At 41.5% G+C, this 72,089-nt stretch overlaps 1 protein-coding gene and 1 long non-coding RNA gene across 2 annotated transcripts in view; one reads left to right on the top strand and one right to left on the bottom strand.

Annotated features, from left to right (window-relative positions):
• The window catches only part of LOC131737009 (uncharacterized), a 16,842-nt gene extending 12,277 nt beyond the window's left edge, over window positions 1-4,565 (top strand). Inside the window, exon 3 of the mRNA XM_059023429.1 lies at window positions 4,488-4,565. Within this exon, the coding sequence (XP_058879412.1) occupies window positions 4,488-4,565 (78 nt within the window). The remainder of the gene's footprint in view (window positions 1-4,487) is intronic.
• Window positions 4,566-31,021: 26,456 nt separating this feature from the next.
• On the bottom strand, window positions 31,022-53,017 carry LOC117399398 (uncharacterized). The gene is made up of 3 exons (XR_009328485.1): window positions 50,538-53,017; window positions 49,443-49,535; window positions 31,022-35,534 (listed from the first exon to the last, which is right to left on the bottom strand). It is a non-coding gene; the product is annotated as an uncharacterized LOC117399398 (long non-coding RNA).
• Between the last annotated feature and the right edge of the window lie 19,072 nt (window positions 53,018-72,089).

Genomic DNA, 72,089 nt, shown 5'->3' with positions numbered 1-72,089 from the left:
TACACAGAGAATTGTGAGGGTCTGGAACCAACTTCCCAGTAATTTTTTTGAAGCTGAAACCCTGGGATCCTTCAAGAAGCTGCTTGATGAGATTCTGGGATCAATAAGCTACTAACAACCAAACGAGCAAGATGGGCTGAATGGCCTCCTCTCGTCTGTAAACTTTCTTATGCTCTTATGTTCTAGACAATGTGGGGAAGCTATAAAAAAGATCAACAAGATGCTCAGATATATTATGAAAAGTGTTGAATTTAAATCAAGGGAAGTAATGTTAAAACTTTACAATGCATTAGTAAGACCTCATCTAGAATACTGTGTTCAGTTCTGGTCACCTCGTTACAAAAAGGATATTGCTGCTCTGGAACAAGTGCAAAGAAGAGCGACCAGAATTATCCTGGGTTCAAAAGGCATGTCGTATGCAGACAGGCTCAAAGAATTGAATCTATTCAGTCTTGAACAAAGAAGACTACGCAGTGATCTGATTCAAGCATTCAGAATTCTAAAAGGTATTGACAATGTCGACCCAGGAGACTTTTTCGACCTGAAAAAAGAAACAAGGACCAGGGGTCACAAATGGAGATTAGATAAAGGGGCATGCAGAACAGAAAATAGGAGGCACTTTTTTACACAGAGAATTGTGAGGGTCTGGAACCAACTCCCCAGTAATGTTGTTGAAGCTGACACCCTGGGATCCTTCAAGAAGCTGCTTGATGAGATTTTGGGATCAATAAGCTACTAACAACCAAATGAGCAAGATGGGCCTAATGGCCTCCTCTCGTTTGTAAACTTTCTTATGTTCTTATTTTACCACCCTGATGTAAAGCTTTGATGCAATATAATTACTGTAATTAATTACTGCATGTCTATGGGCCAAGGTGTTTTGGCCCATTCTCACCCCGGCTGTTCTGTCCTAGGCTAATCTTCAACCTGTCAGGCCAATTCTCACCCCAGTACTTTTCTGGGAGGGTGAACATTAGCCCGGGCCAATTCTCACCCCAGTACTCTCCTCGGAGGGTGAACATTAGCCCGGACCAATTCTCACCCCAGTACTCTGTACATAGCATAATTGTTTTCATTGTACAATAACTAATCTTAGCTAATCCACAGTAGGACATGTATTTGTGAATGTACTGTAAAAGAAACGGGAAAAAATGTAGACAAAATAAGCAATGTTTATCGAATAATAATAGAACAAAAATGTTTCATACACTAAAATAAACTTGCCTAGAGCTAGCCTGGATAAGATATATATATATATATATATATATATATATATATATATATATATATATATTAGGTGTCTCTGCCACAATATAATATAAACAGCAATGTTTTAAATAATAAAGATAATAACTTTTTATTCTAAATGAATTATTGTGGATCACTTTCTTTCATTATAAAAATAAGTTTCTGACGAGTGTGCTCCTCAGTTTAAATAATTTGTATAAAATTAGCTGTACACAAATGACATTTGAATATATATATATATATATATATATATATATATATATATATATATATATATATATATATATACAGTGCCGAGAAAAAGTTTGTGAACCCCAATGATAATTATGGAAATTCCATAGTTTTACTTCTTGAATCAAAAAAGTCTTTTCTTAAATATCCAATAGGGTTTATATTAACCAATTCCATGTCTTTTGAAACAAAATGATGTATGAATTAGACAAACAATGAGTAATTAAGATTCATGTGAAAAAGTAAGTGAACCCCTGGTTTTATCAGCTCAATTAAAGGGGATAATTGGGTGTTTAAATAATTAGGTAGATCTTCAGGGGTGAGTTTGGGAGGCCCCACCCTATATAAAGATCAGAAACTTTGTGAGTTTGGTCTTCACCATGCAGGTGTATGGAAACACGTCATGCCACGATCAAAAGAAATCTCTGAGGACTTCAGAAAAAACGTTATTGATGCTCATCAGTCTAGAAAGGGTTACAAAACCATTTCTAAGGATTTGGGGCTCCACCAATCCACTGTCAGACATAGTCTACAAATGGAGAAAGTTCAAGGCCACAGTCACTCTACCCGGAGTGGTCGTCCTACCAGAATCTCTCCAAGAACAAACCGGAAAATCATCAACGAAGTCACAAAGAACCCCTGAGTAACATCCAAGGATCTGCAGGCCACTCTCGCCTTAGCTAATGTGAGTGTTCATGACTCAACTATCAGAAAAAGACTGAACAAGAATGGTGTTCATGGCAGGCTAGCCAGGAGGAAACCACTGCTCTCTAAAAAGAACATTGCTGCCCGTCTGAAGTTTGCCAAAGAGCACATAGATGATCCACAAGACTTCTGGAACAATTTTCTCTGGACAGACGAGTCAAAGGTAGAACTTTTTGGCCTCAAAAGAACCTCATCCCAACCGTCAAGCATGGTGGTGGTAGTGTGATGGTTTGGGGCTGCTTTGCTGCCTCAGGACCTGGACGGCTTGCCATCATTGACACAACCATGAATTCTGCATTGTATCAGAAGATTCTAGAGGCGAATGTCAGGCCATCCGTCCGTGAGCTGAAGCTGAACCGAAAGTGGGTCATGCAGCAAGACAATGATCCTAAACATACAAGCAGATCTACAAAAGAATGGCTGCAAAAGAAGAAATTCCGCGTTTTAGAATGGCCTAGTCAAAGTCTGGACCTAAACCCCATCGAAATGTTGTGGCAGGACCTTAAGCGAGATGTCCATGCAAGGAAGCCATCAAATGTCACCGAGTTGAAGCATTTCTGTAAGGAGGAATGGGCCAAAATTCCTCAAAACCGATGTGAGAGACTGACCAACAGCTACAGGAAACGTTTAGTTGAAGTCAAGGGTGCTCAAGGGGGTGCCACCAGTTACTGAATCTAAAGGTTCACATACTTTTTCACACATGGATATTGAATGTTGAATCATTTGTGGATAAATAAATGTTGAAAAAGTATCATGTTTTTGTGTCATTCGTTTAATCAAAACTGTTTTAATCTCAAACTGTGCAATACCTTCAAGTACAACATGCATTAAATCCTGTGGCAGCATGGTAGTTGTGTTAAAACCAGGTAATTCACATAAAATGCTACTTCTATTAATTCCATATAAAATATGAAGATGATCTCTTAAGTATTCAGTATCTGCCCTTTCAATTTCATCACATTAAGCCAAGTATATCACCATGGTTCTGATACGATACTTATCATTAGAAAATAAATGTTGCATCTCATTTCTGGTTATGCCACAGTATCTACAAAGAGCATATGCCATTCCCACACCCTCTTTGAAACCTCCAAGTAAATGGATTGTAGGTGTATCGCCTAGTCCTTCTATAGCACTCCCATAGAATAAATGGTTTGCTTTATCTATTTTAAAAACTATGCCAGAGTTAAATATTTTAATTTCCTCTATGAAAGGTTTTAGAATAGTATATATGCCATATGTTTGGTTTTTTTTGCAAATAGACATTAATTTGATAGCAGGCAACTTTGACCGGCATTTGGCATCAATATTGGCAATGGTGTAATAAAACATTCCAACTTTGTGAACAGTGGATTTACTTCTTATTGGACTACATAATTCAACATCATCATAGTAAATCATAAAAGTAATACAATTTTGCCTATTGAGAATAGGATTGTCTATGTATAACATACCATCACATACATCCATAAAAAATCCATCCCCACAGATTTTTGCAGATGATGATACCATAGCAAGAATCTTTGGGTTTGACAGCAGTATGTGTCATTTATACTTTCAATTCTGTACTTGGCCCCATACTTCCTCTTAACTATTGTCTCTCCAATAATTATTTCTTGAGGAGGAACATATATAAGTGCATTTTTAATGTTTTGTCCTATAAATAAGCACTGTCCAATGTTTCAAAAGGGTCAATAACTGCATTTAGTGTTTCAGTAGCAATCTGACACATTACATCATAATAATAATATTTATTTCTTAGCAGACACCCTTATCCAATTGTTACAAGATATCACATTATTTTTACATACAATTACCCATTTATACAGTTTTTTTTTTTTATTGGAGCAATCTAGGTTAAGTACCTTGCTCAAGGGTACAGCAGCAGTGTCCCCCACCTGGGATTGAACCCTCGACCCTCCGGTCAAGAGTCCAGAGCCCTAACCACTACTCCACACTGCTAATAATAACAAACAAAACAACACAAATAAAAATACAAAAATAGCGGACAATATATATAGGTGCGGGGCTCCCCTTCACATATGCCCTCCCTTGTGTGCAGCACACATGGCCTTTTCAGCCACATCCCCCCTTAGTCCCCAGTCCCGGCCCAGGAACAGGGGCAGTAATGGGCCAAGGTTGGCGGCCACCGTGGGAGGTCCTCCTCCCACCCCAACAGCTGTAGTGGCCAGGCTGACCGCACACGGGCCGTCTGCTCTGGCCAAAGAAATCCTGGCAACCGCCTGGCTGTCTGTGGGGGCAGTCTCCTGACCCCCCTCCCCTCCCCCCCTCCTTCTCTGTAGCCGACAGCTCCCTCTTGTGGGGTTCTGGCCACCAAATTTCCTGCAGCGAAAGTGATGCAGGGGAAGGTGGTCTCCTGACCTCTCACCCCATCTTCGTAGCCGGCAGCTCCCCCTTGTGGGGCTCCGGCCACAGTATTTCCTGCGACAAAGCAGGGCTGGCAGTGACCCCAGGCGAAGCGGAGCTGGCAGCGACCCCAGGCGATGGCAGCAGTGGACCCTCGGGAGGCGACGGCAGCAGCGGACCCTCAGGAGGCGCTGCAGATGGCAGCAATGGCTCCTCTCCCTCTGGCGCTGGAGATGGCAGCGATGGCTCCTCTCCTTCTGGCGCTGGAGATGGCAGCGATGGCTCCTCTTCCTCTGGTGCTGGAAACAGTGGCGAGGGCTCCTCTCCCTCTGGTGTTGGAGATGGCAGCGATGGCTCCTCTCCCTCTGGCACTGGAGATGGCAGCGATGGATCCTCTCTCTCTGGCGCTGGAGACGGCAGTGATGGCTCCTCTCCCTCTGGCGCTGGAGAAGGCAGCGATGGCTCATTCTCACTCTGGCACTGGAGAAGGCAGCAATGGCTCCTCTCTCTCTGGCACTGGAGATGGCAGCGATGGATCCTCTCCCTCTGGCGCTGGAGAAGGCAGCGATGGCTCCTCTCCCTCGGGCGTTGGAGATGACAGCAATGGCTCCTCTCCCTTTGGCGTTGGAGATGACAGCAATGGCTCCTCTCCCTCTGGCGCTGGAGAAGGCAGCGATGGCTCCTCTCCCTCTGGCACTGGAGACGGCCCCTCCCATATCTGCAGCCAGGTAGTTGAGCACCATGGCTGCGATGTCTGGGAGGGATGCTGGGTGGTGTTGCTGTTCCCAGGCCTCCCAGCGCTCCCCATCTCTCGCCCACAGGAGGTTGATCACAGCAGGGAGGGCCTCCACGATAACCCTCTCAGGCTCCATCAGCCAGTCCCAGATCCCCTCTGAGGAGATTGAACCAGTCTGCCTCTGAGGATGCAGAGGCAGCTCTTGCTCCTCTCCCTCGGATGATGGTGGTGGAGGAGAAACCAGCAGGTATTCTTCCCCTGCTAGAGCCTTGGGCTGTGGACGCTCGGCCTCCCCCATCTTGGGCGGACCGACTCCTCATCCGGTTCCTGCTCTGGGCAATCCTCCTCCCACATGGGCGCAGGACATTCAGGCTCCTCCCTCACCTGCCATGGAGGGGGTTGGTCGGGTGCTACATGCCCGACCTCGCCAACGGCGAAGCACCATTCCTCACCTTTCAGACAGGTGAGGCAGACGTCCAGCATAGCAGAGACCCGGTGGGACATTTCAGGAAAGCGTTCAAGGGCTTTTTCTTCAAGTTTCCTCCTGTAGTGGTTGATAGATGACCTTGATAGATTTATTAGACATGCACTGCACATAATTAAGCATTTGAGCCAGAAGGAGCAGGCTAAATCGTGTGGTAATGCCAGCATCTTGCAGTCACACTATTTAAATAATAACAGTCACAAAGATGTTGACCTTTGAATATTTTTGACCAATCCAACTTGGTCGCCAAACCAGTTGACCAACTGACTTGTCTTGAACAAATCTCAATCTAGACCATAAGGGAATTCTGTGCACCAAATCTCAGCTCTCTGCCATAAGCCCTTTTAGACAAGTAGATCCTTGGTCCAAAATTCTCACAAAATCCATTATGGCTGCCAAACCATGAATAAAATGAAGGCGGGACATTGCCCAGCAGCACTGGGAAATGTATTTATTATTATTTTTCTAGTAGGTTTTATTTTATTTTTTTTTAACGGGAAAAGGGTAAAGTCAACGTGAATAGATTTTCTTGTTGATCTTGCCTTGCTGTGAGCAGTGCTGAAATAAAGCTCCTTCATTGCACTAACAGAGTATGTCAGAGACTACAAGTAGACCACTCCTAGCGCATGCTTAAACCATGCAAAAATGCACCAGAATGCATCACTTTAAAAAATAAAAAAATGCCAATGGGAGGGGCCCCAAATTACAGTAATCAGGTTTTATTATTAACTTACAGGCAAAATTATACAGAGACATTCACTACTACTATATATAGTTTATGAATAAGCCCAGATACAGAGTAACAGATAAAGTAAATACTTAGCTATTAGCTGTGGACAGTTGGCGCGTGTCTACTGCATTTTCCAACTGTGTTGAGTTTCACATTGTCAAACACATATGTACCCCAAAATCCCACCCCACACTAAGGCAATCCCCTCCTGTCGGTCACTGGCTCTGAGAAAAAAAATAAAAACATAAAAACAAGGTCCACATAAAACATCACAGTCACGGACGTAACACAAAGATGGGACGAAACAGAAAGAAATAGTCCGGGGGTAAATCCCACGCTCCTGGGGTCTCCCCTTCCAACTCGCTTGGTCCGTAATCGGACTCCTCGTCGCTGGTAGGACAGCCGCTCTCTGCTGGACCTCTCCCAGCTGATCGACCACCACCCTGAAGAACCTGCAACCAGGAAGCGGGGGAAAAGAAAAAGGGGCCATCAGGAACTGTACCACAGGTAAGTAAATCACTACTTCCACCCAGAAGCTCTGGTCACTTCCCTTCAGTCTTTCACTTCGCGTTTCTCTCCTCTCTCTCACGTTCCTACCATGCCCTCGGACCTCACCCCATATTACCCCTCTCCCAGATCCGTGGGGAGAAAAAGCCCAGGTGTCCAAAAGCTGGGACAACAACCAATAACCCGTATCTTGTTCCAGAAACAGTGCAGTAACAAAAGCGAGTGAACAAAAGAAAACAGAAAAAATTAAAGTGTCCAAATTAAATCAACAACAAAGTAACAAAAAAACGTGAATGTGAATCCCTTTGTTTTTTTTTTGTTTAGATAAGAGATAGCTATGTTGGTATAGTAGCTATATTACATATAGTAACAGCCACAAAATACAGCCTTCCGTCCTATACTGTCCCGCACAAAAATATAAGAATAAAAAAAAATAGTTTTTCCAAACCCGTTGGATCCAATGATTGAAACTCTGGCCAATTCCCTCAGCAGCATTCCAGTCAGAAGAAAAATAATCCAGCAAACAGTCGATTTCCCAAGATGATTCCTCCAAGGCTACGCGCTTCTGTCTGCACGCACTCCTGTTGCCCTGCCCTGCCCTGCCCTGCCCAGTCCAGTCCAGTCCAGTCCAGTCCAGTCCAGTCCAGTCCAGTCCAGTTTTCTATTTCCTGCCTCCACATCTCTGGTTTCCTGTCTCAACTCCCTGCCTTATATAGTCCCACCTGGAGCGCCATTGGCCATGGCACTAACCAGGCGGGGCTTCCTGTTGCTAGGCAGAACAGCTGCCCTGACCATGAATCAGCACAGCAAAAAAAACAGCAGGGGTTTAAGAGGAGCAGATTCCACACAATTTAAAATATACAATATAAACACACAGGAACCCATTAAAAGTTGTCACTTGTGACACTAGCAGGCTACCGTGGACACATGGCTGCTTCTTACACTGTTTGGAAATTTCCACAACATCAAGCAGTAAGAGTGTTTGCTTGCATAGCAAAAGGACTATGTTCATACCATCAACATTTACCTAACAATTAAAAAGCTGGGGTCATTTAGTAGCTTCTGTCAACTTATTAGGTCTAGGGGTTAAGGCAAGTATACCCATAATTATACAACCAGACACTGCTCCCCAGAGCTCAGTTGTTCTTTTACTATTTTTTCTTTTTTAATTTAGTGCGTCCAATTATTATTCCCCCCCCCCCCCCCCGTTTTTGAATGCCCAATCGCTTTTCCTCTCACCACAGCATTTCCCCAGATGGCTCAGGAGACCTGAAGATTCAATGGGCATCCTCTGATCCCACGACCAGGTCAGCTTCCTTTTTCACCCAGGAACTCGTGAATGGATGTCAGCGAGCTACCGACCTCTGGAAGACAGCCCTGCATGTGTCTGCCTTACAGCTCACTGGGCGCCCTGCCAGTTTTACCTCCCTAACCCACGGGAGCACCAGAGCCAATCTGACTCTCCCTTCAGAGTCCCCAGCAAAGACCGGCCTACTTTGCACAAGCAGGACGCGAAACCTGCGCTGCATGAGTCACCCTGCCCACCACGCGGCAGCATCTCTACCAGGTGAGACACTCAGGGTCCTGTGCTGTTATCACTCTAATGTAAACGAAGCACGGCTGAAAAGATGACACTAACTGAAGACAACTGTTCTAAAACCACTGCTTACTGAAAAAAAGCTCTTTCTGGTATAAAGTCAAATAAAATAAATAACTACAGATAGTATATACATAGTATTGCTATGGCATGATAATAATGGTAATAATGGAACTCCTGAGTTAATACAGCCTGAGGTTGCTTTTGGATTGATTGATGAAAACTCAAAGCAATACAAAAATAGTAACAGAAATCATGTGGGATCTGAATTAGCAAGAGAACAAACTCTATTTGTATATGTTCCTCCCATATTCGCTTATTCATGTATAAAATATGAACACCATAAGACATTTAGCACTACTGTGTTGCTGATTAACGATACATTTTTCAAATGTAGTATTAAACTCTCAGCATGACATCAGAGGATGTCAGGCATGCCTCAATGCAAGAGCAAGGAGAAGAATGTACAGTATTGCAAATGTTGTCAAAAAATATCAAAATTCTTTGTTATATACCATAAGCGACAAGCAAGTAAGGTAATTCCACACTTTCATGAAATAAAAATCCAATTGGTATGCTTTTATTAAACATATATAATGTGACTGAAAAACAAGTCGTTATAAACATGTCAGTTTCAACTGATCTGCTTCCCTATAGCAAATCTTTGCAAAATATCTCATCTTGTTTCAGTTTCAACACTTGATATAATGGCCCATATTCATTAAACATATTCACTCATTATGTATCTGTTATTTGCCTTTTCAAGAGAAGACTATTAGATTGTTGTACTAATGGAAAGGTTACTGTATGTACAGTATTTCTGTTGAACAGTAACTTATTTAAAAAAAAGTAATTAATTTGCACTGCTATTATATCAAACTGAATTATAAAGTGTGGGGTGTTATTTACCACAGTACTCAGCAGGTCTTTCACAGCAGTCCTCTAGTGTGGTGTTGCAATTACACTCAGACAACAGAAATAAGGTCTAAACAGGACGGGACCTGTGTGTTTATTAGTTTTACTGTGTCCTGTCATAGAGACACAGAGTCACCAATTTTTTAAACAAAAATTACAAAACAAAATAAAACTCTATCTCCTTTTTTGGGGAACTTACTAATACAACAGCCGTATACCCTAACTGTCACCCAGGCAGCTAAGCTGCTTGCTGGTTTCCAAAACAAACTCAAACAGATACACACAACCTACAACAGTTGTTGTTATTACCGTTATTAATTTTCCTCCACTCCAGTCTCCTCTGTTGTTCACAGACATTAGCCCCACATTGCCAGAGAACCCCTCAGGTAGGGCTTTTAAATACTCATCATTTATTAAGCACAGGTGCAACCCATTCTCCTGTAATCTAGCCACTCAAAGCCCCTTGGGAAATGTAGTCTTTTAGCCTGTCACCATTAACTCCCTATACTACATTTCTCAGAAAGGGTATATGCTTCTTTCCAGGCGTGGCCCTATGTACCTGCCCTCCATCACTTTACCCCACACTTTATATATATATAGTGCCTATAGAAAGTCTACACCCCCTTTCAAAATGTTCAACTTTTGTTGCCTTATAGCCTGGAATTAAAATGCATTAAAATATATATATATTAATTTATCTACAAATCCTACCCCACAACTTCCAAGTGAAAAAAAATTTCTAGAAATTTGTAGAAAATTAATTAAAAATAAAAACTGAAATAGCTTGGTTGGATAAGTGTCCACCCCTCTTGTAATAGCAATCCTAAATTAGCTCAGGTGTAACCAATCGCCTTCAAAATCACACACCAAGTTAAGTGGCCTCCACCTGTGTTAAATTGTAGTGATTCACATGATTTCAGGATAAATTCAGCAGTTCCTGTAGGTTCCCTCTGCTGGGTAGTGCATTTCAAAGCAAAGACTCAACCATGAGCACCAAGGCACTTTCAAAAGACTCCGGGACAAAGTTGTTGAAAGGCACAGATCAGGGGATGGGTATAAAAAGAATATCAAAGGCCTTGAATATCCCTTGGAGCTCAGTCAAGACGATTATTAAGAAGTGGAAGGTGTATGGCACCACCAAGACCCTGCCTAGATCAGGCTGTCCCTCCAAACTGGATGACCGAGCAAGAAGGAGACTGGTCAGAGAGGCTACCAAGAGGCCAATGGCAACTTTGCAAGAGCTATGGGGCAGCAGTGTGGAGTAGCGGTCAGGGCTCTGGACTCTTGACCGGAGGGTCGTGGGTTCGATCCCAGGAGGGGGACATTGCTGCTGTACCCTTGAGCAAGGTACTTTACCTAGATTGCTCCAGTAAAAACCCAACTGTATAAATGGGGAATTGTATGTAAAAAATAATGTGATATCTTGTAACAATTGTAAGTCGCCCTGGATAAGGGCGTCTGCTAAGCAATAATTAATAAATAATAATAATAATAATAATAATAATAATAATAATAATAATAATAATAATAATAATACAGGCTTTTATGGCCAAGACTGGTCAAAGTGACAACAATATCCCAAGCACTCCTCAAATCTGGCCTGTATGGTAGGGTGGCAAGAAGGAAGCCATTACTTAAGAAAGCCCACCTTGAATCCCTTTTGAAGTATGCAAAAAAATACTCAGGAGATTCTGTAGCCATGTGGCAAAAAGTTTTGTGGTCTGACGAAACTAAAATTGAACTTTTTGGCCTAAATGCAAAGCGTTATGTTTGGCACAAACCCAACACAGTGCATCACCCAAAGTACACCATCCCTACTGTGAAGCATGGTGATGGCAGCATCATGTTATGGGGATGTTTCTCATCGGCAGGGACTGGGGCACTTGTCAGGATAGAAGGGAAAATGAATGGAGCAAAGTACAGAGAAGTCCTTGAGGAAAACCTGCTGCCCTCTGCAAGAAAGCTAAAACTGGGACGAAGTTCACCTTTCAGCATGACAACGACCCAAAGCACACAGCCAAAGTTACACTAGAGTGGCTAAGGAACAAAAAGGTAAAAGTCCTTGAGTGGCCCAGTCAGAGCCCTGACCTAAATCCAATCGAAAATTTGTGGCATGACTTGAAGATTGCTGTCCATCAACACTCCCCAAGGAACTTGACAGAGATTGAACAGTCAAATATTGCCAAATCTAGGTGTGCAAAGTTGGTAGAGACCTATCCCAACAGACTCACAGCTGTAATTGCTGCCAAAGGTGCTTCCACCAAGTATTAAAAACTTTTTTCCCCTTAACAGTGTGGAGTATGGTGTGTAGATAAGTGGAAAAAAAATCCTCATTTGAATGCATGAAACTCTGAGGCACTGACACAACAAAATGTGAAAAAGGTTCAAGGGGATGAAGACTATCTATAGGCACTGTATATACAGCTCTGGAAAAAATTAAGAGACCACTGCAAAATTATCAGTTTCTCTGGTTTTACTATTTATAGGTATGTGTTTGGGGAAAATGAACATTTTTTGTCTTATTCTATAAACTACTGACAACATTTCTCCCAAATTCCAAATAAAAATATTGTCATTTAGAGCATTTATTTGCAGAAAATGACAACTGGTCAAAATGCAGTGTTGTCAGACCTCGAATAATGCAAAGAAAATAAGTTCATATTCATTTTTAAACAACACAATACTAATGTTTTAACTTAGGAAGAGTTCAGAAATCAATCCTCAGAGTTGGGGAACATTGTCAGAGTAGAAGGAAGCAAGTTTTCTTCCGGACAACCTTGTACTTGGCTTGATTCATGCCAAATCTGCCCGATTCCAGCCTTGCTGAAGCACCCCCAGATCATCACCGATCCTCCACCACATTTCACAGTGGGTGCGAGACACTGTGGCTTGTAGGCCTCTCCAGGTCTCCGTCTAACCATTAGACGACCAGGTGTTGGGCAAAGCTGAACATTGGACTCATCTGGGGGTGCTTCAGCAAGGCTGGAATTGGGCAGATTTGTCTTTGTGAAGGACGCATGAATCAAGCCAAGTACAAGGTTGTCCTGGAAGAAAACTTGCTTCCTTCTGCTCTGACAATGTTCCCCAACTCTGAGGATTGGTTTTTCCAGCAGGACAATGCTCCATGCCACACATCCAGGTCAATCAAGGTCTGGATGGAGGACCACTAGATCAAGACCCTGACATGGCCAGCCCAATCTCCAGACCTGAACCCCATTGAAAACAAGCCATCAAACAAAGCCGAGCTGCTTGAATTTTTGCGCCAGGAGTGGCATAAAGTCAACCAACATCAATGTGAAAGACTGGTGGAGAGCATGCCAAGACGCATGAAAGCTGTGCTTGAAAATCAGGGTTATTCCACCAAATATTGATTTCTGAACTCTTCCTAAGTTAAAACATTAGTATTGTGTTGTTTAAAAATGAATATGAACTTATTTTCTTTGCATTATTCGAGGTCTGACAACACTGCATCTTTTTTGTTATTTTGACTAGTTGTCATTTTCTGCAAATAAATGCTCTAAATGACAATATTTTTATTTGGAATTTGGGAGAAATGTTGTCAGTAGTTTATAGAATAAAACAAAAATGTTCATTTTACCCAAACACATACCTATAAATAGTAAAACCAGAGAAACCGATAATTTTGCAGTGGTCTCTTAATTTTTTCCAGAGCTGTATATATATATATATAAACCCTGCAAGTGTAAATATCTGTATTTTGTGGCAGGGACAGGGTTAACAGCCTCCCTGCCAGCCTAAAATTGTTTAATTTGTGTTAATTGTTTAATTATTAATTGGTAATTGTTTTATTGTATGTATGTACAGTACTGTGCAAAAGTTTTAGGCAGGTGTGAAAAAATGCTGTAAAGTAAGAATGCTTTCAAAAATAGACATGTTAATAGTTTATATTTATCAATTAACAAAATGCAAAGTGAGTGAACAGAAGAAAAATCTACATCAAATCAATATTTGGTGTGACCACCCTTTGCCTTCAAAACAGCATCAATTCTTCTAGGTACACTTGCACACAGTTTTTGAAGGAACTCGGCAGGTAGGTTGGCCCAAACATCTTGGAGAACTAACCACAGTTCTTCTGTGGATTTAGGCAGCCTCAGTTGCTTCTCTCTCTTCATGTAATCCCAGACAGACTCGATGATGTTGAGATCAGGGCTCTGTGGGGGCCATACCATCACTTCCAGGACTCCTTGTTCTTCTTTACGCTGAAGATAGTTCTTAATGACTTTCGCTGTATGTTTGGGGTCGTTGTCATGCTGCAGAATAAATTTGGGGCCAATCAGATGCTTCCCTGATGGTATTGCATGATGGATAAGTATCTGCCTGTACTTCTCAGCATTGAGGAGACCATTAATTCTGACCAAATCCCCAACTCCATTTGCAGAAATGCAGCCCCAAACTTGCAAGGAACCTCCACCATGCTTCACTGTTGCCTGCAGACACTCATTCGTGTACCGCTCTCCAGCCCTTCGGCGAACAAACTGCCTTCTGCTACAGCCAAATATTTCAAATTTTGACTCATCAGTCCAGAGCACCTGCTGCCATTTTTCTGCACCCCAGTTCCTGTGTTTTCGTGCATAGTTGAGTCGCTTGGCCTTGTTTCCACGTCGGAGGTATGGCTTTTTGGCCGCAAGTCTTCCACGAAGGCCACTTCTGACCAGACTTCTCCGGACAGTAGATGGGTGTACCAGGGTCCCACTGTTTTCTGCCAATTCTGAGCTGATGGCACTGCTGGACATCTTCCGATTGCGAAGGGAAGTAAGCATGATGTGTCTTTCATCTGCTGCAGTAAGTTTCCTTGGCCGACCACTGCGTCTACGGTCCTCAACGTTGCCCGTTTCTTTGTGCTTCTTCAAAAGAGCTTGGACAGCACATCTGGAAACCCCTGTCTGCCTTGAAATTTCTGCCTGGGAGAGACCTTGCTGATGCAGTATAACTACCTTGTGTCTTGTTGCTGTGCTCAGTCTTGCCATGGTGTATGACTTTTGACAGTAAACTGTCTTCAGCAACCTCACCTTGTTAGCTGAGTTTGGCTGTTCCTCACCCAGTTTTATTCCTCCTACACAGCTGTTTCTGTTTCAGTTAATGATTGTGTTTCAACCTACATATTGAATTGATGATCATTAGCACCTGTTTGCTATAATTGTTTAATCATACACCTGACTATATGCCTACAAAATCCCTGACTTTGTGCAAGTGTACCTAGAAGAATTGATGCTGTTTTGAAGGCAAAGGGTGGTTACACCAAATATGGATTTGATTTAGATTTTTCTTCTGTTCACTCACTTTGCATTTAGTTAATTGATAAATATAATCTATAATCTATTAACATGTCTATTTTTGAAAGCATTCTTACTTTACAGCATTTTTTCACACCTGCCTAAAACTTTTGCACAGTACTGTGTATATATATATATATATATATATATATATATATATATATATATATATATATATATATATATATATATATATACGGGTTCAATCTGCGAAAATAGATTTTGTAAATCTGAAGCATAGTATTTTTAAAGATGTAGGGAATTCACATTAAACATTTCGAATGACAAATTCAGCAACATTTTCGAGTTTTGTAAACCTTTAAAACTTATGTTGACACATTAATCAAAATATTAAACACGGGAGAAATGTTAACTGCAAACCTGAAATGACAAAACTGAAACTTTTGTGTTTTCCTTTATACACACTGTACATTTCTAGTAGTATGTAGAAATGTCATGGTACAGTATGAGGAATTCACCAATCATGAAGCAGGTATTTTTTTGACCCGTTGCCTTAGTAACCAAATGCACAGCATTGACACCAGACCGTGTACAGCTACTTTAGCGCCATTTCTATTTGATAAAATATGACATCAACAAGGGAGGTGAAGAGTAATGTAAAATACTTTAAGGAAAATAAAATGCATATTTTTCATGGTAGGCAGTCAAATACACGATTTCCGTGAAATTCGTGATATCGTGAATTTTCCCGGGGCCCTAGAGATAAGTCATGAAAAGCCATGACATATGGTTATTCTGTCAGATATATGTGGCAATAACATAATAATGTTGTATGTCATGGCCTGTAATGAAAGCAAACACTTTTCAAGGAATGTATACAGTCAGCACTTGGATATCTGTTACCCCGTACACGTCAGTCATGTTTTACCATCCTTGTATTAAGATTAAAATCAATCCCCATTATATATATGTAACAAATGAATGCACTAACCCGTCACACGCGATTTCCGACTCTGTCATCAATTTTGTGATACAAAGCTCTCTTCAGTGTTACAATTTATTTGAATATCCGTCACAGCCCGCGTCTGTTTTTATTGTGCAGTTAAACAGTGCTTCCTCCAGTTTTACCTGACACAACAAAGCAAAGAGACAAGCTATGGTAATGTAACAGTTAATCATGAAACAGTTTTAGATACTTGTTTTTGTGCATTTTCATTTGCAAGGGAACTGTGACATTAGGGCTTTATCGAGCACTGTATTCTGCAATTTTGAATACTGACTTTGGATACTGTTTTAATTCTGTAAACTGTGTTGTTTTTTTTTTTTTTTTTTTTATCTTTTGCTAAATTGCATTACCTTTTTATGCTGTATGCAGTTCTGTGCATGGGTAACATTTTGATTTCGTTTTGCTGTTGGGTCGTTAACGGGGAATTTTACATACTGCTACAATATATACCGGGTTTAAAAGTATGTACTGTATTACAGTCCACGTGTAGTCTCTTTTGGCAAGAAATATTTTCAGAATCATATAGTTAAAATACTGAATTAAAATACTTCTTCTGTTGAAAATATAGTATTGTACCAACAGTGTGGAGTAGTGGTTAGGGCTCTGGACAATTGACCGGAGGGTCGTGGGTTCAATCCCAGATCGTGGGTTTAATCCCAGGTGGGGGACACTGCTGCTGTACCCTTGAGCAAGGTACTTTACCTAGATTGCGCCAGTAAAAACCCAACTGTATAAATGGGTAATTGTACGTAAAAAATAATGTGATATCTGTATAATGTGAAATAATGTATAATGTGTATAATGTGAAATAATGTGATATCTTGTAACAATTGTAAGTCACCCTGGATAAGGGCATCTGCTAAGAAATAAATAATAATAATAATAATAATAATAACAAAACCAATACAGTACATCTAAATGGAAGCCTACTTATTTTAAAAACACAGTCCTTTCAGATATGTATTTTTGATATTGTATCTTTTTTGTGTTCCCTGAAAAACGGACAAGGGTTGGAACGGGCCAAAATGAAATATTCACATATGCATCACACGCGTTTAACCATCACTGAAGTCAACATTTTATAGGGTCGGATATGTGAGTGCGGAATGTAGCTAGAATTTTTTTTGTTTGCACGTTTTATCATCGTCTGATATTCATGATGTACAGTAATTGAGATGGTTTTACAATGTTAATGAAAATTATTAAATGGGTAGAAACAATTGGCGAAAATACTAGATTCAGATTGACTGAGACCTTCTCCCTAGCCATTAGGTATCTGGTGATACCACAACATTGTGGAACTTCTTTCTCGGAAGCGGCCTCATCACAGTAAACAAAATCAGTACTCCAACTGTAACTGTACGTCTGGGTAAACAAAACCACTAGAGTCAATCAGTATGACAGCAATCCCTGAGATTATCTACAAATGTTCTGCAGCTGAAAACATTGAAAAAGAAAAGACAATGTCAACATCTCACCATACTGAGGTAAAAGAAGCAGATTTAGACAACCTAGAAATGAAATGAAAGGAAAACACCAAGCGCCAGACAAAATGGCTAGAAAGTTTTCTGTGACTCGCTAACTGAAAAGAACATTGACATTGATTTAAAAACAAAAGTCACAAGCAGAGGCTTCATCTACTGGACAAAACCCATACATGTTGAAATAATGAATGGCAACAACCAGTTCAATATCTACAAAGCTTAAACAAGAAACTATTATTGAAGCTCCAAAAAAGAAAATATAATACAAAGCGGTTTAAAATCAAATGTTTTATTGTTAAGCTAACAATTTTAGTTACTGTAGAACTACTTTTTCTCTCAATGGAAGGTTACACAAATAAAAATTATTAAAAACAAGGGTTTAAAGTCTTCTTTATTTACCAACAACAACACACTCATAGACCCATTTAATAATAGCAATAATACACTGCAGGGTCTGTGTGTTATCATGAGATATCACCACTTCTCATGATAACACACACCCTGTCGTGTATTATTGCTTAATTAATACATTTAAATAAGGGTGTTTAAAATATTACAGGTGCCCCTATCAAAACCTTCATAGTTGTTTTAAATGATATGCAGTATGCAATATAATGTATTTGCGTTGCAGGGTGTTGAAAGAAAAAAAAGATTTTGTTAAAGTGAAGTTTCTGTAGCCATGAGAATGATCTGTTGACTGTCATGATGCCTTTGCCTGTGTGAAATTGTTATGATGGTATTATACCAGCATAGATTGCATAATTTCGTGCTCTGTGAATGGGTATTTTAAATAATTTTTTTAACATAGCAGTATTTGTGTGTGAAAGGGGTATTGGACACGATGCCAGGATTTCAAGCAACAGCCAACAATTCCCCCTTCAGCCAAATCCAGAGCCTACACTATTCTGATGTGCGGCACATTCAGTTTATTTAAATACTCCAGCCCACATTCAGATGCACAGGTGCAGTTTTCAACATTCTGCAGTTAATACATAGCCCGCAACTTTTGAGATGCGCACTTGCGCGGGCTCTTAGTACATAGGCCCCATGGTCTGGGGTAGAGAAAGCAGTTTTCTCTTGTTGTGAGTCAGTGGAATCTGCCAGTATCTCTTTGTCAAGATAAACTGAGCATTCCTCAGTCTGGGCCATAGGGTATGCATCAAACTTGTAGATCGCATTCACCTTACGAAAATCCACACAGAAATGAGTTGTGCCATCCTTCTTAAGAACCATCACTATAGGACTGCACCACTCTCTCCGGAAAGACTGAATGACTCCCAGATCGAGCATTGCCCCCATCTCCTTGTGGACTGCATCACAACGATTTTCCGGGATCCGGTATGGTCTCTCCCTGACCTTGACACCTGGCAGAGTGACAACAGCATGTTCGATAATATTAATCACCAAACCCTTTCACCAACTTGCAGCTCCTGTTTCTGACCACGAAGTAACTGTTTCCCCATTGGAATGCTAATTACTCTTAAGTGGTTTGACACCGGGGCCAAAATCCTCTTCCGGGTCATCAGTAGCTATAAACAGGGCCTCCCTTTCTTTCCAGGGTTTTAACAAATTGATATGATAAATTTGGTTAATTCCCGGTGATCAGGTTGTCTAATCTCATAATTTACTTTACCAATTGCCTGAGTCACCTCATAAGGTCCTTGCCATTTAGCAAGTAATTCCGATGAGGGAAGTAACAATAGTACTATCTCTCCATGTCGGAAGGTCAGAATTTTTGCTTTTTTGTTTTACTATTGCTCCTGGCGATGCTGAGCCAGTGTAACAGGGGGATTTGTTACGTGTGAGTGAGTCATCACTGAACAATACTGAAGCAGACACAGAGCATTGGGTGTTAACCAGCAATGGTAGCCCTAGTGTCACATTTAATAAAGAAAGCAAAATAAAACAAAGCTAAAAATAAAAGTTTGCCACACAAAGCGAGCGCTAGTCCCACTAAAAGGAACGTCCTGCTCCAGGAACCTATTACTCTACACAAACCCTCTCTATACACTGTTTGGGATCAACCTCCCCTAAACTCTAGGTCAACATTCCAGTCCCAGAACTTTGGTATACTGAGTGGGCTGTAGTAGCTTGTGCACTAGGGGTTTTGGTAACCCTCCCCCGCAGGTCACATTGGATTCCAATCCCCTTTCCCTGGCATTCAATAGACATCGAGGATTCCCCTACCAAACCCCAATCTTGTCTCATTGATATTCCCTCCCATTATTCCACCTTCGCTCTCTCTTTGTTTTTGTTTTTTGGCAGAACCAGGAATGGAACAAATCGTATTGCAGCGGGAAAATTCAGCCAATAGAATCTCCCACTGTCACAATGGTCCTATGGGAGACTGCACTACTTTCTAAATCATTACTTGTTTAAAGTATGACCAGTCTCGACCCAGAATTACCAGATCTAGTAACTTTTCGTGACAGCCAAGGTTACGCTGCCTGACTTCCGACAGTCAAATACAATTTAATGGTGGGATATGTCTTAGTTTACCCATGGATACAGGAGGTAGCCACAGTTCCCTGTGCCTCCCAAGACACTTCCACCTAAAGAGCAATCCTAATTAAAGTCTGTCTGCATCCTGAGTCCACTAATGCGTGGGTACTCACTTCACCGACCCTTACATCAACAATACAAGTCTCTCCCAACCCTTTCCCTGAGACTTACCTGCTTTCGGTGTCGGGAGGCCACATCACACTCCATGGCACCGGTAGCAGACCGGGACGAAGGGCCATTGGGCCAGGAACGCACAGCTCCCCCATCCTCTCGATGAAGGTGGCGTACCTCTGTGCCATCTCTTCCTGCCGCTGCGCTTCCCTGGCTTCTCTCCACATCTCCTCCACATTCCTTCACTGGTCCAGGGCTTCCAGTATCCCACAAAGACACCACATGTCAGGATGTGACTGGTACAGGGTGATAGAACGTCCAAACAAGAGGGTGTAGTTGTAAAACAGTCCAGTTTATTATATAACTGTCCCCTCTACCAGTGATGGCATTGGGATTAAAAGGTGGGCTTGCAGTCCCAAACAAAATAATAATAAACAGTCACAATTGATTGTTGAGGAGGCTGTGTGGTCCAGTGGTTAAAGAAACAGGCTTGTAACCAGGAGGTCCCCGGTTCAAATCCCACCTCAGCCACTGACATTGTGTGACCCTGAGCAAGTCACTTAACCTCTTTGTGCTCCGTCTTTCGGGTGAGATGTAGTTGTAAGTGACTCTGTAGCTGATGCATAGTCCACACACCCTAGTCTCTGTAAGTCGCCTTGGATAAAGGCGTCTGCTAAATAAACAAATAATAATAATAATCCACTGGTGCACGCACACAGTTGAGGTGGTGGGGCAGTGTGGATGCTCTGGGTGGTAGTGCTGGCTCAGTGGCTTCAGCTTCCTGCTCCAAATAGGTCTGCCAACACAAAAACAAAACAACAACAAACAGCACTCTGGCTGGGTTAACGTTTCAGCATAAGGGGCCATACTCACATAGCTGGGTCCCCGTGATCAGCATGGCACCATGCTCTATCCAATTGTCGCGCACAACCCAGCTGATCACAATAGAGTTGTTTAGAAGTCTTACAGCTTCGCTCTTTCGTCAAGATGGCAGACTTCCGGTCCCGTCGTACCAGAGTCGGCCCATCCCTGTGAAGGCGCAACACCAACCATAGATTTGCAGCTTAGATTTATTCTCTCATGCTCACACCTGCAAAGCAGTTATAGTTTTCCATTCCACTTGCTTGAAGTATTGCCACAATACCTCCTGATGCGCACAAGGTATAAAACATGTAGTGCACAGCACAGCATTATTCTCTGTCATGGGAAGTATGGCCTAAGAATATTTTCTGGGAACAATCCTGAGTCTTTCATTGAATGGCTACAAGGTATGGGGAGTTCAAGCTTAGTAGTTATTTTAAGACCCAGATCTTTTGGATAACGAGCACAGACATTTTTTAGACAGTTTAATGCCTCCAACTGTTGACATAGCTTTATACTGGGTGATTCTATTATTATTTAACATTCCTTTGAGGTGCTCAAAAATATAGACCCTTTTAAAAACAATCATAAGTGGGTGCTGGGATTAATGTTAAGTGTATTTTTATCTATGGGCCTGATTTAGATAATGGTAAAGGGGGAAATTACCTTAGTTACCAAAAAATATATGTTAATATTGATTTAGTTAAACCTATTTTAAATCCACTGCAGTCACATGAAACACAATGCCAAAGAAAATATATTTGAGTTACATAGTACAAATAACTAGGTTTGTTGCCAACAAAAACCATGGTGGCTACATTCTGCAAGGACATTAAATTACGTTTGTCAGCTTTGTCTTCGCATTGATATTCACAGGTCTGAAGGTTGAAGGAAAAGATAATTGTTTCATTATGACTCAGTGTAGGCAGAAACAAAACAATCCTCTTAAATCAGACAATCTGAGCACTTTATTCCCTGTGATTTGGTTTATGTTGTTAATTTCAAGTCTTTATGAGAAAACACAGTGTGTTAATGTAAAGATTGCCAATGCAATAGTACAAACTTTTTTAAGATACACTTTTATCTGAATGCTATCAAACAAATACAAGTGAATTTTACTTAAGTTACTGAAAAATATAGCATCTCTTATGGAAAATTGAGTTCCATGGTACTCATTTACAAAATTGTTATTTTGCTTTAATAATATTACCATGTTTGATTAAGTTGCTTAGCTTTTACTGTAGCAAAAATCTACAATAAAAAACAACAACATAACAACATTTTCTATTGTTAGATAGCAGTGGTCAAAATTGTGAGAATTGTGTTCAATGTGTAATTCCAATAGTACTCTTATTATACAAGCAGGTGTGCATATAATCCTGCTGTAATAAGTGTGCACTCATCACAGTGAAGCCACACATCTCTGTCTCCTGCTGCCACTCACACCTCATTACTCCACTAGAAGAGGGTCAGATGTACATGGACAATCCCCTACGTTTATACAGGGTTTTGATTTATTTGAGATTGATTTGAATGGGAAATAGGAAGGTATGAGCAAATAAAACAACTCCAAGCTTTCCTCTCTGCAAGAGTAATTACTGCAGCAGCCCACACACTGGCTCATTGAATTTACTCTTAGGTTGTACATTTCATTTGGTTGTGTTCTCTACAGAGTAGCTTTACAGAAAACAACAGCAAATACATTATGTTTTGATGACTGTAGTAATAATGTGGGTAGGTTGAGATTTGTAGAAACTGAAATTGATGAAGGCATATTAGTTTTGGGGGTGGGAAGGAAAAGGTTAAGTGACTATGTAAAGGTTTGAAAACCACTAGCTTAACCTTTACAATGCATTCTGTGAGGGTTCTCACAATTGTAATGTCTCTCGTGAGGTGCCAATGACAAGTCAAAAATATTGTGTTAAAAATAAAGGCTGTAACAATGTGTACCATACAAAAAAGTCCTCTCTCTTTTAAAACAACCCCCTCTCTCTGGTAACATGATGGCCTGTTTTGATTGAACAAATATTTTCAGAGGACAGTGTAATCTTTGCTTGGTACTCAAAAGGTTTAGTGAACTGTTCTATGATATTTGTTTATTATTACTACTTGTGCCCATGTGTAAATACAAGTGTAATGGGAGATCTGTGCTGACTGTTTGGCGCATGCATGGTTCTGCAGGAAGAGGGCAGCAACCCGTAAGATCAGCCTGTCAGTCATGGCAATGACACGGAGAGGTGGGATGAGGGTGTGTGGTCTCTCCCTCTCTCTGAATGGTTGGGATGCGGGCCTTGGAGGATTGATGGGCCTATAAAATAACGCTCCATTGTTCCCTCAGGTCGGCCCCTATAGGACGACAAACGAGCGAGAGGAAGCTCTATTGCCGGACTGAGAACGGCCGGAGAACGAAAAACAAAACAAAACAAAACAAAATAAAATAAATAAAATATAAGGTGTAATAGAGAGAGAAAGGATCAATGTTGTAAATTTCCCTCCCGATCAGAATGGACGCTGTGTAAGGTCGGTGGTATGCTGCCTCCTAGATGGACCGCCGGAAGGTGACCATATTAGGAGGGGCGCATAGTTGCAGGTGCCCGGAACGACTCCATTGCAAGGAGCTGCGGGACGTCCCTCTATTGGAGAAACCATGGCAACGGGTTGTTTGCAGAGGGGAGTGTCTGGGTACAAAGGGGAAGTAGCTACGTGAGTACGGGGCCTTATGCTGAAAAGTACACTGACGGCCGGAGCTGCGTTTTGTTGTTTTGTATTACATGTTTGTTTGTTGTTACAGAGGAGGAGTGAGAGCAAGGGGCTGCAGCCACAGAGCCAGTCCACACCGCACTGAGCACTTCCCTCATCACACAACATCAGCACGCACCACAGACCCGACACTGAAGAGCACACTGTCATGCACCAGGACGTGGAATTACAATTGTTGTTTTTGTTTTGAGTTTGAACACTCACCGTGTACCCCCCCGATACCATTGCTGGTAAGGGACGGCTCTTTTTGTTTGTTTATTAAAACACGGACGTTTTTGGGGAATAATTTACTGTCTGGACTGTCTTTCTATACACTACACCACTCGCAGCTGTCACATAAGGGTAGTGGAGAAACCGTGGGCAGGCCCCAAAAGTATAGACCGTAGTCTGAGGGAATGGTGGAGTGTAGGATGGAGACCCGGACCGTGCAGGTAGCGACGGTCGGGGAAAGGCTGCAGAGTGCAGCACCTTTATTTTGTAGTTTTGTTAGTAGTGTTTTGTTTTCCCTTTTTCTTTGTCCCTTTTGTTTTCATTATTATTTTGAGCACTTGTATGTGCACTGGATTGTATACAGACAACAGCGACTTCTGCAGGTAAAAATAAATCAGTGCGCCTGAATGGCATTACAAATAAATTTGGAGGTGATTGTAGTCGAGCGGTTCCTGGAGTGCTTTGCTCCAGGGCTGCACTTATGGGTGCAACGACAGGCACCCGCCACCCTGGATCAGGCCATCCAATTGGCAGAGCAGTACCAGGCAGCAGAACCAACGCCAGCTAAGCTGCCTGGAAACAGTGCTACTCCAGCATCACCCCCTCTACTGGCCCCAGGGAGGGCGAAGGGACTGGGGGGGGGGGGAGGTAGCCAGGTCTTTGGATGGAGTGTGGCGGCTGGGTCTCCCAGACCGAGAACCAGGGCAGGGTGGGGTCAACCACGGGCTGCTGCGGTGTTGGACCGGGGTCTCGCGAGGCCACCCTACCATTGAGCCCCTTTGATGGCGCCTTTGTTTCAACCTCCTGCTGAAGCTTCATGGCAAGAAACCAGTTCACTGATGTGTGGAACAAGCTGGGAGGTGAGCCACATCAACCAGGATTGCCCCGCTATGGGATGTGACTGTTCCATTTCATCAGTCACTCCAGCAGACGGGTTTTGTTATTCCTGTGTCAGTGGATGATACACCAACCCAAGCTCTCTTAGATTCAGGGTGTAGTCAGTCCCTAATACAAGAGAGCTGAATCTCACCAGGGCAGAAGCAAATAACGGGACAGGTGCATATTAAAGTATTCATGGGGATGTGCGCACTTATCCTAAAATGTATGTGCATTAAAAAATTGGTCAGCAGGTGACGCAAGTGCAATTGGGTTTGTGTCCTTGGTTGCCAGTGCCTGTAGTTCTGGGACAGGACTGCAAACAGTTCAAAGATTGGTTGGCTGCTGTGACTGCCCCGTCCTCTCTATTGGCTAAGAAAGAGGAAGTCACTGGAGAGATCTTTCCCTTTCACGACCCGGCATGGTATTGCCATAGATTTAGACCCGGAAAAACTAAACGGGAACTTCGGGCCACTAAGAATGAGGGCTGGCAATGGAGAGAGTGCGAGAGGTTTCTGTTGGGGGCGGTTGGTGAAGAGTCTGGGGAGGAGACCGCGGAGTCAGCGCAGGGGAGAAGCTCAGCTGCCTCCGCTCAGGACTGACCTGATCCCAAGCTAGAAGTCATGATTTTTGAACTTGCTTCCATGACTTCCAACTCGAGCAAGGGCATGACGATGTGCTGGGCAGGCTCTTTGACCAAGCAGCTGTGATTAATGGTCGGGTGGTCGATCCCAGACACGACGTCACGTACCCTCACTTTGAAATTAATCGAAATCTGTTGTATGGCGTTGAAAAGTTTCCCCAGATGGGGGAAGTGCGTCACCAGTTGCTCATTCCTCAGCTCTTTAAGGATGATTTGTTGCAATTGGCTCATGCTATTCCCCTGTCTGGTCATTTGGGAAGGGACAAGACCAAAGCAAGGCTCGTGACATCGTTCTATTGGGTGGGGCTGGATGGTGAGGTCAGGCATTTTTGCAAACGCTGCGGGGAGTGTCAGAAGGCCAGCCCTAGAGCCGTCCCACGAACCCCATTGGTGCCATTGCCAATAGTGGAAGCTCCGTTTGAGCGTATTGGAGTAGATATAGTTGGACCGCTAGAGAGGAGTGCGGCGGGATACACACACCTATTGTTCATTTTGGATTACGCTACGCGTTATCCCGAGGCCATTCCCCTCCGATCTGCGTCTGCTAAATCTGTTGCCAATGAGCTTGTGAAGGTTTTCTCCCGGGTAGGGATCCCCATGGAGATAGTGACTGACCAAGGCACCAACTTTATGTCCTGGTTAGTCCGTGGAACATGTAAACTTTTGGGGATTAAGACCATAAGGACCTCGGTTTTTCACCCTCAGACCGATGGTCTTGTGGAGCGTTTTAATAAGACCCTCAAAAACATGTTGCGCAGATTTCTTAATAGTGATGTGTGCTACTGGGACCAGTTGATTCCTCCCCTTCTCTTTGCTATCAGAGAGGTACCTCAGGCTTCTACGAGGTTTTCACCATTCAAGCAGCTGTATGGGCGGAGACCCCGGGATGTGCTTGATCTGGTCAGAGAGATGTGGGAGGGACAGCAGGATAATTCGACCAATACTGTCTGGTATGTGTTGGACTTGCGTAAATGTCTTGAGTCTGTGGGAAAGTGGGCGCATGACAATTTGCAGCAGGCTCAATGCAGACAGGAGACCAATATAACAGTGGGGGCCCGGTTACGCACGTTTCAGCCGGGGGATAAAGTGCTTCTATTGTTGCCCAGCTCTGAGTCTAAACTTCTGTCGAAGTGGCAAGGACCTTATGAGGTTACATGCCGGATTTGGACTGTGGATTATGAGATCTGCCAGATGGAGCGATGGTGAGAAAAGCACATTTATCATGTGAACCTCTTGAAGCCCTGGTTGCAACAGGAGACTTTGTTAGTGGCTCAAGCAGATTACGTCTCAGACCTGGAACCTTTCTGTGTTGGCGAAGAAAGGGTCGGTACAGACTGCAGATAATCTGACATCAACACAGAAATGTCAGGCTCGGGCGCTGGTGGCGGAGTTTCCTGATGTGTTTTCTCCCGTCCCGGGGCAGACTGGAGTAGCCCATCATCACATCGAAGTTGAGCCGGGGGTGTCAGTTCGCCAGAGGCCGTACCACATACCTGAACGCAAACGGCATGTAATAAAGGCAGAAATTGATGAGATGCTCAGACTGGGTGTAATAGAGTAGTCCCAAAGTGACTGGAACAGTCCGATTGTTTTAGTGGACAAGCCGGACGGGTCAACTCGATTTTGTATTGACTTCAGGTGAGTCAGTGAAAAATAGAAGTTTGACGCTTATCCCATGCTCCGGGTAGATGAGTTGCTGGAGCGTCTAGGCATGGCTCATTTTATGACGACACTGGATTTAATGAAGGGGTACTGGCAGATACCCCTGACCCTGGAATCCAGAGATAGAACAGCATTTTCGACTCCTTTCTGGTTGTATCAATTTAGGACCATGCCCTTTGGGTTGCACGGAGCACCAACCACTTTCCAGTGGATGATGGATCGCATTTTGCGGCCCCATCAGCAGTACGCCACTGCTTACATAGATGATGTGGTTATCCACAGTGAGGATTGGCCGAAAGGTAGCGGCAGTGCTGCAATCTTTGCGGTAAGCTGGGCTCACTGCTAACCCAAAAAAATGTGCCATTGGGAAGAGTGATTCGGAGTATTTGGGGTATCGAGTAGGGAGTGGCCAGATCACACCGCTTATTGCTAAGGTGAAAGCCTTGGCTGACTGTCCGGTCCCTACGACCAAAACCCAGATGCACTCTTTCTTGGGTCTAGCGGGCTATTATAGGAAGTTTATCCCGAGCTTCGCCATGCTTACTTCTCCCTTGACAGACCTCACCTGGAAGACTGCCCCAAATACGGTTCAGTGGACGGAGCCGTGCCAGAGAGCCTTTCTCGCTCTGAAGCAAAGGCTGTGTAGCAAGCCAGTGCTGTGCAGTCCTGATTTCAGTAGGAGGTTCACCCTGCAGACGGATGCGTCACAGACAGGTCTCGAGACAGTGTTGTCTCATGAGGTGCATGGAAGCGAGCACATGGTCCTGTATATCAGCAGGAAGCTCCGTCCCCGCGAGAAAAACTATAGTATCATCGAGAAAGAGTGTCTCGCAGTAAAATGGGCAGTCAAGTCACTCCGGTACTACCTCCTGGGGCGACACTTCGCCCTGATTACAGATCATGCCACCTTAACATGGCTTCACCAGATGAAGGATAACAACGCCAGAATCACACCGTGGTACTTCGCCCTGCAGCCCTATGCCTTCAGGGTAGTCCACCGAGCAGGGAAACTGCGTCAAAACGCAGATTTTTTTCTCTTGGGAAGGCATGGGGGTGAAATTCTTTTTATTTTTTAAAATAATTTTTCATTTTATTTTTCACAAATTTCGTTTAATTTAGTTTTATTAAAGATACTTGTCTACTCTGTGTCTGTATCTGTATGTGTAATTCCTAGCCTGCATGTGGTGCCTCCTGTGTCTCCTGTGTAATTGGCAGCTGTTTGTCTGTGCCCATTGGTCCTGGTGTGCAGCTGAGGACCAATGGGATAAGTGTAATCTCCGGTACCTGATTAGCATAAAGGGGTGGAGCTAAATTAGTAAGTGGTTGTGGCTGCTGTACTGAAAGCTGGTTTTGTTCTTGTATGCAGTGAAGCAGTCAGAGCAGTGGTCTCTGAGAGGGTGCTACAGCTAGCGTCCTGAATAAAATAATTGAACTTGAATCAAGCGTGTCTTCTCCTTTCTTCTGCCTGCCTGTGAAACGTTACAGTATAGCATACATCATCTTTTAACTACTACATATTTTTTATTAAACATTATCCGCTTTTTATTTTTTTTTTACATTTTGACATAAACAGACCTCGCACAGAAAAATAATTTAGTTACCATAATTTCTCATTAGCGGCAGTAATGGTAACGTACAGTCCCCACTTTTCAATTAACTGCCTATTTACAGTAAATACTGCCCATGCCCTCTATATAAATACAACAAGATAAAATTCAAAATATATATTTACACTGCCCTACTATTGTGGGGCTGTCATAATAATTGCACATACAGCATTCAACCCATTAAAAAAAATATAGGAATTTTATTTCATATAGGAATTTTATTTTATTTCAATCCCATTTCACTGAAGCAGGACGCTGTGGCGGAGTGTCCCGTCCCTAGGTATATAAATATATATGTGCGCTGTTTAAATTATTATTTGTATTATTATTGTTTGCGGTACGGACGAAAAGCCGCCACCATTATTTGTTATTGTTTTGTATTTTTTATTTTAAATGCCTTGTGAGGATGCGTGACTGTCAGCTACTGATTGTTTAACTAGCTGACAGTCACGCAGACTTGGTAGACCCGTACAGAATGTGACCGAGGGATAATATAATAATTGATAGTTAGTTAGTTCCTCGGTCACTGTAGCAGGGCGGTAGAAAGCCCTGCTGTTTAAATGTATTGTTTATTTATTTTTAGAACGGGGTACCCCTCGGCCCCTGTGCAGTGTATTGTTTTGCATTTGTTTTGTTTTAGTATTATTATTATTATTATTATTATTATTATTATTATTATTATTATTTTTGTTATTTAGTAATATATATTGCGGCGTAGCCGTGCGTTGTTTTGTTTATTGTATTTATATATGACGGCGAAGCGTCGTGTTTGTTTTTGTTTATTTAAATCGTGTTCTGGCAGAGGCGAGATTGGTGCTCGTTCTTTGCCAAGAATAATTAAAAAACCTCATGCAGAAGGTGGCCATCTCCCGAATTAATTAGATGATTTGTTGCTGATTGGGAGATGGTCACCTGTATATAAACCTGCAGCTCTCTACCCTCAGGGAAGGTGTTCTAGAGGACAGAACGAGAACGAGAACGAGAACGAGAACGAGAGAGTAACGAACAGTGAAGTCAACTGCCCAGCCTGACCTTAGGTCTGTTTTGGTTTGTGTTTGTGATTTGTTTTTGTTAAATTATTTATTTTGCTCTGTGAGCAGTGTTTTTGTTTGAAACTTTTATTTATTTTTGTATTATTTAAAATAAACGGCGCACGCTGCATTCTTCTTTTTGACTGCAGTATCTGTCGTTGTTTTCTTCTTTCCTGACTCTGGCCTGACGTCACCACAACGTCATTCTGTCATAGTCACAAATTATAAAAGACCTGTTGTTTGGCTGCACTCGGTGAAGGGGGTTCAGAGTGGAGAATGAGTGTGGAGAGGAGGTAATATTAGTAAACATAGAGAAATAAGAATTGCTAAACTTGCTGGTTTATTAACCAGCATGATACTTGTTAGTGTTTATTATTTGTTTGGCCAACGTGCCCTTTTCTTTTGTGTAGTTGTGTTTTGTTTAAATCTTTTGTTTTATTATTTAAATAAAATAACTGAACGCCGTAGCGTTTCAGTTTTGCCCTGCCAGTACCTGCTTGTGTGTGTTCCTTTCTGGTCTGACGTCACGACTGCAGCCATCCTGTTCACAGATGTATACAACAAGTTTGGGGTTTCTCAGTATTTAAACACGAAGCAAAGCAGATTAATTCATTCCAATTCATTCAAAATGCTCCAGTGCAAAGTTTGCAAACACATTCATATTTGTAGCTATAACAAATCATGTACAGTTCACAAAAACTGCTTCCATTAAATTATGAGCTCTTTGTTTTTCGGTTGTCAGTCTTAACATTATCTTTTAACCAGCTAAACAGAATGTATGCATGTGACAAGGAACCCCGCCCCCTATGTATAGATGCATTTGTGCACTATTATTGTTATTGATTTGTAAATATCACAGTGTAAAGCCTGTGTGTTATTATTTGCAGGGCAGACGAAAAGCCGCTGCCATTATTGTTAATGTTTTGTGTGTTTGAGTACCTTTCGTGAGAACGCGTGGCTGATCAGCTAAATGATTATTGAATCAGCTGACAGCCACACAGATTTATTAAACTCGTGCAAATTATAGCCGGGGGGGGGGGGGGGGGGGGTAATAGAATAATTGATAGCTAGATAACCCCTTGGCTTGTAAACTATAAGAACTTACCGCTTTGCAGACAGGGGGGAGAGTGTTACAGGCGGAATGTAAAACATGAGTCAAAGGAATTCTTATCACTAAAGAGATATAACAATTGCCATGTAGGCTGGCTTTGCTACCAGACTACTGCTTGTATATATTTTGTATTCTGTGTTTGTTTACTTTGGCCATCGTGCCCTTTTGATTTGTTTGTTTATTTGAAAGTCTTTATTATTATGTTGTTAAATAAAAGCTGAGGGCCATTGCGTCTCAGTTTCACCCTGCAATTGCCTTGTGTGTTTGCAATTACTTCCTGGTCTGACGTCACCCTGTGGCAAAGTGGCTGCTGATTATAAACAGGTGCAGAGGTGATGCAGTGCAGTAATAATCTCAGACAATTGTAATCCGGTGGGGAAAGATTTATTTTGTTTTATAATCCGGGTCTGGTGACCAAATAATAAGCTCTGGTAATACACAGCAATATGTAAAACACAGAGTACAGAAAACAGGGATTGCAGCCCTAAATAATAAAGACACGTTATCTGCCCCACAATAATACTCACCACGATCACCCGTCCCGGTGCGTGCAGTAGTGCTCGTAGTAGGTGATAACAATTTATTATAGTTCGTGACAGTTTTAGTGCAATGGTGATCCGGTTTTGTGCTGGCCCTTGGCGACAACTCCGGATTCGTGTTTAGCCGTCTAGTGATAACAAAAACACAGACAGTTACTAAACAGATACGAACAAACAAACAAAACACTCACGAATATTTTTCAGTACACTCTCTCTGCATCTCACACGGTCCTTCCAGTCTCTCAATAAAAACCAAGCAAAGGAAGAGATTTCGATTCTCCGGCCCCTTTATGCTATCATGCATGACCCCTTGGTAAACGATTGCAGCTGACTCTATTGCCTGCAGCTGCTACCTCATTTACCTTCCAGGTCAATAAGTTCCTGCAACGGAGTCTCGCCTTCTTCCAGGCTGACCAACTTCCCGACCCAGGAAATGAACTGTCAGGCCAACCTGTCCAAAGCCTTTCCCTTTAGCTACTTAGCGCCCTCACAGGTCGGGAGGGAGATTTACAACCAGAACTCATTATATTTCTGTCACATACCCCTACAGCTGTCCTTTCACAATGCAGTAAGGGTTTATCATTCAAATATTTGCAACAACTTATCAACAATCACTATATTATTTAAGTTTTTCTGATTTTACCCCCTTTCCTGGTGAATTTTACCTTTGTTGCTGGTGTTGTAGGAAATAAATTGATCGTGCAAGCGCAGTAAGGCGGGGCTACAGTTTGATTAAAGGGGAGGTTCACTACATGGCTTTTTATTTTTACCTGGCCGTTTTATTTACTAGACTGTATATGTCAGTGCGTGTTTGTGCCACTGTCTTTTTGTATGAAATTTAAAATGTGTGATCGACGACTATTTCTATGGTAAACTGTTTTAAACCTCTGTCTTTCTATGTTTCTATAACATCGATGTCAATCTGATGCAGTTTATGTGCGATCGCGGATATTTATTTATATATTAAATTATTTTACACGTCAAAATGTTGTCAATCTTTAATCAAAATTAAAATGTTTCAGTAATATAAATGACATGCTGCATCCATAATATTATTACCGTACATATGTGTATATCTACATGATTTTAAATCGTGATAATTCACTTTAATTCAATATACTGTATCTCTTTCTCATTATATGTCTTATTGGTTGTTGCACTACAGGGAGTTACCATTTTAAAATGATGCTGATATAGAGTAGCCTACATATACTGTACGATCTCTCTCACAACACAAAATCTTGGTTGGTTTTGAACTACAGGTATTTACCACGGTTTAGCAAAGACATTAACTCTTTAGTTTTTAATTAATTAATGTATTGTTTCTTCCAAATCTTGTAATTGAAATACATGCACTATGATAACCTCCTGTCTCCTGTTCGTTTTCTGTCCTAATTATACAAAGTACTGTATGTAAAAATAAATGAAAGAACAAATATAAAATAATAATACTGTATAAGCAAAGTTTTTCAAGTACATCATGTGATTGATGTGCACCGTGGCCTAGTTAGTAATCGCAGCATGGAGCTTAATTTTTTCCATGATTGAAACTCATGCTTTAACTTTTGGACAATCGCTCGCATACCTGCTGTCCATACTGTAGTGCTTCCCAAAACAAAAACACCTCCAGAAATGCAAAATAACGTCAATACGTAACACATTTTGCTAGTTAATATTTGTTACACAAACAGAAATACACAATCAGAAATGTATACAATTCATTTTAAATTATTATTTGCTGCTAATATATATTACAGCGATATTCACATTCCCTTATCTAGCGTAATACTGTCGAATATATCCGATCTACATGTTAATGTAAATTATACGTACAAAAGTAATTTTAAATTTTGCATTTCTGTTAGGCTAATATATTGGATCTAAAGCGATATTCACATCATCTTATCTAGCAGCATACTGCCGAATAAATCCGATCTACTAATTGATATAAATTATACTTACAAAATTAATTTTAAATTATTTATTGTTCATTAATATATCCGATCAACTTATTTCCTGGCTCGATCTACTTATTTCCTAGCTTAGGCTCGTTTACATTAGAAACAATGGAACCTCCCCTTTAAATTCTAGAGCTTGATCAACTTATTTCCCGATCAATTTATTTCCTGGGACACCGGTACTGCCTGCAGATATAACACTGTGACGGGTTGCCCTGTCCCTGTGCGTATTTCTGTGTTTTATGTTATATGTGGTGTGTTAATGTTGGCGTATATGTATTGGTGCACGGGATATAACGTGGGGCTATGTAGCACGAGTGTTGTTAAAATGTCTAATTGTCTAATTAGGCACAGGGATTGCACAATCACTCCACGTGCAGATTAATGTGGGTATTAGTATGGAAACACAGGGAGCACAATTAGTTCACCTGCAGATGTACCGAGATCCCAGTTGAATAATTGATTAGCAATCGAGTCTTGGTACAGTTGCATAAAAGAAGCAGTGTTTCACTCACTCAGGGTTGGGTGTTCGGTGAGTGGAGAACAGGGGAGAGAGAGAGAGGAGAAATAAATTATAAAATAATTATTTGATTTGCACATTTTCAGGACACAATCAAACTCCAGATAAGTGCTTTTGAGCAGTAAAAGAAAGAACCCGTCACTTCAATTCTTAGATTCTATAAAACAATGAAAAGCTGCAACAAACACAGATTTTTGTCAGAAAATGTTCTGAAATTAAACAACAAGAAATGGTATAAACACTGACAGAAGTCCTAATAATTCATCATCTACACTTTAATGCCAGCTGCCAAAACTTAAGTATCGACCAGGTGGAGCAACAGCTATATTGTGCAAGAGCATAACTCTTTCATTTTAACTGGACTTTACCAGGGATTTATAGGGGATAAAGGTGATCACTCTTTTTATTGTGGATTTGTTTCATAGGATATAGTTTTGAAGGTGACATTTAGGATCTTCAACTGCTGCCATAAAATGCTGATTATATAACTCTTTGGGTTACAGAAAATTGGGTAAGCTAATTTCAAGGGCTAAAGAACCATTTTACAGAATGTAAAAAATAAAAGAGAGAAATGATTGTAGGATACAACGGCTTTAAATACTTGTTTTATAAATTAGTATATTTACTTTTCCCAGCAATTTGTGAACCCTGTTTTCTATTCACAGAAAGCTAAGATCTACAGTAGTATTTTGTTCAGCCTTTTAATTGTTTCTGCTTCTTCTCATTCAGAGCTGAAAACAACAGGAAACTAGCAACTGCTTGCACCTCATATACTCATTTAGATATTGTGGATTATTCACACTACAACAACCCAGTGGAGGCTCGTCGGAGGAAGCAGAGGAGGCACTGCCTACTCGACCTTTTTAAAATAAGTTCTTATTTATCTATTTATTTAATTTATTTATCTATCAATTTATTTACTTATATGTAATATGCAACATATTTATTTTATGCAGAGGCAGCCACCTGATCCAAATTTTCCACTCAGTCACTGCTGTACATTCAGAGGAGGCGAATGCTCTCTTGCCTCCTCTATAGTTATGATTAGCACATCTATAAGCCAATCATATTCTTCCATTTCTTCAGATGGCTAGCATAAAGATGTCTAAAATAACAGCCAAAGGCAGCTTGCTATGGAAGGCCATCCGGGTCAAAAACACATACCTAGTACACATATTGATTTGGACCAATCATAATACATAAAATAGTATGTGTTCTAAATACATGTAAATTAACTACGCCTTTTTTACATAGGAGCTGGCCATTTTACAGTAGTTCCTAGTCATGCTGATGTAAAATACAGCGACTAGAGTTTTCTTCTATCGTTCAAATATAGATTTGTTGAGTTCTGGGATTGTCACAGTTTTCAGCCCAGATATTTTTGTCCTGGTCGGAAATTGTAAAACGTTTCCGGTTTTGCCATTGAACATTTTTACCGTACAAAACTATAGCAGTATGATTGTGTTAACGCCAGCGTGGTTCAAATCAGGTCTAACTTCAATTTTAATATGGCCAGTAGATTTGACCGTCAAGTCACCACGTTGGTGACTAAGTATTTACAGGATATACAACTGAACTTCGGTTCTGTAATAAAGGCTTTCTGCTCCACTGTCAGAATCTGCACCACCCTGTTGATCGCGCAGAGTGGCTTGGAGGCGTCCCCGGGCGGTGGCTTGCGGGCGTCCTCGGGGGGTGGCTTGCGGGCGTCCCCGGACCTTGGCTTGGAGGCGTCCCCGGACCTTGGCTTGGAGGCGTCCCCGGGCGGTGTCTTGGAGGCGTCTCTGGGCGGTGGCTTGCGGGTGTCCTCGGGCGGTGGTTTGGAGGCGTCCCCGGGCGATGGTGAACCGGCGTCTCCAATTACAGTTTTACATTGGTTGCCTGTAAAAGTAAATAATTTATTTAGTACATCCTTGTAAATGTTTAACAGCAATGTGGTAATCATGCTTTTTTGCATTTCTTGCTGTATAGCATGCATTTCTTGTGCTTTACCACAGTTAGCCGTAGAAGGTTTTCAAGGAATAAGAACGTTCTACCTTTAAATCTGCCTTTGGGGAATGTAAACAGACTAGGACTTTTTTAAAAACATTTCATTGAATGTGATTATGATATAATGAATACGCTAATCTCCTATAACTTGTCAACCCCACCAGGGAAGCATTGCAGACAGAACTGATGGCATTAGTAATCTGGGAAGACAACAACATCAAGTCAAATGGGCAGTGCAATGTATTCACATAGTGTATCACTAGAGGGCCACTTAACAAGATCCAGAACAAGAAACAGTCCTGCACAGTTTCTAACTGCATCTGCCTGCAAAGTCTAACAACAACACCATCTTGTGGTCATATTATCTCATTGTCAGCCTGTCTCTGCACTTACTTGGACTGTACTAGTGTAACCTATACCTACATTTTTTGTGTCTGCTATAGTTTTGAGTCTAAAATCCACAGGATACATCTTTGTAAGTAAAAATACAAGTTAGAAATCTTTGGTGACAAAGGAGTTCATATGAACCCCCAAGATACACAAACCAATCACTTAAATAGCATGTGTTACAATAAATTGGGCATTCCACTGACAACTTACTTAACAATGTCTTAACAACTGTACAATGCTCAAGCCCTTTTAACCTTTTTTTGTCTTATTAACATACACACACTCATTAATTTCCCCCCCCCCTAACTTTGGCCATCAGATGCAGCTGTGAAAATCTTGTGTCATGGGCATGGCACTATATTACAGTGCAGAGGCTGGGTGAGAACTAGCAATCACACAATTCCCCAAGCCAGCAGATCAAGAATTAAAAAGAGACTGACGTCTCAATAATACTGTTTCAGATTAAATAGTATAATCATGTGTAACCAAAATAAGGAAATCATGCCTCATTTTAAAGCACACATTCCATTTAAGCAGCTGTTATTATTTTAAAGGTATATTAACCAAGGCTTTAAATAACATTCTTATTGTGGTTGGTGTTAACATGCATGCTTACACCTCACTTAACGCTAAACAGGGTCTGTGAAAAGTTTGTATTTTACAGTTGAAAGAGCCCTAGTTCAGTCTTACAATCACATACTATGGAGCTTATAGGGAACTACGATATGTGAGGTCATGTGGGGCCGCATTACCTGATACACAGGAACTGGGAGGAGTAAAACGCGTATTTCCCTTGAAATGAATAGCAGTGTGCAGGACAAATGGAATTTGTCTAAATCATGGTAAAAACAATGTAACATTTCCAGCATTTGATGTGTAAAGCAAAACAAATATATCAAAAGCAAAAAAACAAAATGAAACAGTGGTATCATATTAATGCAATGATTTTAAAGACTGGGTTAATACCCTTAGAAATACCGTGCTTGACTCTGTTTAGCTTCTGTGATCTAAAGTAATTTAGTGATTAGGTCAACTGAAATTCACAAGTCTTCCCAGTCCCCCCTAGTCAGTTTCTTTCTCCATTACTAATGTACCTCACGACTGCTAGGAAGCAGAGCACCTCTTCTGCCTCCTTCTACTCAGCAGCCATGAGCAGACTAACTGCCTCCCTTAAATACCCTGCACCTGGTCCTAATTTGACAATATTAACCAGGTGCAGGGGATAATTGATAATAAAACAATTAACAAATTAAATTCAACGATAAAGCAAAACAATTAAACAATAAACCAAAACAATTAAACTAAACAAATGTGCATTCCACACATGTTTTTCTTCAGGTAGGCTTTAATCCCCTCCCTGCTGTCTCACACATCCCCCCCCTTGTCTTTTCAAGACACCGGCCATTCGACGGCCACCTCCTCCCCTAAAACACAACCACCCACCCTCGAGTCCATCAATATCTCTTTTCGCCCTCTTCCACGGGCGGACTTGAGGGTGGGCCGGTCCACGTTCCGGCCCCGCCAGGTAGGGACCGTGTACCTGCGACGTGGGACCCCACCGGTTTGTCAGGGGCGACCAGAGCGACAACCGGGGCGCACTGGAGGTTGCAGCAGCGGGCAGAGGTCTGCAGCTGGGGCCCGGTACAGCGATGTCCAATCACCCAGGGGGAGCGAAGTAGTGACCAGGGGGAGCTCAAGCGACGTCTGGGAGTAGCGCAGCGACGTCTTGGTGCTTGGGAGGAGCGGAGCAGGGAGCCAGGTGCCAAACTGTGACCGGTTCTGCAGACTCCTGGGCTCCAGGTCTAGCGAAGGGAGGTCCAGGCCAACCGGCAGGGTGTCCAGGAGCGAGGGGCGTGGGACCGCACACAGCGGCACCGGACTGGACCGCAGGGGTGGTGGTCGGGGCTGTGGTGTAGACGGGCTCTTCACCTCCTCCCCCTCTAACTCGGGCCACAGCAGCTCCTCCCCCTCTAGCTCTGGCTCGGGCGGCGGCAGCTCCACCCCCTCTAGCTCTGGCTCGGGCAGCTCCTCTCCCTCTGGCTCGGGCGACGGCAGCTCCTCCCCCTCTGGCTCGGGCGCGGCAGCTCCTCCCCCTCTGGCTCTGGCTCGGGTGGCGGCAGCTCCTCCCCCTTTGGCTCGGGCGACGGCAGCTCCTCCCCCTCTGGCTCGGGCGACGGCAGCTCCTCCCCCTCTGGCTCGGGCGACGGCAGCTCCTCCCCCTCTGGCTCGGGCGACGGCAGCTCCTCCCCCTCTGGCTCGGGCGGAGGCAGCTCCTCCCCCTCTGGCTCGGGCGACGGCAGCTCCTCCCCCTCTGGCTCGGGCGACGGCAGCTCCTCCCCCTCTGGCTCGGGCGACGGCAGCTCCTCCCCCTCTGGCTCGGGCGACGGCAGCTCCTCCCCCTCTGGCTCCGGCGACGGCAGCTCCTCCCCCTCTGGCTCGGGCGACGGCAGCTCCTCCCCCTCTGGCTCGGGCGACGGCAGCTCCTCCCCCTCTGGCTCCGGCGACGGCAGCTCCTCCCCCTCTGGCTCGGGCGACGGCAGCTCCTCCCCCTCTGGCTCGGGCGACGGCAGCTCCTGCCCCTCTGGCTCGGGCGACGGCAGCTCCTCCCCCTCTGGCTCGGGCGACGGCAGTTCCTCCCCCTCTGGCTCGGGCGACGGCAGCTCCTCCCCCTCGGGCGACGGCAGCTCCACCCCCTCTGGCTCTCGGGGTGGCAGCTCCTCCCCCTCTGGCTCTCGGGGCGGCAGCTCCTCCCCCTCTGGCTCTCGGGGCGGCAGCTCCTCCCCCTCTGGCTCTCGGGACAGCAGCTCCACCCCCTCTCGCTCGGGTGCTGGCCACACCATTTTCTCCAGCACCTGGTGCAGCACCAGACCCAGGTGTGACACGGGGAACTCCAGTTCCCGTGTAGGCAACCCCAACTCTTGCCTCCATTGCTGGTTGCACTCCCTCTGCTTACAAGTCGCCTCCCCCATCTCTGTCGTGGATTTTTCCAAAGTCCTTATCAGTTCCGCAATATCCATTTTTTTTTTCCTTGGGTCGTAGGGGCGCCCACACTTCTGACACCAAATGTAAAAGAATCGCTGCCACATGGGTTCGTTGCCCCTTTAAAAATATGACCCAACACACTGGAATGGATTTTTATGCGCTGATGCGCTATTTTTAATTCACACAAAATAAAATAAACACGAAATAAACACCTAGCTCCGATTTTGGAGCGCTGACTACACAGGTTATTCCCTGACTAACTCGCAGGACGGCTAAGCCGTTTCCCCGCCAGACACAACAAACAAAAACCACACAGGTTTAATACAGCATACTCTTTACCTCACGACTGCTAGGAAGCAGAGCACCTCTTCTGCCTCCTTCTACTCAGCAGCCATGAGCAGACTAACTGCCTCCCTTAAATACCCTGCACCTGGTCCTAATTTGACAATATTTACCAGGTGCAGGGGATAATTAATAATAAAACAATTAACAAATTAAATTAAACCAAAACAATTAAACTAAACAAATGTGCATTCCGCACATGTTTTTCTTCAGGGAGGCTTTAACCCCCTCCCTGCTGTCTCACAATATATATATATATATATATATATATATATATATATATATAGTGGCTCTTGAAAGTATTCACCCCACTTGGACTTTTCCACATTTTATTGTGTTACAACATGGAATCAAAATGGATTTAATTAGGAGTTTTTGCCACTGATCAACACAAAAAAAGTCCATAATGTCAAAGTGAAAAATAAAATCTACAAATTGTTCTAAATTAATTACAAATATAAAACAGAAAATAATTGATTGCATAAGTATTCACCCCCTTTGCTATGACACACCTAAATAAGCTCTGGTGCAACCAATTGTCTTTAGAAGACACATAATTAGTTGAATGGAGTCCACCTGTTTGCAATTAAGGTGTTTCACATGATTTCAGGTTAAATACACCTGTCTCTGGGAGGTCCCACAGTTGGTTAGTACATTTCCTAACAAAAACTACATCATGGAGACGAAGGAACATTCAAAGCAAATCCAGAATAAGGTTCTTCAAAAGCACCAATCAGGGGTAGGATATAAGAACATTTCCAAGGCATTGAATATCCCCCGGAGCACAGTAAAGTCCATTATTAAGAAATGGAGAGAATATGGCACAACTGTGAATCTGTCTAGAACAGGCTATCCTCAAAAACTGAGTATGCGGAAGAGAAGGGCACCAAGGGAGGCCACCAAGAGGCCTATGGCAACAAGTCTTCCACGGCTGAGCTGGGAGACACTGTGCATACGGCAACAATAGCCCGGGTGCTTCACAAAACTGGCCTTTCTGGGAGAGTGGCAAAAAGAAAGCCACAAAAAACTCACATCAAATCCCGGCTACAGTTTGCCAGAAGGCATGTGGGAGACTCTGAGACCAAGTGGAAGAAGATTCTATTATTATTATTATTATTATTATTACTATTACTATTATTTATTTATTTATTTATTTATTTATTTATTTATTTATTTATTTATTTATTAGCAGACGCCCTTATCCAGGGCAACTTACAGTCGTAAACAAATACATTTCAAGAATCACAGTACAAGTAATGATACAATTAAGAGCAAGATAAATACAATGACTTTGGTTCAAGCAAGTACAAGTGTGACAAAATACGATTCAATAATACAGCAGATAACAGTGTCAGTGATAGTTACATCAGGATATAATTAAATACAAAATACTACAGATTAAATAACACTTGGCAGATTACAGTACTCTAAAGTACAGGATTAAATGCAGTAAAATAGGGGGTAGATAAGAGCAAGTAAAGCGCATTTAAGGGAGGGTGATAAGTGTCCCAGGGGAAAAACAGAGGAGTTCTACAGGTGCTTTCTGAAGAGGTGAGTCTTGAGGAGGCGCCGGAATGTGGTCAGGGACTGGGCAGTCCTGACATCTGTAGGAAGGTCATTCCACCACTGCAGGTCGAGGGTGGAGAAGGAGCAGGCTCTTCTAGTGCAGGCGGAGCGGAGAGGTCAAGTGGGGGTGTAGGCAAAGATGAGGGTCTAGAGGTAGCTGGGTGCAGTCTGGTCAAGGCATCTGTAGGCTAGTACAAGAGTCTTGAACTGGATGCGAGCGGTGATCGGGAGCCAGTGGAGTGAGTGGAGTAGTGGAGTTGCGTGGGAGAAGCGAGGCACAGCGAACACCAGGCGATCAGCGGAGTTCTGGATGAGCTGGAGCGGACAGGTGGCAGACCAAGGGAGGCCAGCCAGGAGGGAGTTGCAGTCGTCAAGGCGGGAGAGTACCAAGGCCTGGACCAGGAGCTGGGTGGCGTAGTTAGTGAGGAAGGGTCGGATTCTTCGGGTGTTGCTCAGGAAGAATCGGCAAGTGCGTGCTAGAGTGGAGATGTGCTGGTGAGACCAAAATAGAGTCTTTTGGCCTCAATGCTAAGCGCTATGTTTAGCGCAAGCCTAACACCGCACATCATCCTGAGAACATCATCCCTACTGTGAAGCATGATGGTGGCAGCGTCATGCTATGGGGATGCTTCTCTGCGTCAGAGCCTGGAAAGCTTGTGAAGATAGAGGGCAAAATGGATGCAGCAAAGTACAGAGAAATCCTGTAGGAAAACCTGCTGAAGTCTGCAAGAGACCTAGGACCTGGGAGAAGATTCATCTTCCAGCAGGACAATGATCCCAAACATACAGCCAAAGCCACACTGGAGTGGCTTAAAAACAAAAAGGTCAATGTCCTGGAGTGGCCCAGTCAAAGCCCAGACCTCAATCCAATTGAGAATATGTGGAAAGAGTTGAAAATTGCTGTAACCAAAGGTCACCATCCAAATTGACGGAGCTTGAGCAATTTTGCAAAGAAGAATGGGCAAAAATTGCTGTGTCCAGATGTGCAAAGCTGGTAGAGACTTATCCAAATAGACTCATGGCTGTAATTGCTGCCAAAGATGTCTCTACCAAATATTGACTCAAGGGGGTGAATACTTATGCAATCAATTATTTTCTGTTTTGTATTTGTAATTAATTTAGAACAATTTGTAGATTTTATTTTTCACTTTGACATTATGGACTTTTTTGTGTTGATTGGTGGCAAAAACTCCTAATTAAATCCATTTTGATTCCATGTTGTAACACAATAAAATGTGGAAAAGTCCAAGGGGGGTGAATACTTTTGAGAGCCACTATATACAGCTCTGGAAAAAATTAAGAGACCACTGCAAAATTATCAGTTTCTCTGGTTTTACTATTTATAGGTATGTGTTTGGGTAAAATGAACATTTTTGTTTTATTCTATAAACTACTGACAACATTTCTCCCAAATTCCAAATAAAAAATATTGTCATTTAGAGCATTTATTTGCAGAAAATGACAACTGGTCAAAATAACAAAAAAGATGCAGTGTTGTCAGACCTCGAATAATGCAAAGAAAATAAGTTCATATTCATTTTTAAACAACACAATACTAATGTTTTAGCTTAGGAAAATCAATATTTGGTGGAATAACCCTGATCTTCAAGCACAGCTTTCATGCGTCTTGGCATGCTCTCCACCAGTCTTTCACATTGATGTTGGGTGACTTTATGCCACTCCTGGCGCAAAAATTCAAGCAGCTCAGCTTTGTTTGATGGCTTGTGACCATCCATCTTCCTCTTGATCACATTCCAGAGGTTTTCAATGGGGTTCAGGTCTGGAGATTGGGCTGGCCATGACAGGGTCTTGATCTGGTGGTCCTCCATCCAGACTTTGATTGACCTGGATGTGTGGCATGGAGCATTGTCCTGCTGGAAAAACCAATCCTCAGAGTTAGGGAACATTGTCAGAGCAGAAGGAAGCAAGTTTTCTTCCAGGACAACCTTGTACTTTCAGAGTTTTCATTGGAAGGTGTGCTATGTAGTTAAACACAGGTTTTATTGTTTTACATTTTAAAGGAATTAGTTGTGGAAAATTACTGTGGTGACCTGTATCATTTATTGATTCCTGTGTAGTGTGATGGGAGAGAGAGGCCTTTCCACTGACAACAGACATCGCGGAAAATAGCATCAATTCTTCTGGGAACATGTTAATGTTCCTTATTTAACATCCTTTCTTATTTACAGATACATACAGGTATGTTATTTTGTTAGAGTCAATATATGAAAGACGTCTACAAAACTGTAATGCTATTTTTAATATAACGTTGTTATTGAGTTATAACAAATTTAGTGAAAGCCTACTTTGGAGATTTGCAATTTAGTTTTTCAACTTCAGAATTCAGCACTACATGGCAATGCCTAGAAGTTGGAATAATGGCAGGATGCACCATTTCTCCACTGACTTTTATCATGGCAATGGAAGTAATCATTAGGGCATCAAAATGGGTAGTGGGAGGAGAGCGCTTGGCTTCAGGAATGCGACTACCACCAATTCGAGCATACATGGATGACATGACAACAGTAGCCTGCACTAATCGGTTATTGGGCAAATTAACCAATAACATTGAGGGCTCCCGAGTGGCGCATCCAGTAAAGGCGCTCCTCGCAGGATGTGCCCTATAGCCTGGAGATCGCTGGTTCGAATCCAGGCTATGTCACAGCTGACCGTGACCGAGAGTCCCTAGGGGGCGGCGCACAATTGGCTGAGCGCTGCCCGGGTAGGGAGGGCTTAGGAATCCACGGCTCACCGCGCATCAGCGACCCCTGTGGCCGATAGGGCGCCTGTGGCTCTGCAGCGGAGCCGCCAGATCTGTGTTGTCCTCCGGCACTATAGGTCTGGTGGCGTTGCTGTGGATCTGCAGTGCGAAAAATGACGGCTTGGAAGGAGCACGTTTCGGAGGACGCGTGTTTCAGCCTCCGTTTCCTGAGTCGGCGGGGGGGTTGCGAGCGGTGAGCCGGGGATACAGATAATAATTGGGCATGCTAAATTTGGGTGAAAATCGGGGTAAAAATAATTGGCGACGACTAAATTAAAAAAAAAAAAAAACCAATAACATTGAATGGGCATGAATGCAATTCAAGCCCACTAAATCAAGGAGCATCTCTATAATTAAAGGTAAGGTAGTAGATAAAATGTTCTACATTAATGGTGAGGCAATATCAACAGTGTCTGAGAAGCCAGTGAAAAGTCTTGGGAGATGGTACGACGGGGATCTAAAGGACACAGTTTGCGTGGGAGAAGTTAGATAACAAGCAGTGGAAGGGTTGAAGAGCATAGACAGCAGTGCTTTACCAGTCATACTAAAACTCTGGTGCTTTCAGTTTGGTCTACTGCCGAGGCTGCTGTGGCCACTGACTGTGTACAAGGTTTCTTTGGAAGCTTTAATCAGTTCATACATCAGGAAATGGTTGGGAGTTTCACCTGCCTCAGCAGAGTGGGACTTTATGGTAAAGGAATACTGCAGCTACAAGTCTCCGCTCTAACTGAGGAGTTTAAGTGCGCCAAGGTCCGACTGGAAATGACATTCGAATTGGTGATATCATGGGGCAAGTTCAGCATGGAAGAGGGGGTCTTGGTCTCAGTTCAGCTCCTCCTACATGGCACAATGCAGCCCCAGCTCAACGGAGGAAGCTGGTAGTCAATGAGGTGCAAAAGCAGGAGGAGAGGATGAGGTGCGTAAAGGCCATTTCCCAGGTCAAGCAGGGAGAATAGATGAGATGGGAGAGTGTGGAACAACGCAAGATTGGCTGGCAAGACCTATGGTCAATGGAACAGAGCAGGATCAGTTTCCTCATCAGGTCAACATATAATGTTCTCCCATCACCACAGAACCTAAACCTCTGGGTAGGAGAGGATCCCTCATGTCCTTTGTGTTCATCACCTGCAATATTAAGGCACATTTTAACAGGATGTAAGGTGGCTCTTAGCCAAGGATGGTTTACTTGGCGCCATGACCAGAGCATTGGAAAACGAGCGTAACATGACCAATAAGTTGCCACCAGTTCCATCAACACATTACACACAAAAGACAACATTCCTTCGCCCAGGAGAGCAACCACCAAGAAAAGGTGTTAAAACCAAGCCTTGCCCAGGACAATTGGATGCTGCTGGCAGATGTTGGTCAATGGCTTATTTTTCCGCCGGAGATTGCCACTACTAACCTTTGACCAGATATTGTCTTGTGGTCTGGATCAGAACGCCTTGTTCACCTGGTAGAGTTAACAGTGCCATGGGAGGATGCTGTAGATGAGGCGTATGAGAGGAAGAAACTGCGGTATGCTCAACTAGCCACTGAAGCGGAACAGCGAGGATGGAGAGTCCGGGTTTACCCAGTGGAGGTGGGTTGTCGAGGATTTGTGGCACACTATACAACCCGTTTCTCAGAGACGTCAGATTCAGTGGCCAAGAGTTGCGTCGCACAGTGAACTTATCTGAAGCAGCAGAGAGGAGCAGCAACTGGCTGTGGTTGAGACTGAAAGATTCTGGTTGGGGATCTCAAGCACAACAGAAAGAAAGAAACACTGATGTACGGGTAAGTAAGCTGGGCTGAGTTCAGTGGGGGACGGAGGGGGGTGATGCTGGGACGCCAGAGTCACCGTCGAGCCCTCTTGAGGTGTTGTGGGCTAGTCGACGAAACACAGAGGATGGAAGGTGCCCACTTGAAGATCCCAGAGATGTACCCTACTTAGCTCAATCCAGACGGTTGTCATGCTGATGCGCTGGGGAGACCGCACTGTGGTTGATCCCCGGAGCCAGCATCACAGCCGTTGTGTGTGCTGATGCGCTAGGGAGGCAAATAAGCTGATCCCTGGAGCCAGCATTACACTTCAGTCATCAACACCAGGCAGAAGGATATCTACATCATCATATGGAAGGAAATGCAAATGGATGGAGACACAGATGGATCACATTAGTTTACTCTAAAGCTATGTCTTAGTTGGTGCTTATCTTGGCGAGAGCCGAGTTCAAATCAATACGAAGTTTTAACATCTACTCTCATGTAATGGAAATCATGTATTAGAAAACTGACTCTCTTTTTTTTACTATTGAAAATTATATTTTTTATATATTTTTTTAAAACGGGGTTAATTAGTTGATATGTTCAGTTAATCATTAACATTTTACAAGAGTTGTATAGCAACTATCTTTTTTGCTGCTTCAGTTCTTAACATAAATAAACCACTACATTTTCAAAAATTAACTTTATACTATTTTAATATTTTGAGCGATATATTTTTGAAATGTTTTGTTATTGTAGGGGGTGCCTATTTCCATGTAAATGCTGCAACATCAATAAATGAAACCTGCATAATAGTATGGGATGCATTTTCTGACGAATATGCAAAATTTGATATACAGCATGCTATCGATATATAACATGCTATCGGGATGCATTTTCTGACGTTACAGGCTCAAAGTGGGGTGTTCATAACTTTGAGGTTCTACTGTAATGTACTTACTGTAAAACGTAATTATTAAGCTGGCAAAAGACAGCTCTGGTTTGTTTTATATGTTATTATTATTATTATTATTATTATTATTATTATTATTATTATATTTTTTAAATTATGCAAAATCTCAGTTTTCCAGCCTGAATTGAATTGACCTTTATTGGAATTTATCCATGTAGAAAACCAAATTAGAAAACAAAGAGAATGAAGGAATGGATTTTCTTAACTCCACCTTTCCATCATTTTACCTTAGATTTGTATGTCATTTGTTTATTTTTGGCTTAGACTTTCACATACAAATATATATTAATTATAAAGAGCAGCAAACACTAAATGTATTTAACTAATTTTGTCTGTTTAAAATTTTCATGGCAAGATATCAAAAATCTCTATGTTACTATTGAGGGTTTTGCCAATGGGAAACACGTCATACAGCTTCAGTATAATCTCTGCGAGCCCACCTTTGAGAAGTTACGTTTTTTTGTGGGAAAAAAACGAGGAGGTATGTGAATGTATTCATTTTGAATGTAGTGCTTGTAAAACTGAGCGCAGTGGCATATAGCACAGAGTAAAGCCAAGCCCTGAATACCCAAACACTAAGCATGCTTCACCATTCAAAGCTCTAAGAACTCATTTCAGTTAGGTCCAAGAGCAAAATTCTGTCAGGGTTTATGAGAGTGTCAGTTGAAATCAGCAAGCTTATTCACTTGTGAATTGACCCAGATTAAAACCATGAATATCTATACCTTCCAAGTTTCACGTCAAAAAGACAGTTGCTGGAAGAACTCAGCACCAAAGATCCCGGGGTCACGCAATATAAGAAAGTTGGATTTCTGATTTTAGATAAATTGTTTATCAGTGTATCTCACACTATCAATTGAATTGACTTAAGGAGTAAGTCGCGGAGTTCCGAAAAATATAGCGTTATACGTCCCCACGTGTTGCTACTACTGTTTAAATAACGTACCTGTATTTTTTCTCTTCATTGTTAACACCCTGACAACTGTTTTACCGCTCTTTTCAAAATATCTGCTCTAATGCACTGGGGTTTGAGATCTGTCCTCTAAATCTCTGTAGGAAGAGGGATTTAAAAAAAAAAAAACATAACAACAAGTGCTCTGGCTTTTCTGTTCCGTACCACATCATGGATCGATATTGCTGTGTTACCTGACAATGTGGACAATAATCCTTACACTATCAGTGCACTAGAGTGGACATTTTGAAAACAGCTTTGAAACAGACTTCATAGTTAGAAGTGTATAAAGTCAGGGTGTTAACAATTAAATGAAAAATTCCAGGTATGTTATTTAAACAGTAGTAGCAACACGTGGGAGCGTATAACGCTATAGTTTTTGAAAATTTGGAAGGTATAAAAATCATTCATGATCAAAAATACAGTATGCATTCTATAGCAATAACAAGACCATCCTAGAACGATGCAGTTACTTATTATGTCATTGTATATAGACATAAACTAGTCTCCAGTCTGCTAAAACTAAAGATGGTAGATCAAATCATTTTTCCTAAACTATAAAAATAAAACAACATATATATTTCAAGTTAGTAAAATTTGCTACATGCTTAAACAAAAACAATTCCAGTGATTCATTCTAACAAGGTGTGACAGGATGGCTGGGTGGACAGAGACTCGGAGACAGTAAAGCTGAAGTTTAAGCGCTGCCGCGCATTTTTAATAAACACAAAATAAAAAGGTTTAACAAAAACAATCACGAACCACAAAAATGAAAAACACAAAACCCTCACCCAAGCAGTGCTATCACGGTGAGTTCTTTTTAAACAAACATTTCAGGCCCCTGTGTCTCTCTCCCAGGCTCCCTTATATACCATGTGGCCAGGGTTGATTGAGAAGTAATAATTCAATCAACACCTGGCTACATTCTGCACATGTATTTGGCAGGGATAGGAATTAACCCTATTCCTGCCAACCACCACCACAAACACACCCAAGACAACCAGGGCTGGAATCTTAATTTCCAGCCCTGCCATATCTAACACACACTTCCATATTTACACATTCAGGGCTTCTGCCCTGCCACACAAGGCATATTTCCTTGAATGACACTTCATTTTACATTTCAGAGACCATTTATTATGAGGGCGCAGTTAAAATACCATTGCCAGTCATTCCTTGGCTAAGTGTAAGCAATGTGTGTTACCATGGTTACTGTGGTGGATTTTAGGTGCCAAAAAGGCATTAATTCAATTTTGAAATAGTCTATAACAAAACACATTCTGGCATATATTATTGCTTAACACTGTACACTTACTGAGACAGCACATCACTGACAACTGTTTTGTTTTGTTTTTTCTTTCCACAGGGGCGTTTTGACATTACCTTGCTGCTGCTGAATCAAAATCAGTTTGGTATTGTGTGTGCCAATGTCACTATCATCAAAACATAAGACCATAAGACTGCATGCAAGCTAGACTGAAATTCTGATACAGCCAGAATAACAATGTCATTATTTTAACCACACAAAAATGCAATCATTTTTCAACCGATTACAATTTAGTGCCTAAAAAGCTCACTGACAAAACTTTCAAAATACAAAAAACATATTTCTTATTTTACATGGAATCTAGTAAACCAGCATTGTAAAGTAATTTTGTTAATATAATTTTGACTTTTAATGAGTGACAGAATTATTTTATTGAAAGAAACCAAATCAGTTTGGCAGTTGGCGTTACCAGAGGATATTTAACTAAATGGCTTGTTTTATCGATTTAAAAATAACAAGAAATAATCTTCAATTTTACACTGGGGTTAATTCAATCCAGGTGAAGACTTGGATGTTTACATAAACAGACAGATTTGTATCAATGAGTTACTGGTGAACTATGAGGCTTATATGTTTACATTACAAAGGGGAAAATATACCCTGAAGACATTGAGAAAAACTTTGACAAAGAATTTTATTATAGAAAATTGAATGTTCTTCATTTTATGATGTTTGCTATCATTCTGTATAGTTTTAGGTATGATTACTTGTTTGCTTTTTTTGTATTTGTTTTTTATACAGTAAGTGTGTTAAGATTCTTTCACCTGAGTTCAGGAGCTGATCTTCAGGTCTAGTTGCCGGCTGTAGATACATGTAACTTGGTCTGTCAACGTGTCATCAATTGATTTTCAGTCCACCTGAATGTTAAGGGGGATACAGTGGTGAGGTGACATACAAACTGGGCATTTCGAAAACTGGGTAGAAAAATGGATGATCAAAAAAAATAAAAAAATGTATTGGAGACAAACTATTAGGCTGTCCCACATGTTCAGCATTCACCTTCACTTCAGATTCATACTTAGATCGATCCCTTCTTACAACTGCATGTTATTAAAATATATAAGCTTTTAATCAGGGATACATGTACAACCCCTTCAAATAAAATGCCATTTCTGATCTATTTTGAGTTTCTTTTATAACGCTTCAGTCTCATACTTTGAGGCACAGTAAAGGTACAAAAAAAAAGATAGCAGATGGTTCCTGTCACAAGAAGCGTAACTACTGTCAAACTAAATCAATCTTGAAGGTGTGCTTTCTGTAAAGCTCACTGGCACACTGTAGCAAATATATACTGACACGTATAGTATGCATTGTTAGCCCATTCATCAAGTAAATATCATTGTTGCGTATAGGGAATCCAATGCTGGAAAATGCACGCAGCGATGTTTTCATTAATTGCACAATACTTTCTTGTGGTTAATATCATTCAGTTTTGGTATTGTTACAGTACTGTATATTATATACACTATTTAAAGGTAAAAGGTTGTAGGAGGTTTTTTGATTGGGAAAGTCATTAAAACAATTTCATTTAGTTTGAGTTTTTACTTTACATATTGTTACATAGGTTGGCAGAAAATCACCTTACTAGTATGTCAATTCTGATGTGTTCACATTGGGTACAGTCCATTTAAATTCATACAAACAAATTATACAAGAGGGTCCAATTCAGTTGTTCAATAAAGACCAGACTAAGCTACATTTTTCACAAATGTCGCACGTATTTGTTAAGGAGAACTACTTTGGTAGTAGACTATTAAGATTACTAAGTATTTAACAGTGCAGTAGTGGTAATGGTAATGAAAATTATAATAATATAATAAATATATAATATAATATAAATAAAAACCATAAAGCCTTACTTTGAGGTTAGACTCCCAGCACTTGTTAGTTGCTGTGCTGCTTGCTACAGGTTCTGGAGTCACAGAAAGCACATCCCCTCTTCGGGAGCTACATGTAATATGCCAGGTAGACAATGTTCTAAAATCCAAACACAAGAAGTTATCCTTAATCACTAATCCTGCAGATAAAGCCCTTGCTTTATATGTTTGAGCAGCTTTTGAAATGAGTCTGAGTGTGAAAATGAGTCTGAAGAAATTGCACTTCTAATAGTTTTTATGGCAGATTAAAAGCACTGCCATTCAAATATTGCAAATCATTTGAGGGTGGTAATGTACTGGGCTTTACTTCTTAACACAGGAATTATTCCAGCAAGTTTTCAGATCTTTGGAAAACGGCTGGTCTCAAAGGACAGATTAAACAGAGTGGTCAAAGGGGAAATCAAATAGATTTGGCAGATGTGGGTTAGTATCATCACATCCTCCAGCTTTTCATATTCATTGTGTTCAGCTGTTTCAGAACTTTCTAATGGGGTATATGTGGGACATTAAAACCATTCATATTATTGTTTCTATTATTTGAATATATCAATAATTAATTACTTGTTTTTGGCAAAACAAAAGGGAACAATAAAGGTATACTATAAAATATTTATTTTACCTTTACCTTTAGCATTGCATGCCGAATCAGAATCAGTGAGACATCATTACAGATGATCTTTCTTTTATTTCACTGCTGAGAAAGGGTTAGGAAGGAAAACTGTATGGGATAGCTCACCTCACCTCATCCCAGTTCAACAACTCCTACTGGACAGCAGCCCAACAAAACCAGACAGAGGAGGAACATTTGAATTGGCATTTCAAAATTTGGGTGGAAAAACAAAAATGATTGATGAAAAATGTAAAAATAAGTTGTGAAATTCTAAGGTTTGTAACTTTAACTTGGAATGTTCACGTTTAAAAAAATTACTCAAGAGGAATGCTTTGAAAATATGCCTTTTAAATTGTAAATGAACAAATCTATCAAACTATCCACCTAAAAAGTATTCATTTTTTTGAATTATTAGGCATACCCCATTGTTTCCGTTATCTTTAATGAAATGAATGACCCAAAAATATTGCTACCTGTCAGGAGTTCAGTTTTCCACATTGTATATTATAGTACACTAGAATGTATCTATACAGATTGTTGTGGGTGTGACACTATCCCTATGGTGTAGTCTGGCTACTGGTCAAATTAGTTACATTATTCTTATCTCATCTCAATCTTGTTGACTAAATCAACCAACATCTACTATTTAAAGGAACCTGGTATCAAGCATGTTGGGGTAACATTTAAATCTATAACAACCCATTTCACTAAAGAAATATTTGACTGCTTCTTTCACTGCTGCTATTGGCTGTGTGCTGTCGTGTATGTTCAGCCTGTCGGAAGCTCTATGCCATTAATCAGATTAGGTCTAGATTTTATGATAATTCAAAATTTAGTTATATAATATGGCTCCTCTGTGTTGCAATAATAACTTCAGACTCAAGTGTGTGAAATGTGACCTTCAAGTTAGAACTCCGCCTAATTTTGCATTTATTTATTTTTTGACATTTACAAGCATTGTTTCCTCCACTAATATAATCCCTCTTTGTTTTGAAACTAGAGAATGTAAATTAAATCTGTATTTATTTTTTATGCATGAACTGTAAAACTGCCTTTTACTGTTATTTCCTAACTAGAGATTTTAGCCCCATGTCAGGTAAGCAGACTACTTGACTTTTAACTCTATGTTCCATCAGAGAATGAATACAGTGGCTGTTGAAATAACCATGTTTTGTACACCTGGCATAAGAACATAAGAAAGTTTACAAAAGAGAGGAGGCCATTTGGCCCATCTTGCTCGTTTGGTTGTTAGTAGCTTATTGATCCCATAATCTCATAAAGCAGCTTCTTGAAGGATCCCAGGGTGTCAGCTTCAACAACATTACTGGGGAGTTGGTTCTCTGTGTAAAAAAGTGCCTCCTATTTTTTTGTTCTGAATGCCCCTTTATCTAATCTCCATTTGTGACCCCTGGTCCTTGTTTCTTTTTTCAGGTCGAAAAAGTCCCCTGGGTCGACATTGTCAATACCTTTTAGAATTTAGAATGCTTGGCTCAGATCACCGCGTAGTCTTCTTTGTTCAAGACTGAATAGATTCAATTCTATTAGCCTGTCTGCATATGACATGCCTTTTAAACCAGGAATAATTCTGGTCGCTCTTCTTTGCACTCTTTCTAGAGCAGCAATATCCTTTTTGTAACGAGGTGACCAGAACTGAACACAATATTCTAGATGAGGTCTTACTAATGCATTGTAAAGTTTTAACATTACTTCCCTTGATTTAAATTCAACACTTTTCACACTATATCCAAGCATCTTAGCCTTTTTTATAGCTTCTCCACATTGTCTAGATGAAGACATTTGTGAGTCAACATAAACTCCTAGATCTTTTTCATAGATGTCAACAATAGGCATTTCAAGTGATTATAGGAAACACAATAATTTAACTATATAAGTTTCAATATGTAGTTTTAAAGAAACACACAATCATGCATTTTCATTTTAAAACTATCTGGTACTTCCTTCCAGGAAATCTGTTACACTTTCACTGCGTCATTTCACCTCAGTTGTGTCTTCTGAGTCAAGCATTTTATTGGCTGCAAAGCATGTCAGTCATTGGGTAAATCAGTTGATTAGTTACTGACAGTAAAGACCATCTGACAACAGAGACTTCTTTAACCTAGTGTAGTACCAAAACCAAACATAGCTTTTTTAAAACTACACATTTGAGACTTGTATAGTAAATGAATGTGAATGGCGTAGAACATGTATGGAATCATTCTGTTAGCTACACTCACTTTAAAGAACAAAGGCACCCACTTATTTTTGTTTCCAACTGTTCATTAACAGGGCAATATCAGTTTTATTTGGAAATTCAGGCAGTGTTCAGATGGGTTATGGAGACATGCCTTTGCTGGCCCATTTGAACAGCACAAGGATAAAGGGCATTCTGCCAATCACTCAGGCATCTGTTAAATTTGATTGGCTGGGTTCCCTGGTTTAATCCCTGTATCTTTAGGGATTTGGAGAGACCTGAGGGTGAACATGTGGGTTTTATTGAAGTTTTATGTTTTTGCAATGGATTTTGGGATTGATATCTTACTGAAATGGAGAGGATCGAGCTGAACAAGGTTTTCATAAGCTTGGTTAATCATTCTATTAGTGAGTCCACTGTACCCAATGTAATTTATTTTAACAAAACTTTTTATGAAGGTGTTGTTTTAAGTTTATGAACACAATTTGTTGGGGGCAGATAAAAGGGAATTTATTATTTAAAATTCCTTGATGTTAGTCCAGCCTTCTCTGTACTCAATGTTATCAGAAAACCTTTTGACCTTCCCGTTTGTGTACATTGTTCAAAGGTTGTTTTGGCTAAAGAAAACGTAAGCTTGTTCCTCTTTGTAAACTGCCAGATGCTATGTTCAATTTACTCAAATAAAATAAAACAGTAACTTTAAATTGACTCAAAAATGCAAATGTACTTTTGTATTGTTATTTCTGAATTTTCCTAGCATATGAATGTCACACACACTTGTTTACGTGTACATAATTTAGATAACTGTGACTTTTTTATTTTTAGATACTGATAGCTCTGATTTGGAATGCATTGCAGTGGCAGGTATGTGTATGTTACTGGCTTACTTGTGACCTTTCAGAATAAAATTGGAAAAACAATATAAATGTAAATGTATTCACACAGCACTGTTCAAAATGCTTAGATTCTTACTAAGGATATTTATTCCTGTAATTGTGTACTTCTTCGGGAGCATTAGTTATCACAGTGGGTTGCAAGGAAGCATCTAAGCATGTGCCTGAGAATTGGTCGTGAAAAATGTTGGCAAATTTACTGGAAATGGCTTGCAATCTAAAGAAATGTCTTTACTTAATTTAACAGTATTACTGTGGGGTATGAAAAGTGAATTGAGATTTTTCATTGATTTTAGTGGATCGGTCAAATTCCTCTTAATTCGTTGGCTATTCAATTCTAAAACACTAAAGACTAAACACTAAAATGGTGATTAAAACGTCACTGTCACTGTTTTCTGACTTTCTGAAATTTAAACAGATATGACGGTCGGATATAAATTGGATTATGCAGCAGTCAGCAAGCCAGACGGAGAACTGTACGGCAAAAAAAAACTTTGATAACTATGCGGTACGAACTTCAAAAACATGTTGTTATTTATTTATGTTATTTATTTATTTACTTATGCTGCATCAGCTATATTTAAACAAAATATATAAAGTTGTATTTACTATCCAACCTTGCCTCACTTATTTTCTTGACTGATTCATATATTAAATATGTACTGCAGACTCAGCTCATAGTGGAATATTAAATGCCCCTCGGGAAGACTATTGTTACCTCCTGCGTCTTCAGACATTATCGCCCCGTCTGTAACAAGTCTTCCCTCGGGGCAATAATTTTCCACTATAGCCCCCCTCTCCAGTTCATATTTACTATATATACATCCATGCATATAAAAACACTGGTCTAATATATAGCCAAATTAATTAATTTAGTTTAAAGGACTAAATTTAGCATTTACTCATTTTGAAACCTACAAACTGTAAACATGTGTTATTTATTATAGAGCAGCTAGCTTATCAATATGAAGCCTATATGTCAGTTTCCAAATCTCAACTATTTCTGGGCATTGACAAGCCAACTGTTCTGAAAACAGCATTTAAGAGGGAAGAATTTTTTTGAAGAAATTCCAAGGTGAAAGTGTGTAACCACAGAATGCATTAACCATGAACTCGTATAAATAGAAAGTTCTGAATTTCAGAATAATTACTTTTTTTTTTTTTTTTTTTTTGCAAAATGTTCCTGACACATTGTATGTGTGAAATTAGCTGTGGTAATCCCACCAAGGTTTCTGACAGAGTGCCCCCCATGCGATTCCTGAAATCTAACACCATGACTTTAATTTGACTCTCTCTTCTCTTAAAGGCCAAAGCCCATGAATTGTAAGCAAGAGGTGCATTGGTGGGAGAGAAGGCACAGTCCCACAAGGTCCTGCAAGGCAGTAGTGTCATCCATCAGCTTAATAAGCACAAAACTTAAACTTGTTTGTCACGTACAAACTTTACAATTGCAAAGGTTTAAAAGTATTTCTGTGCAACTTTTAATTGAAACAAAGGGACTAATTATCAGTTATGGGTGTCTGGTGCCTGTAAGACAGTTAATATTATGCTCAATTAGTAGTACAATTTACAAAAGGCAGAAATATACAAGGCAATGCCACTCATCTACAATTGCTTCCATTCCTGTCCCTGTAGTCATCTGTCCCATCTCTGTCCCCAGAAGTTGACCAGTTTATGGATATGCAGGGGGAAATTTAAAATAATGAATCACGGCGTAGCAAGAACATCTAAGGAGATGTATCACATACTTTAGGATAGAGTGATACGGTGCTGTTTAGTATTATAGCAGTGCTAGTAATAGCAGATTATATCAAATGCCATAAAACAACTGATCAGCCTGCAAAATCATTTATCATGCCATCATTCAAAGCAATTTCTTTGGCTTTTCTGTGTTCTGCTGTGGGTAATGTTATTCCAACAATGTAAGCCATTGTGCACTTCTAGACATGCTAAAACTGCACCCTCTTGACGTAAGGCTCCTACCTATAGTCAACCGCAACTACCTTCCAAATTTCATAGCAGCAGCATCTGTGAGATTTGACTTTTAAACCATCTTCATCAAGTGCATATTTTTTATGAATACAGAGGAAAACAAACTGTAACACGGGGGCTGTTACGCGTGTGGGTCGCCACTGAACAATACTGAGGCAGACACAGAGCAATGGGTGTTGACATGCCACACAGGCACGCAGATTTAATCAGCACTGGTAGCCCTAGTGTCCCATTTAATAAAGAAAACAAAACAAAACCAATCTAAAAATAAAAGTTTGCCACACAAATGGCGAGCGTTAGTCCCACTAAAAGGAATTTCCCGCTCCAGGAACCTACTACTCAACGCAAACCCTCTCTATACACTATTTGGGATCAACCTCCCCTAAACTACCATACTTCTGGGCACCCGGAGTCCCAGCCTTCTCACGGCGACTCCCGCCTCTTCACGCAGCCTCGACTGGGCAATGCCTTCACGAGCACCGTCTTACAGTTGCAGGGTTTTGTAGTAGTTAATCCTATGGAGCAGCCACTCTCCTGGGTTGTGGTCATATGCAGGGGTAGATGCTCCCAGGGTTAGTGCTGGCTCCATAGCTTCATGGCCATGCAGTAGCCACGAGCTGTGGCACACACGCTTTCTTAGCTCCACGAAGCCTCCCTGGGTACGTCCCCCCCAGCCAATCCGGACCTCCCGATCAGTTCAGCACTGACGAGCCTACTTGCTCAATTAGTTGCTTAGCAACACACCTCCTGTTGTGCATCCCATCTGCTTCCATAACACATGCACTCAAGAGAAAATGACAGGGTTTCCCTGTCACACAAACCCTTTTGACATTTCTGCATTCTGCTTAATCTTTTATGTATTGTAATCCTACACTTACATCTTAAACAATCTTAAGCAATACAAATATGTTGGGTTTAGTAGAAGACTACGAGGAAGCAGATTACAAGTAAAACGGCCTCTGTCTCTTTTGTCATTACATTCAGTCCATTACACTTTTTTTATCAATGGCTCTGCCACAGTCGCAAGGATTTATATAACCCCCAACACTCATACACAAACAAACACACCCAACTGAGAACTACAGACAACCTACACATCAACCAGTAATGACACCTTCTCAATCACAGCTCCTCCACCTGTAAAGCGTGTGAAAGTGTTTTTTTGTGTAATTAAATGCAAGGGGTAGTTTCTTTTACCTGTGTACACAAATGAGGTCTTATGTCTTTTTGTGGATGAGACTATGGGCATTCACAATACTAATTGGATTTATCTATAGATTCAAAGACTTCATACATCCGGTAAATAAAGAAGACACCATGTCAAAACATTTGTCCAATTAACTAATTGCATTCACGTTAAGAGCTACTGTACTGCAGAAGCTAAGCAGTACAGTACTTGTTGATGGGAAATTGATAAAAGCCATTTCTTCCAGTGTCATTAGCATCATTATTTTGTGGAAAGAAAAAACAAACCTGTTAATGCAACAAACTAAAAAATAAACTAGAGCCATTGAATTGAATTTCGCCATTGCAACTTCAATGGGTGTTTACCCCCTTTCAGAATGGATTTGTGAATTTCCCCCTGTGGCAAAGTGGTAATTAGTAGCAGGTGTATAGCAGGTGCAGTGCGGATGCAGTAATTCCAAATAACAGACAGACAACAAAGTACGGGTGAAATGAGGGTTTTAATGATTTTGAAATCCAATTGTCTGATGACCAGCCAGAAAACAATAATGAGCTGGCAATACTCAGCAATGTGATTTGCACCGTAATGAAAAAGGGTTGCAGTCCCACAAACAATAAACACGGTACAAAACACACACAATTAGACACACACGATCACAGGTCCAAAGTGATTGCTCTCAGTGGTTGTGGTGAAGTACAATATATTACGTGCTATTTGGTGAAAACAAGTGCTGTGGTGATCCGGCTTTGTGCTGGTCCCTGGCGACAGCTCCGGATTTGTTTAGCCGTTTAGTGCTATTTAAACGAAACAAACACAGACAGTTACTAAACAGAAAACACCAACAAAACACTGACAAACTCTTTATTTTATTTTGGGGATATCTCCCAGTCCTTCCAGTCTCCTCGTATCTGTGAAACCCAAGCGAAGGAAAAGATTTACAATTCTCCAGCCCCTTTTATGCGTTTATGCATGACCCCTTGGTAAACGATTACAGCTGACTCTATTGCTTGCAACTGCTACCTCGTTTACCTTACAGGTCAATACGTTCCTACACTGGAGTCTCGTCTTTTTCCAGGCTGACTAACCACCCGACCCAGGGAATAAACTGTCAGAACAACCTGTCCAAAGCCTTTCCCTTTCACTACTTAGTACCCTAACAGGTCGAGAGGGAGATTTACAACCAGAACTCATTATATTTCCGTCACACCTCCTTAATGTTTACATTTATTATTATTATTATTATTATTATTATTTATTTCTTAGCAGACGCCCTTATCCAGGGCGACTTACAATCGCAAGCAAATACAAATACATTCAAGTGTTACAATATAAGTCATACAATAAGAACAAGAAATACAATAATTCAAGTGTGACAAACCACAATTCAATAATACAGCAGATAATAGTGAAAGTTACATCAGGATATGATTAAATAGTGATAGTTACATCAGGATATGATTAAGTACAAAATACTACAGATTAAACACTTGGCAGATTACAATATTCTGAGGTACAGGATTAAATGCAGTAAAATAGGGGGCAGATAAGAGCAAAATAAAGCACATTTAAATGAAGGGTGATAGTGTCCCAGGATACAACAGAGGAGTTCTACAGGTGCTGTTTGAAGAGGTGAGTCTTAAGGAGGCGCCGGAATGTGGTCAGGGACTGGGCAGTCCTGACATCTGTAGGAAGGTCGTTCCACCACTGCGGAGCAAGGGTGGAGAAGGAGTGGGCTCGGGAGGCAGGGGAGCGTAGCGGAGGTGGAGACAGTCTTCTAGTGCAGGCGGAGCGGAGAGGTCGAGTGGGGGTGTAGGGAGAGATGAGGGTCTGGAGGTAGCTGGGTGCAGTCTGATCAAGGCATCTGTAGGCTAGTACAAGAGTCTTGAACTGGATGCGAGCGGTGAACGGGAGCCAGTGGAGCGAGCGGAGTAGTGGAGTAGCGTGGGCGAAGCGAGGTAGAGAGAACACCAGGCGAGCAGCAGAGTTCTGGATGAGCTGGAGCGGACGGGTGGCGGACGCAGGGAGGCCAGCCAGGAGGGAGTTGCAGTAGTCTAGGCGGGAGAGTACCAGGGCCTGGACCAGGAGCTGGGTAGCATAGTTGGTGAGGAAGGGTCGGATTCTTCGGATGTTGCTCAGGAAGAATCGGCAAGTGCGTGCCAGAGTGGAGATGTGCTGGGAATAAGAGAGGCAGGGGTCCAGGGTGACTCCAAGGTTCTTGGCTGAGGAAGAGGGAGAGAGTGTGGTAGATTCCAGAGGAACAGAGATAGAGAGATCAGAGGAGGGGGAGGAGGAGGGAAAGAAAAGGAGGTCAGATTTAGAGGGGTTGAGTTTGAGGTGATGCGAGTGCATCCAGGAGGAAATAGCAGACAGACAGGTAGAGATACGGGAGGAGATGGTGGAGTCAGAGGTGGGGAAGGAGAGGAAAATCTGAGCATCATCAGCATAGAAATGGTATGAGAAACCATAGGATGCGATGAGGGGGCCCAGGGAGCGGGTGTAGAGAGAGAAGAGGAGAGGACCCAAGACTCAAAGGCTCCACGCCAGGTTACCTGGTAAGTGCGGTTGGAGAGGTAGGAGGAGAACCAGGCCAGAGCAGTGCCAGAGATCCCCAGGTCAGCAAGAGATGATAGTAGAATAGAGTGATCAACAGTGTCAAAGGCAGCAGAGAGGTCGAGGAGAATTAGGACAGAGGAGAGAGAGGCAGCTCGGGCACACTTAAGTGAGTTGGTGACAGACAGAAGGGCGGTTTCAGTGGAGTGAGCAGAGCGGAAGCCAGATTGGAGAGGGTCAAGCAGAGAGTGGTTGGACAGGAAAGCAGAGAGCTGGCGGTGTACAGTCCGCTCGAGGGTTTTGGAGAGGAAGGGTAGGAGGGAGACAGGACGGTAGCTCTGGAGGGAGGTGGGGTCGAGGGTAGGTTTTTTGAGGAGGGGAGTGATCGAGGCTTTTTTGAAGGCAGAGGGGAAGATGCCAGAAAGTAGAGAGGTGTTGAGGAGGGAGGAGATGAAGGGGAGTAGAGCAGGAGCAGCAGCTTGAAAGAGGTGAGTGGGGAGGGGGTCCAAGGCACACGTGGTGGGTTTGTGACCCTGGAGCAGGGAGGAGAGGTCAGAGTCTGAGAGGGGCAAGAAGGTGGAGAGGGAGGGCGAGTTAGTAGGGGATGTAGTGGGTGTAGGGGTTGGAGCAGGAGGGGGTGCGGGGGAGGGAGAGGTGTTAAAGAGTTTGCGGATATCTGAGATTTTAGAAGAGAAGAAGGAGGCAAAGTCGTCAGGGGAGATAGAGGAGGGAGGAGGATGGGGGGAGGGTTTAGGAGGGAGGAGAAGGTAGAGAATAGTTTACGTGGGTTGTTAGTGGAGGCTTGGATTACAGATTGGAAATAAGCACATTTAGCAGAGGAGAGAGTAGAGGAGAAGGAGGAGAGAAGAGTGCGGTAAAGGTCTAGGGCAGCAGGGAGTTTGGTTCTCTTCCATTTCTTTTCAGCAGATCGCAGTGTGATTCTTGCCGAGCGGAGCACAGAGGAGAGCCAGGGATGGGGAGGGGAGGGGCGAGCAGGTCGGGAGGTGAGGGGACAGAGGGAGTCGAGGGAGGAGGTGAGTGAGGAGAAGAGGGTGGAGGTAGCAGAGTCTATGGAGAGTTGTGAAAAGGAGTCGATAGGAGGGAGGTGAGAGAGAGCAGCGGAGGCAAGGACAGAGGGGGAGAGAGAGTGGAGGTTACGGCGAGAGGTGACAGTGGGGGTAGGAGGAGCAGGGAGAGGGGGGAGAGACAGAGAAAAAGAGATGAAATAGTGATCAGAGAGGTCCAGGGGGGTGACAGAGAGGTTGGAGGGGCAGCAGGCCCTGGAGAAGGTGAGGTCCAGTTGACGGCCAGCTTTGTGGGTAGGAGGGGACGGAGAGAGACAGAAGTCGAAGGAGTGAAGGAGAGGGAGGAATCCAGCAGAGTGGCTGGGGTTGGAGAGATGGATGTTGAAGTCACCCAACAGGACCGTCGGGGTAGACAGAGAGGGGAGGGAGGAGAGTAGATAGTCGAGTTCATCCAGAAAGTGAGTGAGAGGCCCAGGGGGGCGGTACAGAACAATGAGCAGGAGTTGACAGGGAGAGGTTAGTTGGACTGCATGAAATTCAAAGGTAGTGACAGAGAGGGAGGTGAGATCGGAGGGGACAGAAAAGAGTAAGGAGGGAGAGAGGAGAAGACCCGTCCCACCTCCCCGTCCGGCGAGACGCGGTGTATGGGACAGGACGTAGAGAGAGGACAGGGCAGCAGGAGTAACAGTGTTATCAGGGGACAGCCAGGTTTCAGTGAGAGCAAGGAAATCGAGCGAGAGGTGGGAGGCAAAGGCAGAGATGAAATCAGCTTTGTTAGCCGAAGAGTGACAGTTCCAGAGTGCACCAGAGAGTGTGCGGGAGGGGGGGAGAGGCAGAGAAATGAGGTTAGAGGGGTTGGAGGAGCAACAGCGGAGGGAGGGCAGAGGACGAGGACGGGAGGACAGAACAGGGATGTGAGAGACAGTCATAGCAGGACAAGCAAGACAAGCAAGACAAAAGGCACAGTAGGAGCAGTGGGGTGGAGGATACAGACCTGACTAGTAGATGGCTTCTTCCAGAGCGCTGTTAGGTTCGGATCTAGTCGAACAGCGTCTCGACGCAGGCCTCCCCTCGCTAGACTCCCACAGCTAGACTCCCGGCTCTTTTGTTGAGGCTCTTCTGTTTGCTGGCGCTTCGTGCTGGCGCTAAAATAAGCTGCTTGAATAAATGTTGTTACCCCTGCTTGGCAAAAGAACCAACTAAACTGTGTGGAAACCAATCAAATAGCAAAATCAACTGCTAATCAATTTAGCCACTCACCTGGTACTAATCACACACAAACTCAGCCAATTCAAACACCACCTTACAATGTCACCAAATGTAGTAGTTACAATTACAAAAAGCAGGAACTTATCTATCTGCCTCTCTCCCTGGTTCCCTGTAGACTGTTTATATGTTGGGTTACTGATAAACCACTTTGACAACACTGGTTTAAAACTTCTGTCCGATCATTGTTAAAGAGTAAGTAGTGGGGTTCTGAAAAATATAGCGTTATACGTCCCTGTGTGTTGCTACAACTGTTTAAATAATGTACTTGTAATTTTTCTTTTCATTGTTAACATTCTGACAACTCTTTACAATTATAACATTAAAGTCTGTCTCAATGCTCTTTTCAAAATGTCCACTTTAGTGGACTGATAGTGTAAGGGATTAATGCCCACATTACAAACAGGTAACACAGTAATAACGATCCATGATACAGTATAGACCACAAAAGCCACAACACTTGTTGTTATGTTTTTTTGTTATGTTTTTCTTCCTGCAGTGATTTAGAGGACATATCTCAAACCCCAGTGCACTAGAGCGCACATTGTAAAAAAAGCTTTGAAACATACTTGATGTTGTCAGGATGTTAACAATGACAAGAAAAATGACAGGTATGTTATTTAACAGCTGTAGCAACACACAGGGACATATAAAGCTATATTGCTATGTGCCCCGGATTTGATGATTTGGTCAGTCGGAAGTCAGCCATCCAAAAAGGGGGTGAAGCCACAATACTAGAAGTCAGCGCCTTTCTGCGGTAGGCGATGTGTCAATCATGGATTGGAGGAGACGTGATTGCACTTGCTACCAAAGGAGGCGTGACTAAAGGTATATCAGGGAATGTGGCCGAGCGATCTGTTCCTTGTGTTATGGTTACGAGTGGACTGACAAGGAAAACCAGTGTACTGTCTAGTAATTGTTTTGTTTGTCATTGTTAGATGGCTAAACTCCGAGAGCTGTAGTGAGATGCCAGTAATAAACCCAGACTACACCTCACACCTGTGCACCACTGTATTACACCACCTGCACCAACAGTTGTGAACGTGCTGTGCTTGTGTGTGTGTTTATTCGTGCTTTATTATTTCAGGACTGAAATCCAGTTTATGAACGGAGTGATACACATTTGTTGTGTAAAGCCCGTTCTTTATTATTTAAGTGTTGCAGGCACACAACCCAGCCTATTAAAGAGCTGTTTTTCACTGTGAACTGTCTTTGTGTCCATCATTACTAAGCACCGCATCACCTCTACACCTGCACACTACAAACCACTTTGCCACAGACCCCCAAACTGAACTCCTTATTGTTTTTTTGAAAAAGCCTAAATCATTATTTTGCTGGATTATCTGTAATCTACAAAAAATTAAGATGGGGAAAATTCTTGCCTGCATTCTGTGGTGCAGCAGGTTGATAACTACAATGTTAAATACTTCAGGCAAGGTGACCCAGCCCAGGGATCATCTAACACTTCATAACCCTCAGGAAAAACCTGAAGACAGTATAATGACATGAATTTACTGCTCTCTGACAGTCCCTGAAGATGGCCTCTGGGGTGAAATGTTAACTGAACATCAGAAAACCCACCTGTTCAAAACATTTGTTTTAGATAAGCAAATTGTTATATTATGTTTAAACTGGCTTCTTAATTTATTTGTTTAGAACAAGCTGTTTATTTGTAATGTTGTGTATATATTTGCTACATAGTGTGCCCAATAGAGGAAATACAAATATACAAAAGTCGCTTTGCCACAGCCAGTCTGCCACATTTTAACCTGTCCCGCTACAACACTCTGCCTCCAGTGCATGTAAGAAATACATCAGTAAGAAATACCACATAAAACAAATGTGGTATTTATTACATCCACTGGGGGCAGGGTGTTGAAGGGGACAGGTTTCTAGTTACACTCTGGTGTATAGGCGGTACTTGGAGACTTTCAGAGCTACATAGAGGTCACAGAAGATTTCATCTTCTGACTATAAAAAGTCATAGGGATGTGATGACTATAACAAACAATGATATACAAAGTGGGTCTAACCCACAAAAATTAGTTCAGATATTTAAAACCCATAACAATTGCTCTGGTAGTTGTAACTGCATGCACACATGACTCCCTCCTAATGCCTTTTGGCCAGTTTGTGAAATAAACTGAAACCTTCCTGCTACTATCAGCAGCAGCAGAGGGCTGATGATGAATGTAAAAATAAATGATGAATGTAAAAATAAATTTGACTTGAGATACCCTTGAATCACAGGGTCCATTTTGCATACATTGGTTCTGAAGCACCACCACAGGCAGCTGGAAGCAGGCCCCGTGCAGAGAATGTTTTCATCGACAAAAGTGCTGATCCACAGCACTTCTCCCTAGCATCTCACATAACATGAGCAGTACAGGCCTGTTAGGCAGCAGCTGCCTGAAGCAACAGAGTAAAGACATGACAACACTCAGTGAGAAGTGTGTGTGTGAAAGATATAGAATATTTTAATTTAGTAACAGCTAGTTCTCTCTGCACTAAATTCCATCTAATTACTTTCCTTGCTAGCTTTGAGCTAAGAGAAGCTGCCTGTCTAGAAGGACTGTAAGCATCTTATATACATCTGTTCCATGTAATCCCTCCTAACTGGTGCCTGTGTTCGGGGGTCTGGGGATGAACTATTTTCCATGTTTGCTGCCATGTGGCAGGAATAAAGCCACAGTCACACACTCCAAGTGGGGCTCTTTTTTGCATCTGCTAAATCTTCACAGCATTTCTTCAGGGTTTTGCTGACAGCCATGGCAATACAGGTTACTAATATGGCTTTTATTGATAGCGATGGGCTGTCTATGCAATCAAACTGGGGAAACCAGGCACACTGTCAAAAAATATAAAAGTCTTATTTTTATATGATTAAATACTGACATTTTAAGATACATACAGTATATTTTTTTCAATAGTGTAGCAGGCCAATAAATAGCAGATGTTAATGGTAGAAAGATACACAGATTTATCAGACCCTGCCAAATTGTGAAATATCTCTCAGCACCAGGTTATGTGGTACATTTTATCCTGTTAGACAAATCACCATTGTGCAGCTGCTAGAAAACATAAAAATAAAGATGTAAACCTGCAGTCCACAAAAAATATATATATTAGAGTGATAAAAGTAAACTAATCTGGTCCCCAGAACACATGATTTAGAGAGACAATAAATACGTTTTGTGAGGGGAACAAAATGGTAAATATGATGCTTATTAATATTATTATTATTTTTTGAATGCTATAGGGGAGTAAAGCACTGGGTTACATGGAGAAACACAGTAAATAATAATTGCTTAATTGCAGAACCCTTTGCAGAGCTTAACCCCCCAAATCAATATCTACTTATAACACCAAACCCTTCTCTCAAAAACCATATTTTCACACGTCAGTTTAATGATGAATAAGATAAAGGTGAATATTGACCCCCTTTGAAAAGAAAGAGATAACAACAATCTGTCAGTTGGACTGCACAAGATTGCTAAAGATATCAGAATTGTGGCCCGTTTCTCTAGCAGTACTGCTGCAACAGGGCCCATGAGGTTGGCAAAAGAATGTGGCCCAAATTGTGTCGTTCAAGTTCACGCATGCGCCTCAAACCACAGACAATACCAGTGTAATGCCTCGCAGTTTTTAGCTAGTATAGCGACTAAGCCATCCTGGGAAGTTACACACAGGAAATTAACAGACAACAATAAACAGGTTATTTTGATCTGTGTAGTCAGGTCTTAGGTATTTTCCCCCAAAGAATGCAACATACAGTAATGCAGTTCAATCTGATTTGCATTGGATACAGCAATAAGTCTTAAAACAACCCTATATTATATATATAAAAAGCATGATTAATCAAAATAAACAAAGAGAAAAGGGAAAATGCTAAACCATAACACTAGTGAATAAATTGACAGATATAAAGAAAAATGGAAACAAATCGTGCAATTAAACAACAGAATACATAAATAAATCAATATAAACCAATACACTAATTAAACACATGTGCGATCAAACAGTGGAGGAGGCTGTCTCAGACTTAAAATGCCAGACTGAGAACTAGAGGGAAAAATAGAAAAGGGGATTACAATAGATAAACACACAAAAATGTAATACATCTAAAATATCTTTAATACAAAATATTAAAATACTAATACAACCAGTTAAAATACCAAGAATAACAAACACTGAATACAAAATGAATAAAACCAGTTACCACAATCGAGCAGGAGGCACTGAGCATGTTCAGATTCACTAGAGCAGTGTTTCCCAAACTTTTTGATTGGCGACCCAAATGAACACAGGAATAATGAACCCAAGACCCCAAATTATTCACTTTTCGGTATTTTAACTAAAATACTTCTTAACCAATCAAAAAGTGACGTTTAATTTATCTGTAACTACACTATACTAATAAGCATTCAGGGTTGATAGTTTTACAGGTTGCTAAAATGTTTGCTTTTATCAAATTAATTATTAAAAAAAAAAAGGTATTAACCTAATATATTGTAACAACGAGCCAGACAAACCTGAGGGGGGGGAACATTCTCTCACACGACAGCCAGCCAAGATTTTTGAGTTAAAGGTCACAAACATGAATTTGCAGGAGAGGGATTGATGGACTATGTGGGTGCATTGTGATTTTGGCTGAGAAGCTGCGACTGAGACTCGCAGAGACTGCTAGCTTTGTGTGTTACTTGACTGTTTATTTATCCTGTTTTCGTTATTGTGCATTTCAGTGACAGCTCGTGACTTTTTTGACAGGTGAGGCACAAATCACAAAACAGTTATTACCACCTCCACTCAATGTCTAACGTACTAAAAGTTAATTTATTTTATTCAGATGATTGCATATATGTCTCCGCTGAGAGCATTTTAATGCATTCAAAAATAGACTGCAGTCGATATGTAAAATATACCCAGGGCTGGCCTTAGGGCAAGGCAGCCTAGGGCCCCACAACTAAGGGGGCCCCGCTTGCGTCACAAATTCTATGACGTCTTCAGAGTCGGCCCTCGCAAGTACGAGTCTGGCCATTGTAAAAGCAAAATAAAAAATATAAAGAAATTCAAGTCAAGCAGCAACAAGGAGCTCTGCTGCCGTATCGAGACAAACCGCCAAATAAAAACCTTCTTCAGGAAGCACATGAATCCGATTGAGACTCTTCACAATAATCACCTCAAAATATTGATTTTTGCTTACCAATGTAACGTTACCACATTTGCACTTTCTGACTGACAAAGGAGACGTATTTCCTCATGTGAGTGTACTCGATCATAAGAAATTTAGGTAACGCTTTATATTGCGTGGCATAAATTAATATTAAATAGATATGTAATTGCATATTAAATTAACGTTAAATTATTCCTTGTTACTTTTCATTAACATTTAAGTCAAATTAAAAGTCTGCTAAGAAATAAATATAATAATAATAATAATAATAATAATAATAATAATAATAATAATAATAATAATAATAACTGTATTTTCAATAAGGACATTTTTACATGTTTTCAAGGGTAACAAAACGTAATATACATGGACGTGATATGCAATTACGTTTTCAAATCGACACTTGGTTAACATTTAGCATTTCATATTTATTAAGTATTAATTTAATATGCAATTGCATATCTATTTAAGATTAATTTATGCCACACAATATAAAGCGTTACTGAAATGTATTTTTTAAAAATGCAACATCTAAGGATTAGCTGTCTGATAAACTCATTGAAAGCCTGTCCCTTAAGTTACATTCCACTGAAGAAAACCAAGACACAGCGCAGGACAGTGCAGCATCGTCTTTTCAAGTTTTACTGGAGGCTTTTCTTAAAGTGAGTAGTCTACTATAGTAGATAACGATAACGAAATCGAGATTGTGTGTGTGGCACATGGGAATTTGGGATAGATAGAATAAGGACACCCCATAAACAAAATTCAAGAAACAAAGGACTTTTCAGTCTTTTCATTGTAATTGTAAGGGTACCAACTGATGTAGTTACAGCTTCCAGACACTAGAGTGCGATAGTATTACCTTCACACAGTATTTGAGTATAAGCACCTTAGTCTAGCCATTACAAATGTAACACTGGGGTGATTGCATTGCTGTAGAACTGTGTGCTGCTGTAAAGTTCTTAAGAACTTTTCTGTTATTGTTTTTCACGGAAGCTGTAAATTAAATCTACATTACAGAAGTGTGTTTAGATATGGATTGTTATTCGATATCATAAATGTGTAACTGTCATAAAAAACGATAAATACGATATTAAACAAATGCGAAATACAAGGCCTCTAGACGATATGTAGACAACGTGGTGGAAATACAAAATGTTCGTTTATATTTAATATGGGTATATATTTGGAAAAGACAGGATTAAACTATTAGAGATAGTGTAAGGAAGATATAAGGTATATCAGAGTATGATTAGGAAAAACGGAAATCTACTGTATTAAGGATGACTAGTTTATATTATTTTTGATTTATTGAAATACGCGATGTGAAAGTAAAGTAAACGTGAAATAACTATAAAGGGAGTTAATGGGAATTTTCTGTTTAATTAAAGAAGCTGTATTAAGGGGGAAAACGTTATTGATATTAAGAAAGGTGTAAGAAACAATGATTGAAATAGAATGCTTAAAACTGAGTGCTAATACACACAATACTAGACTATATGCATGAGTGTATTGTATACGGTTAGATATAAATTAGGCTGTATAATTATAGGATTTTGCCATTTCTTATGTTGTTAATGATTAAAGGGGAAATGTTAATACAGGGATATGATTTAAATATGCTAAGTACAGTAAAAATAAAATGTTATTATTTAGAATATATGCAAGTATGATTTAGTATGAATAATTTCTAATGGAATCAATAGGTATATTGATTATATTGGTGGAGATTAGTGAAAAGTAGGATTATTATTATTATTTTGAGAAATGTTAGGAGAGCATTTATTATTTTTGAGTATAAGCACCTTAGTCTAGCCATTACAAATGTAACACTGGGGGATTGCATTGCTGTAGAACTGTGTGCTGCTGTAAAGTTCTTAAGAACTTTTCTGTTATTGTTTTTCAGAATAAATCCGACACATTGGAACTAGAGTGTCTGAAATTCTTTCTTTAAGTGTGTAACATAGTCTGGTCAGCCTGAGAGTTAGAAGTGTTACATATTTTGGCGAGCCAGCCAGGAGGAGTGATCCAGCTGACGAAAATAAAATCCAGCAGAGAGACCCACTCCTTCAGAGAGACGATCAGAGAGTCAACCTCCAGTACCACTGCAGAGGGATATAGTCTATGAATGACAACATGGATTTGGAACAGTTGCGTGATCAGGCAAGTGCAGCTGTGCATAAGTTAACGAAGGAGCAATTGCTCGAAACAAGCAAATATCTCAAATGCATTAGTGAATCTGATGAAACTGCCAAAAGCAAAACACGAAGGTTTTTAATTAAAAAGATGGAAGAGTTGCTGGATGCTGTTGAGGAAGAACAGGATCAAGAAGAAGCATGTCAGTTTGTTAAAGATCTTCTGGACTTTGTAGAGAAGCTTCCCGCAGTAGGCACGAGCAAGAGTAATGCAGGAGAGCTTAGACAGCTAGAGGAGCTGAAGAAGCAATACCTCCAAATGCAGAAGGCTCAAGCAGAGGTTAAGGAAGCCATTGAAAAGGAAATTAAGACATTGAGTGAAAAGCTAGTACAAGTAGATAAGAGTTCAAAGGCTGATGAAGATGCAATAGCTCACCCAGTTAAGGTGCCGGAAGTGACGATAAGAAGGGAGTTTCGGATTTGTGGACAGATAGGCGGGGAGGGACAGAAAGACAAACTGTCTTACACCAACCTACTGCACCAGATCAACGCAGGACTCCAGAAAGGTCACAGTGAGGCTGAAGTCATTGAAGCAGTTATCAAGGCCATCTGTCCAGGTTTGAGTTTAAGAAACATGTTGGAGATTAAAACTGATTTGACCCTCTCCAAACTAAAAATGATTTTAAAAAGCCACTTTAAAGCAGAAAATGCATCGGATCTATATCATAAGCTGGTCAACATCACTCAAGAACCATGTGAGTCTGCTCAGAACTTTCTCTTCAGGGCTATTGAGTTGAAGGACAAGCTATTGGTTGCGTCCGCTGAAAGAGGAGCCGAAGAACAGTATGATGCTGATCTTGTGCGACGCAAGTTTTTGAGATCAGTTGGAACTGGATTACTCAATGACTCCCTCAAGTTTGAGATCAAGTCCTACCTGGAAATTCCTGATGTTGCAGACGAAGTTCTGATCGAAAAGTTAAATGAAGCTGCCAGTTTAGAGACCGAGAGACAACAGAAAATGAAGAAAAATGCTGTTGTAAAAACATCTCGAGCTAATGAGTTTCAAGCTGAAGTCAAGGTAAATGCCAACATGGCTCAGCACGACACACGAGCAAAACAAGAGCAGCAGGCTCAGATAGAACCAGATGAGCACATGGGACCTGCAACACCTCTGGAAGAGAAGGGGAAAAAGAAAAGAACATATGAAAGGGGAGCAGAATCAGACACCAGAAAGATGGTACAGGAGTTGAGAACTGAAATGGCAGAACTGAGGAAGATGCTTGTGACCTCACTGGAGAACAGTTACAAGCCACCACAGTGGAGGCCGACAGGAACCCAGCAAAGAACATAAGAACATAAGAACATAAGAAAGTTTACAAACGAGAGGAGGCCATTCAGCCCATCTTGCTCGTTTGGTTGTTAGTAGCTTATTGATCCCAGAATCTCATCAAGCAGCTTCTTGAAGGATCCCAGGGTGTCAGCTTCAACAACATTACTGGGGAGTTGGTTCCAGACCCTCACAATTCTCTGTGTAAAAAAGTGCCTCCTATTTTCTGTTCTTAATGCCCCTTTATCTAATCTCCATTTATGACCCCTGGTCCTTTTTTCTTTTTTCAAGTCAAAGAAGTCCCCCGGGTTGACATTGTCTATACCTTTTAGGATTTTGAATGTTTGAATCAGATCGCCGCGTAATCTTCTTTGTTCAAGACTGAATAGATTCAATTCTTTTAGCCTGTCTGCATACGACATGCCTTTTAAACCCGGGATAATTCTGGTTGCTCTTCTTTGCACTCTTTCTAGAGCAGCAATATCCTTTTTGTAACGAGGTGACCAGAACTGAACACAATATTCTAGGTGAGGTCTTACTAATGCATTGTAGAGTTTTAACATTACTTCCCTTGATTTAAATTCAACACTTCTCACAATATATCCGAGCACCTTGTTAGCCTTTTTTATAGCTTCCCCACATTGTCTAGATGAAGACATTTCTGAGTCAACATAAACTCCTAGGTCTTTTTCATAGTTCCCTTCTTCAATTTCACTACCTCCCATATGATATTTATAATGCACATTTTTATTGCCCGCATGCAATACTTTACACTTTTCTCTATTAAATTTCATTTGCCATGTGTCTGCACAATTTTGAATGCGGTCTAGATCATTTTGAATGACCTTTGCTGCTTCAACAGTGTCTGCCACTCCTCCTATTTTTGTGTCGTCTGCAAATTTAACGAGTTTGCTTACTATATCAGAGTCTAAATCATTAATGTAGATTAGGAATAGCAGAGGACCTAATACTGATCCCTGTGGTACACCACTGGTTACCTCACTCCATTTTGAGGTTTCTCCTCTAATCAGTACTTTCTGTTTTCTACATGTTAACCACTCCCTAATCCATGTGCATGCATTTCCTTGAATCCCTACTGCGTTCAGTTTGAGAATTAATCTTTTATGCGGGACTTTGTCAAAAGCTTTCTGGAAATCTAAATAGACCATGTCGTATGCTTTGCAGT

Source organism: Acipenser ruthenus, chromosome 4 (genome assembly GCF_902713425.1).
Source record: "Acipenser ruthenus chromosome 4, fAciRut3.2 maternal haplotype, whole genome shotgun sequence".
Classification (NCBI taxonomy): domain Eukaryota; kingdom Metazoa; phylum Chordata; class Actinopteri; order Acipenseriformes; family Acipenseridae; genus Acipenser; species Acipenser ruthenus.
The sequence above is the reverse complement of the archived record's forward strand: the minus strand, read 5'-3'. Positions and strand labels throughout refer to the sequence as shown.